The sequence below is a fragment of the Coptis chinensis genome, chromosome 8 (assembly GCF_015680905.1).
Source record: "Coptis chinensis isolate HL-2020 chromosome 8, ASM1568090v1, whole genome shotgun sequence".
In the NCBI taxonomy this organism is placed as follows: domain Eukaryota; kingdom Viridiplantae; phylum Streptophyta; class Magnoliopsida; order Ranunculales; family Ranunculaceae; genus Coptis; species Coptis chinensis.
Window position 1 is genome coordinate 2,443,758 of NC_141463.1, and position 71,325 is coordinate 2,515,082.

At 37.6% G+C, this 71,325-nt stretch overlaps 6 protein-coding genes across 7 annotated transcripts; 4 read left to right on the top strand and 2 right to left on the bottom strand.

Annotated features, from left to right (window-relative positions):
- Nucleotides 1–16,995: 16,995 nt before the first annotated feature.
- On the bottom strand, nt 16,996–20,343 carry LOC147479295 (FACT complex subunit SPT16-like). Its single transcript, XM_086578072.1, is given in 5 exon segments — nt 16,996–17,359; nt 17,361–18,553; nt 18,556–19,320; nt 19,399–19,948; nt 20,182–20,343. Coding segments are annotated over 4 exon segments (2,793 nt in total). The 5' UTR covers nt 19,895–19,948; nt 20,182–20,343; the 3' UTR covers nt 16,996–17,020.
- Nucleotides 20,344–22,031: 1,688 nt separating this feature from the next.
- Nucleotides 22,032–26,474, top strand: LOC147479296 (sec14 cytosolic factor-like). Of its 2 annotated transcripts, XM_086576478.1 has the most exons (6): nt 22,032–22,231; nt 22,336–22,591; nt 24,012–24,048; nt 24,583–24,703; nt 25,462–25,572; nt 26,009–26,474. In XM_086576478.1, exons 1-6 carry the CDS (start codon nt 22,157–22,159, stop codon nt 26,150–26,152), a joined length of 744 nt encoding a protein of 247 aa, XP_086432604.1. In that variant the 5' UTR covers nt 22,032–22,156; the 3' UTR covers nt 26,153–26,474. The 2 variants fall into 2 exon arrangements, with proteins under 2 accessions (XP_086432604.1, XP_086432605.1); XM_086576479.1 differs by lacking the exon at nt 25,462–25,572 and having other exon boundaries at nt 22,041–22,231; nt 26,009–26,282.
- Nucleotides 26,475–27,204: 730 nt separating this feature from the next.
- LOC147479297 (sec14 cytosolic factor-like) lies at nt 27,205–32,396 on the top strand. The gene is made up of 6 exons (XM_086576477.1): nt 27,205–27,443; nt 27,519–27,774; nt 29,693–29,729; nt 30,501–30,621; nt 31,527–31,637; nt 31,848–32,396. Exons 1-6 carry the CDS (start codon nt 27,369–27,371, stop codon nt 31,989–31,991), a joined length of 744 nt encoding a protein of 247 aa, XP_086432603.1. The 5' UTR covers nt 27,205–27,368; the 3' UTR covers nt 31,992–32,396.
- A 743-nt stretch (nt 32,397–33,139) lies between these two features.
- Nucleotides 33,140–39,921, top strand: LOC147479298 (vacuolar-sorting protein BRO1-like). Its single transcript, XM_086576108.1, is given in 9 exon segments — nt 33,140–33,838; nt 33,926–34,876; nt 35,315–35,404; nt 35,910–35,978; nt 36,991–37,131; nt 38,066–38,114; nt 38,827–38,930; nt 39,031–39,042; nt 39,044–39,921. Coding segments are annotated over 9 exon segments (2,634 nt in total). The 5' UTR covers nt 33,140–33,166; the 3' UTR covers nt 39,590–39,921.
- Nucleotides 39,922–40,742: 821 nt separating this feature from the next.
- On the bottom strand, nt 40,743–46,208 carry LOC147479299 (uncharacterized). Its single transcript, XM_086580736.1, has 13 exons — nt 45,999–46,208; nt 45,675–45,784; nt 45,471–45,581; nt 45,308–45,365; nt 44,638–44,727; nt 43,936–44,030; nt 43,670–43,723; nt 43,083–43,220; nt 42,542–42,587; nt 42,334–42,448; nt 41,985–42,054; nt 41,138–41,209; nt 40,743–41,010 (listed from the first exon to the last, which is right to left on the bottom strand). The coding sequence occupies exons 1-13, from the start codon at nt 46,174–46,176 to the stop codon at nt 40,894–40,896; spliced, it is 1,254 nt and encodes a 417-aa protein (XP_086436862.1). The 5' UTR covers nt 46,177–46,208; the 3' UTR covers nt 40,743–40,893.
- A 6,879-nt stretch (nt 46,209–53,087) lies between these two features.
- Nucleotides 53,088–54,891, top strand: LOC147479300 (uncharacterized). Its single transcript, XM_086578398.1, has 4 exons — nt 53,088–53,384; nt 53,464–53,875; nt 54,236–54,328; nt 54,461–54,891. The coding sequence occupies exons 1-4, from the start codon at nt 53,088–53,090 to the stop codon at nt 54,889–54,891; spliced, it is 1,233 nt and encodes a 410-aa protein (XP_086434524.1).
- The last annotated feature ends 16,434 nt before the right edge of the window (nt 54,892–71,325 follow it).

A 71,325-nucleotide genomic window follows, 5' to 3' on the forward strand; every position in this document is an offset into this window, starting at 1 on the left:
GGCTCAAAGGGGCGACTAGCGGAAAATAATTTCATAATGGTTGAATTTCTAGCTATATCGATCCAAAGAGGGCCTAAATTCTCGCTTAGGATATGATATAGTGATCAAGCAAGTGGACGTGTGATTTCTCTATCCGGATTTTACTTCTCCCTTGTGTCATTTCTCAAATGTTTCACTCATATAAGGCTTTAGGCTATATTCTCACAAGATTTGTAGAATAAGTACTCTAGCCTAAATTTTAAAAACTTACTGCCAAACAATCATAGATACTAATGTACTATATTTATAGATAGATGCAAAGATTATTACCTACATATTAACCTAAGTTTCTAAAAACTATTATAATACAAAAACTACGTGAGACTTCTATATTATTAAGAGCATAGAGAAAGAAAACAATACCAATATTCCTAAGTGTATAACATAACTTTTTATTCATATTTTGAAATTTTTGAAATTTTACTAGAAAACAAGTGCATATTATACATATTTATATCCTAACAGATGCCTTAATTACACGTGTTTCTATGCCCACCCCTAAACAAGAAGCATGCTTTGTCCTCAAAGTATTTAAATAAAAAGGGTAGAAAAATACCATGGAAACACGTGAAATTCTGGAACATCTGCAAAACAAGGTTATAGCATACTAATATAGAAAATAAAACTGACGCAACTCTATAAGAGTTCCATCCGTTATAGGGTTAATAAGAAATAAATTGTTTGGGACATAAGCAGACACTAATTGAAACTAAAAACTTACCTTTATCTCCCGCATTTAAGAGTTATCATCCTCTTATATAAAGAAGTGAGGTTCCTTCACATCCTGCCACGCCATGATGATTTGCCAGGCTTCATGCCATTTATTATCTACAATCGCTAACCTATTTAGCGCCACTTGGTCGGATGGGGTGTAGGGCACAACCAAATGAGATTGTAAGCTCCACCCCGGCCAAGTCATTGCACAGAAAGATCGAATAATACAATTGGTGGGTCACACGATGTCGACCAACCCAATCAGTTAAACGGGCACAAAAAACAGGAAAGAAACATAACATAATACGGCAAACTAAAATAGGCATAAGAAGATACTTATGCCTCATATTATGGGCTCGTGCTAAACTAGACATTAATGTCTTGGGAAGGTATTATAGCAGACGTGTCACACCCCGAATTTTGACAGAATTCGGAAAAACAATATTTGTTCTCGACCCTTCGATCTTAGAGGTGTGACGCACTCTCAACTCCTAAAAACCCATAAACAGTTTAAATATGCAGATAATTAAAAACCAATAAAAATTTTAACTTAAGCAAAAGTCTTCTTCATTACAAAAATTTACAAATGAAAATACAAATAACCTTGTCTCAACTGAAAATCTATATCACCTCAAAGGAAAACAAAGCCTATCTTGAAATGCAACGCTAACGCAAACCACAAGCAGCAACCAACCTTCTTCAACACTAAACCTGTCAAGACTTATCAACTATGTTCATTTAATGAACACACCCGATAAGCAAACATGCAAATCGGGTCAGCATTATAAAAATGCTGGTGTGAGTATCTCTAAAATACAACATATATTTATACATATACATACACAATCTATAAGGCAGTTAGTTTCTCCACCGAGGCGCCTTAACTTCCAACAACTAATACGACATCCTTAAGTATAATAATTAAGGCAGGTAGTTCCTCCACTGAGGCACCTTAACTTCCCACTAACCACACAACAAACTATACGTATCATAAATAAGGCAGGTAGTTCCTCCATCGAGGCGCCTTAGATTCTAACTAAACAAATAACCAACCAAACATATTATATTCGTACCGTATTTCATGCTCAATAACAGAGTGGGTTGTCTCTGCCCAAGTAATTAGTTTGACCCACCCTTCTGCAAAACCATATGCAATCATCTATCTAAAGATACATCAATAACCCACATATTACCATAATTATATTATTTAAGGCTTTCTTTGCGTGTCCCTAAAATCACGTCGTATCTATGTCTTACCTAGTTTCCCTGGCTACCACAATCGCTTCCCAATGCCGAACATGTACATCCATATGCCTCCCTTTACATAATGTACCACTCCGTGCGTAACTACCCTGAGTGGGATGCCGCACACCAGGTAACCCTCACACGAAAGCCATATATGTAAGTACTGCCACTATTCGGCATAAAATATTGTGCAAACTCGTTATAATTTTGAGAACGGAATAATCAAGCCACCATTCGGCTACGCCAGAAGGGCCATTCAGCTTTACTGAAACGCCAGAAGGGCCAATCACATTACTTACGCCAGAAGGGCCATTCAGATTCACTGAAACGCCAGAAAGGCCAATCAAATTACACACACCCACACAGGGCAGATCACATAAGTTGTAGTAGCTAGGTTCTAGGATTTTTATTACGTAATTTATTCAAGTGTCATACATTTATGACTCATAATAATTCCACTATATCACGTGCAGGTCAAATACCTTATTGCACTAAGCCACAATATTTAGAAATATCTCAATTATATCTCATAACTACTTTTATTCTTTCACGTGCCAATATATTATTGCACTACGCCACACTCCCGTGGGAAATATCCACAACTACTCTACTACCTCCTAGTAGCATCTCACAGATAAAATAATGGAGCGTTTATACATTTATTTCTCCAAAACTATTGCATTTAATATATATATCCCAACATATTATATAATGTCACAATTGCTTCAAACATATCGCATAACATTTTTATAGCATTTTAGGAATATTATATCTCCTAAAGTTTCTATCTCGTCACGTGTCAAAATATACACAATATCGACATCAAATCTTACCTAGATAAAACGTAAAACGTAGCATTTGATCTGTCCATACAATTTACAACATAAAACGTAGCACAATTAAACAGTCTACAGTCCACAATCAAATCCCAAGAAAATCTAAAGTCTATGAATCTAAGTCCATATATAACTTAATTCTCGTAAAAACGTATATATCTTAATCCTATAAAAATTCCCCGCTTGTTATGTGCTAATATATTATAGGTTTTACACACTACCCACGTCAAATCTTAATTAGATAAAGACAAACAAAATTATCCAATTTTCGATAATATTTTATTACTATATTTGTCCATATTCTTAAATATGTGAAAAATTGGAAAAAGTCAACATTCCACAGTCAATGGTCAACGGTCAAAGTCAAAGTCAACACATCAAAGTCAAAGTCAACACGTCAAAGTCAAACTGTCATTTCCATGTTCGACAGGTTCAGGGTCATAGCCATGGTTCATGGCTAAGGGCAATGTGCATGGCTCATGGGCTCATGACCAAGGTAATGGTTCGGACCCAACTGGCCAAGCCCAAACCTTAGAACCCGAAAGTCTAAACGTTGAAAGACCCATTTGAATCTCTATTTTTAAGTCCTCTGGACTGGCCCCAAGCAATATTAGAAACTGGCCCAAAAACTAATTGGAAAAGGCCCAAACAAAACAAACTAAAATCGGGCAAAAAAACCAACTAAGGCCCAAGACCAAATAATAGAACTTTGGCCCAACCCAACTAACAAGCTAAGGCCCAAAAACTGAAATTAGATTTCGGCCCAACCAAAACTAAAACATTTCGGCCCAAGCCCAAACCGACCTATTGTTCATCTTCTCCAACAGGGTTCTCCTCCACCACCAGCACCAAATCGACCACCACAAAATCTTCACACACCACCCCAAACAAACCAACCGAAAATGAAAAGGGTGCAAACCCCCACCACTTTAACAAACACGAAATCCTCAATTTCTGGAATTCACAAACTTCACTAAAACTAGATCTGTAAACTTCTGGCCGCCATTAATGGTTTCTTGGAGCTTTCAACATCACTCACACCCCTCTCCACGAATCTACATCCCATCATCAGTCCACAACAAAACTAAAACAACAAGGACAGTTACATAAAATTTGGACAAGCGATTTCTTGGTGCCGCCATGAATACCTTTACAGAGCTCTGACAGAGCTTTGACAACACCATCCCCCGCTTCTAAACCCGACATCCCCCATAACCCAACCAACATCATTCACTTATAACCTCATCAGTAAGGGTTCCAGACCACCCCAACAAAGTTCAACCAAAGGTATAGGACGATTTCATGCTATTGGGCTTTATCTGCCATTAATGCCTATAAAGCTTGGACAGTTCAATGTCGATTTTCTAGCCTCAACAGAGTTTCGACAGTTTAACCAATATTTAACAATGACAATTTTAACCAGTGTTTAACAACGATACAAACAATAATGACCGAAGAATGAGCGAAAACTTTGAACAGTAAAATTATACGTGAAATAGAAAAACTAATCTACTCACCTGTATTAACAACTTCACGAATCCCTCGTAGTCCAAATCGTCGCGCTCCACCCTCCACCAATCCAGCTTTTATCTCTGCCTCCATTTTTATTATTTTATTTACTAGGAATCCTATTCTCCAGAACAATATGATTATATACTTGGGTTTGAAACCCAAGCCCAATACAGACTCGGACTCAGAAACCAGGCCCACATATCTCAAATCTAATCAAGCAAATTTTTAAATAAATAATTAAATTAATTAATTAATAAATAAATACGTATTTTAAAATACGGGCGTTACAAGACGCGTCCGAGTGAGAAACAAGGAAAACGTCATGAAGTGGCGTCATTCGAGGAAAGAAAAATGTCACTCCCCCTAATATGTTTAGCATTATAAAGAACATCACCGTGCCCACGTTCAGGGACAAGCTACCAAGGGCTACGTTATATTTCCCTTGGTCCTCTATACGGAAAATTCTGGCCCCATAAGTCTCATGCAAAAGCTCATAGTTGTAGGCAAAGAAGTTATCAACTATGTAGCCCATGGGTCTTGAATCTCAGTAGGCATAGGAAGGTCAACAACAAAAGCTAACAAGAACTTGGTTATTTCCATTGTTTCGTCATTAATGGTGATGCCCATCCATCCGATGAAAGAATTTACAATGGTTATAAAAATACGAGGTAAGTGTTGGGGAGTAAAGTTCATCAGAACTTACCATTAAAGATTGTCATCCTGCTTGTATGATTATTTCTCAAAACCAAGATCCGTATGTGTCGCTCGAAAACAAATCTTCGAAAGACTGTTCCGGTATGACTGTAGGAGATGTCATCACAAAACTACTCTCTAGAACAACGCGCAAACGATCCTAGAATAACCCACAAAAAATTAGAATTTTTTGTGTATACGGAGAGTAGGGCGTAGGGTGCGCTCAACTTTAGCCTGGGGAGGGCGCGGGTCGCGCTCTGATGTTTTTGGACTTACAATGTTTTGGGCGCAGGTCGCACTTAACCTATGCCAGGGTAGGGCACGGGTCGCGCTCAGGGTAAAACTTGACTGATAGTGTCTAGGGCGCAGGTGGTGCTCCACTGGGGGCACATGTACGCTCAGAGGTGCTGAAATGCGGAAATGAGAAGGAAAAAGAAGGAACACGTGAGAGTGAAAGGTGAGAGATGTGAGTTTTGTGTGGAGAATGAATGAAGTTTATATAGGTTTGAGTTTCCAAAATGAATCAAGAAGTTTCCAAAAAGTTTTAAGGTCATTGCCAGAAACAAAAAATTCCAAACCCGGAAACGGAAACAATCCATATTCTTGATTCTATTATAAACCTAATATCTCTTAGAATAGTAGCTTTTAAACTCTTATAGATTTTATCCTACCACCACATCTACTCCTAGGCATGCCCATATCGGCAATATTCTCAACCATCACTCCAAAATAACTTCTAAAATGGAGAATCATATAACAAATCATGCTATAGTAAATAATACCACCCCTAAACAATTCGGAAAGGTGGGATTAACGATAAAAACAACGCACAATTTGAAAAGAACCATATTATATTAAAATTTAAATTCAAACAACATTTAACTACCAAATTCAAATTTAACTACGGAATTCAAAAACTTAACATCCAAACTACTAAAAACAATAAAAACAACATCAACAAGAAATCTAGCTATGAGATAAGAAGGGATAAGAATAGGAATTTGAGTGATCAAAAATGAAAAAACCAAACACCCCACCCCCAATTTTTTTTTTGAAAACAGGTTTTTGAAAATTTGTTTTAAAACGTTGGTCTTTAAAGTCAGATTCCCAAGACTTGGTATATTACTATTTTTATGGTTTTATTTATTTTTTACTTTTTAAATACGGATTAATATAAGGGAAAATAATAAAGCAATAAAGACATAATTCACACCATAGAGAAACATGACTCAAAACCCGAGAAAATATGCAAGAGTGGAAAACATGAATTATGTTAAACGTGGACTTAGGATCCGGTACTTACAGCCACACACTCCATATGGAGGGCCGGTTAATGGTGCACTTACCAAAATATAAGATTGGAATGGAGTACACCGAATAATAAAATGAGTCTTTTATAGTCAGATACTCGGGACTTTATCTAAATCATATGTATATAAATAATGAATATGTAGTTTACCAAATATCAATAACCTAAAGCGTTGTGAGTCTTTCCATAAATAAATAACATGGAATGCACCCCCTAACAGAATCAAGCACCAAGATTTTCTACGACGCAACTTAGTGATATGAAAGCAAAGTCTGATAGACTTAGAATGTAACCGAGCATGCGCCTTCTTCTTCATCTTTGAACGAGAGGGTGTCCAAGTGAATGAGTGTGAAAAAATGGATGGTTGTGGAAGATATGGATAAGTTTTAAAAGGAAAGAATGGAAAAAATGAAAATGTGGGTTTAGCACAAAACTCATTCATGGTGTAGGTAGGAACTATCTCAATTCTAAAATGTAGGTGTCAAGTGCCTTTCCCTTGGGGATTATTTCGTATTAGGAGGATTTAGAAAATTATTAAGCACAGAAGAAACAAGAGGGTCAAGTGCAAACTCCAGGTTCCTTTGAAAAGGTGGAAGGTAGGGAACATTGATGGAAGGTGAATGATGTAAGGTGGGTGAATAGTGCTCAGCTAGAGATTTCAGGTCTAAATCATCAAAAGCTTGTAGATCTACAAGACATTCTTCAATAGGTGGGTTAGAAAAATCACTGGGATAGAGGGTGAAAAATTCATCTTCTGTCATAGCGTCAAGGGATGAATGGGTGTTGACAGGGGGGGACTCGCGAGGTGGCAAGGAAGAGTTGCAAAAGAGTCGAAGGAAATCTTCCTCAACTTCCAGGGAGTTCTCGTCGAAGTTGGAACTTCCAAAGGAAAGAAATTTGTGCATCTGGTTATCCGGAAACGTGGTTTTGAAATAATCTTGAGCTAAACTCTCGATCATGTTAACCCCTCTATCAGAAATCGTATCTGGGAACTGTTTCATCATTTTAAAAACATTTACCTTAATAGAAAGATGGCCAAAAGACAAGGACATCGAACCATCGCGGCAGTTTATGAGCGCGTTGGCAGTAGCCAAGAAAGGACGCCATAAAATGATAGGAACAGAGTCTTTAGCGACTTCTGTGTCAAGGATCACGAAGTCGGCCGGATAGTAGAAATCCTAAACCTTAACAAACACGTTTTCAACAACACCCTTAGGATACTTAATAGACCAATCAGCTAATTGCAACGCCATTTTAGTAGGTTGCATCTCTTGTAGACCTATTTGTTTATAAAAATAATAAGGGAGTAAGTTAACACTCGCCCCCAGATCTAATAGCGATGTCGTCGTGTGGGAATCTCCTAAGGTGCATTGTACAGTAGGACGACCAGGGTTCTTGTACTTAACGATTCCATTATTTTCAGATAAAGTTGGAAATTATTCCGTTAGAAAGGCGTCTTTTGGAATATTTGTTTTACGTCTAGTAGTGCACAACTCTTTGAGAAACTTAGTATGGTGAGATAACTTTTTAATCGCTTCAAGAAAAGGTAGGTTTATCGTTAGATTTTTAAAAACCTCCCTAATCTCATCAAAATTCGTATCCTTGGTTAACATGGCTAATCTCTGGGGAAACGGTGGTTTCTCTCTATGTTTAGCGTATTGATCAACAGGATGTCTAACCTTGGCTTTTTGTTTCTTAGGTTGTGGTTTAACTGGTACTTCTACAAAGGTAGGTTCTTCAGTTACTACTTCGGTATCTAGTAAAATATCAGGTGTAGGGACTACTGGTGGGGTAACTATAGGCATAGTCACAGCGTTATCAACCACTCCCAGAACGGAGAGTGGTGATGGCATTTAACTCATCTACGTTTACATTTTCTGTACTAGTATTACCGTTCACCTCAAAGGTTGTGTTTGTTGTTTTAGGATTAGTTATCGCTTGACCTGGAAACACACCTTTGGGTTGAACTTTCTCTTGTGTTAACTGTTGTAAGGAAAGTTGAATGGCTTGTAAAATATGTTGTTGGGATTGCATAAAGGTATCGAAATGATCCGGTTGTGGAGTAGTATTTGTTACAGGTTGTGTGACAGGAACTATGCCACGTTGATTATTAATGGGTGGGTTGTGATAGTTATGATTAATCGGAACGATACCTCTATTAGCATTATAATTATTATTTTTATAATTAATTATCTTGTCCTTGTCTTTGTTGAGCATGGTTGTAATTGGGCACTAGCCTAACATTTTGATTATTATACTTTGGAGGTGTTACTTGTTGATTATTTTGCCAACCGAAGTTGGGATTTTGTCTCCAAGGTGCATTAGGTTCACTATTAATGGAACAAACATTGTCTTGCTGTGAACATTGTTGTTCATAGACGAGAGGACAATAGGAGTCGGGATGCTCATGACTCAAACAGAAATTACATGGATTGGAATTGACATTCATGACGGGGGTATGCTTTTGTTGAACAGAAATAGCCTCTACCTTTTTAGTGAGAGATTCGATTAAAGTTTTTAGCTCAGGATCGGGTTTCATCTCAAATATACCGACGACCTTAACTGTTGTAGAAGAACTAGCGGAACGGGAGATATCGTCACTACCCCCCCAGTTATTGTTACGCTTAGTTTGATCTTCTAAAAATTTATAAGCCTCTTAGGCTCCTTTACTCAGGAAACTACCCCCATTCATTATGTCAAGGACTTCTTTATGGTGGTGTAGAAGTCCTTTGAAAAAGACACGAACTAACATGTCTTTCACAAGGTTATGGTGTAGACACTATATAAGAAGATCGGTGAAACGATTTCAAGCCTCTGAAAATGATTCATGAGGATTGCAACCGAGAAAGAAATGAATCTTGGAAAGCATTTCATCTCTTCGATGGTGGGTAAAAGTGTTCCATAAATAGTTGAACAAGTTTGGTCCACGAATCCACGTAATTAGGCTTGGGCGTTAACCAAGACGCCTTATCGGGCTAAAGTGAAGGAAATACCACCGGTTTAATTTGTTCATCACCAACCGTAGAATGGTGGAATGTTGTAAGGACTTGTTCAATCCTACGATGTGCCGATAAGGTTTTTCATGGTCTAAAACCATGAAAATGGGTAACAAATTAAATATAGGGTTAGTTAGACATTACCCCAATTCCCCGTTTTAGTGAGTGATCCAACGATTGATTTCTTCATCTGAAAAAAAAAATCATCTCATAACCGTTAGATCTTGCAATTGGGGGGTATCACTAATATTTTTGAAAATGGGGGGGTAACACTAATTGCAACTAGTAATTGGGAGGGGGGGGGGGTAAGTCTAACTAACCCTTAAATATATTTGGGGGGTTTCGGAAATCCCCGATTGGGTCTGCTAGAACGATGCATGATTTTGGGCTATCGTTCAAGGCTTTGTAAAAGTAAGAGAGAGGAGACTCTCTTTTCGCCATAATGTCAGGTGTTGTGCGTGGTATGCTAGTTAGAGGTATAATGAGTGGTATACTAGAAAGGCGTGTTTGTTGACGTTGTCGGTTGATAACGTTAGGTGTTTTTCTTCGACTTGACCTTAATCTCATGCAAGGCTAAGACCAATCTTAACTAAACACGACAACACTCAAAACAATCATAATATGCTAGAATAAACATCTAACTGGAGATGCAAGGTGTGGAAGAAAGGAGTACATGAATGCCTCCTTGCTTCGCTTATAAATAGCATCTTGTTTATGCGAGCTTAGTGTGTATAATAAGTTAGAACACTAAAAAACTTGAAGAAATGCAAGTTTGAAACAAACCTGCGGAAATCGGGCAATTTCAGCAGAGGGTGGTCGGTATAATCTGAGTTCGGCGTTTGGGTGCGTGGTTCAGTTTGGTTTATGCCTTAGGAGGGCGCGGGTCGCACTCGAGGTCGGAGTTATGCCTTTGGGAGGGCTGGTCGACTCGGTTTTATGCCTTGGGAGGGTGCGGGCTTCGGGTGCTTTTAGGTCGGTGCGCGTAATTCGCGAGGAAAATTTTCGATCTTTGAAACGAACAACCACAATTAGAATCAAACAAGGGTGGGTGGGTTTAATGGGACTTTAGAAAGACTAATTATACTACGAAAACGATTCTAAAGGTACTAAGATGGCAGCGACGCCATTTGATAAATGTAAAATCGTTAGTTTTACCTACGAATAAACAATGAAACTTACATGCAAGTAAAACTAAAGCTAAACACAGGTGTGAAGGTATTTATCAAAGATTTCTACTCTCGATACTATTGAAATAGAGTTGGAATAGAAGATTCGATCCACTCCTAGTTCTTTAGCATTCGTGTTTTCTAGCTTATCAATCATACTAAAGTCAATGAGAGATTTACGAATTTATACTACGATGCAAATTATACTCAAATACTTAACTATGATAATTCAACTACGGCAATACTAAATTGATACTATGACAAGGAATTAGGAGGGATTGATTCCACTTTAACTCGGATTAATTTACTAACGAAGAATCGTCGTAATTCGAATTAAACTGCTTTCGCAATAAAATTGGTTCTTCCTAATCCCTAGTTGTTCATGGTAATCTCTACCAACTAACATCTAGCATGTGAAACAATCAAACTCATTCTTCAAAGCTCCAGGGCCAGACGGTTTCCAAGCAATTTTCTTCCATCATTTCTGGCACCTCGTCGGACCACAGGTGTGTGATGCGGTAAACAGATTTTTTACCCAAGGATCTTTTTCACTACAACTCAATCATTCTTTCATTGCTTTAATCCCAAAAATTTCACATCCTACATCTCCTGAACATTATCGCCCAATCAGCTTAACTAATGTCGTGTAAAAATTAATCTAAAAAATTATTGTAAATAGGTTACGCCCTATTCTGAGGAAAATAATTAGCCCTTATCAAACCACTTTTCTTCCAATAGAAGTATCCATGACAATGCTCTTCTAGCCAATGAGTTTTATCATAAAATTAGAGGTCGTGGAAATAGGAAATCCAAGTTCTTTGCTTTAAAGATTGACATGCAAAAAGCTTTTGATAAACTTGAATAGTCTTTCCTTAGAATTGTTCTTTCCAAATTTGGATTTCCTATTATTTGGATTAACGCATTATGTTTTGTGTGGAGAAATTTTCGTACTCTATTCTCTTAAATGGAGCTGCTCATGGTTTTTCAAACCAACAAGGGGTCTCGGGCAAGGGAGACCCTTTATCTCAAATATCTATTCATTATATGCACTGAGATTCTATCTTTGAATTTTCTGAAGTTACAAAGACAAGGTCTAATTCATGGCTGCCGTCTTGCAAGACATTGTGCTGCTGTTTCCCACCTTATGTATGCCGATGATCTCTTTGTATTTGGGAAATGTGGTCTGCCGGAGCAATATCACTTGAACAACTTGTTATCAGAATACTACAGAGTATCTGGCCAGACAATTAACAAAGACAAGTCTTAGATTCTTCATCATCCAAAGCTCCACAGGAGGCTTGTTTATTTTCTCCGCAAATCCTTCAGAATGCCTTCCACCAGCTGTATGCCGACCTATTTGGGAATACCAAATCTTACTGGTAGAGGCCGCATTCATAAATTTGCTCCGTTACTCCAGTGTTTTCAAAATAAGCTTGCTGGCTGGAAGTCAAAGATTCTATCTAAAGCAGGCCGTTTGACCTTGGTAAATTCCGTTTTATCTTCAATACCGACTCACACTATGTCTTGCACTTTACTACCGGCAAAGATTGTTGACACTATGGATGTAATAAGAAGGTCTTTTCTTTGGGGGCACTCTCCTTCTGAACGCAAGATGCATTATTTTTATTGGAGGCTTGCCTGTACTGCCAAGGGTAATGGAGGACTTGGCATCAAAGACCTCTGACTTCAAAATTATGCCTTGTTTGCCAAAAAGCTTAGGATTTGCTACAGCAAAATTCCATGTGGGCGATCTGAGATGAAGGGCAAGTACTTCCATTCAACAAGTTTTCTCAATGCAAAATTGAAGCAATGACTCCATCATGTGGAAGCAACTTTGTGCAGATGCGAAAGGTGATTAGAATTTGGGTTGTTTTGGAACATTGCGATTTGGTTCATCAATTAAAGCATGGGAGGATGCTTGGATTTTAAATGCTAATGAACCTCTGTCGATGCCTCCAAAACCAGGCATGTGATTTGGAGTTAGTTCTGATTTTATAAACCATTCTAATAACACATGGAATTTGGAATTAGCCGTCAATTTTGGCCAACTGATTTTGTCCATAAAATCACTTCCATTCCTTTGTTTCACCACTTTAATCGATAGTGATAAACTTGAATGGAAGTGGACCGGTCCGGGATGTTTTTCTGTCAAGTCGGATATAATGGATGTCTACATTTGGTGAATTCGAGTAGTTTGGTGTGCGAACAAAGGTTTTGTTCAAATTTGTATGGAGACTCAAGTTACCTTTTCGGATTAGATTTTTCTTGTGGCAATGTTTGCGGGTGTCATCCCCGATGGATCATTTGGCATCCCTTCATTTTCAAGTTTATCGTGATTATACTCTATGTGAGACTACTTGGAGACTCCATTTCATGTTTTTTCGAATGCGGCTTTGCAAAGCCGTATGGTGTGGTACAAATTGCTTGACAATGATCGACGGCGTCCTCTACTCTTACGTTCAGGATTTTAAACAAAGAATTTTCCGGATGTTTAATCTGAAGGAAGTAGCTTGAAGGGATATTCAAGTTTGCCTGCTAGGAATTTGGGTTTGTGGTTCATTTGGATTGCAAGGAATGACTCACGTTTCAACATGAATGATCCGGATCCTATTTTTTACATCAGGAAGATTTATGGACAACTGCAAATTCTTAAAGACATCCAAGATGAAAAAGAACACAAGGAGCTCATCACTATATATATTAAGTGGCATCCACCTATTGAAGGATGGGCAAAACTCAACATAGACGGAGCTGCCGTTGAGAATCCGGATTCGGAGGAGGTCTTTGGTTGTGTTTTACGAATGGCTAATGGTCAGTTTATCATGGGTGCTGCGATCCCAATACTTTACACCTCCAACAATTTGGCTGAGTTTTTGGCTATGTTATATGGTATCCATTTGGCTGTGAGACTCGCATCCATAAGATTGAAGCTGAAACCGATTCTCAATTCTTGTACAAATACATGACCGCTACAACGGTCGATATAAATTGGTTGTTGGCGAAAATAAACAGGGAAATCATGTCCTTGTTACAAAATTTTGAGGAATTCAGAATTCTTTTGGTGCTTCTGAGGAGGGAAATTCAAGTCTTGACTGTTTTGCTTCTCATCTTTGCTAGTTTGGCATCGTCGATCGTGGAGGGCACACCCGATTCGCGAGAAAAACACTTCTTGGTCTTTAGATGACTTAAGTTTTTACCTCCTTTCTCTTCAGTTTGGTTACATCGCTCACCTGTTCTTGCTGCTTCAGTCCTAGCTTTTGATGCTTGGGGCTTTTGTAAATATAGAATTATAAATAAATAAGATCTTAGCTTTCGATCAAAAAAAAAAAAAAAAATCATTCTCATGATGAACTAATCGTTTTCTAGAATAGAATGGAAATTACGACTACTCTACGCTAACACAAATCAAGTTTCATCAAGGCTTCTTCAACCCCCTCTAATGAAGGTTTAACCTAGAATCATTATGCTATCATTTATATATGAAATTAAACAAGACATGGTATAAATATTCTAACTTTACTATATTGATCTACTCAAGAATTCGATCTAAATTAAACAACTAAGAAATGAATAACAACTAATAACTGAATTTAGATCTAAGTAATTTAATAAACCAAACTAAAATTATCAATAACTAACTACTTTTATTAATCTAATGAAGAAATAACAATGATTCAAATACTAAATTAAAAACAAGATGAAATTATACTAATTAATTAATGGAGTGAAAACTAGATCTAGAATTATCTTTAATGGCTACTTTCTACCTAACCTAACTATTTTTCAAGAGCTAAGTCTTGTGTGTAAAAATAGAGGAGACCAGATCCACATTTTCGTGCATGGGCTGAGGAGCCATGTTTTGGGACGAAAAATCGAGCCCAAAGCCCAATTTCTTCAGTCCACAAAGCCCGTTTCAGCTGGCTTTGACTTCAACAAACTTTTTGTCCACTTTTGATTCTCTGATTGGGTCAAGGCTTGGACCATTGGAAATATCCTTCCGAGCTGGTCGTATTGACATAAGGTAGGCCCAATTCTGAGGCCTGAGTCCAAAGATATGGTCTTCGGAAGTTCTGCTGACTTGTGCACTATTTCTGCCCGCGTTGACTTTTCAGCTTTTGACCAGGCTTTACAAAGGCTTTGTCTCCTTGAATCTTTCCCCTTTAATCACATAACTTCTTAGCAACCAACCCTTGCTCCTTTATCTCGCCAAAGTGGCACATTTCTGCACATAATTAACTTCAATGTCTGAAATACATAAAAGCACGTCATCAGTATTAACTCTTATTTATTACTCGCATAATTGGTCTAAAAGTATGATTGTTAATGGGTTAAAACTACAGTTTTGGGCTCTTATCAGAGTTTGATCCTAATAATTTCATAGCTCCAAATTCCACGGCAGAAGATATTTTGCGGAGAATAGCAAAGGAAGATTTTGTGATATGGCCGAAATACACTCTTAGAGAAATAAAAGGAAAGCCATATTGTCAATTTTAGAAGATTGAGAACCACGAGACAAATAGGTGTCTCTAGTTATTAAAAGAGATAGACAGGCTTATGAAAGATGGGAAACTAAGAGAATTTCGTGTCGATATTAGGCCTGCAGAAACAGCAACCATAAGAGAAAAGTCATTGGGTGTAATAAACATGATTTACAAGGGAGAAATTCTTCAGAAAAAGATTGTTCGAGATAAGATAAGGAAGATCTCGACGGTCAAAGAAGTTCTCGGGGGTTAATATCGAGCCAGTGCCAGTAAGCCAGCAGTTGATATCTTCTAGCATTCTTGGAGCAATCATGTTCGTACCGGAGGATTTGTATAAGGTAATGTTGTCACATGATAATGCGTTGCTAATCACTCTGCGTATTTCGGGCTATGATGTACAAAAGATATTAGTAGATTGTAGAAGTTCGGTTAATATTTTATTTTGGAAAGCTTTCAAAAGAGTTTGTCTCGATGAGACGCATTTAAAACCACCGAAGTTCAATTTATTTGGTTTTAATGAAACTTCTACCAAACCTGCTGGGGAGATAAAATTGCCAGTTCGAGCTGGGCCTCAAACGGTAATGACGAAGTTCGTGGTCATCAAGCACCAATCTGATCACAATGCGATATTGGGGAGGAAATGGATACATAAAATGCGGGCTGTGCCAAGTACATTTTATCAAGTTCTTCGATTCCTAACTGTATTTGGACTGCACGAGATCAGGGGTGACCAGTCCGAATCAGAAAAGTGTAATTTTGTCACGGTAAAGGGAATGATGAAAGGGAAAAGTCAAGACACTGGGGCGTCTTGGAAGACAAGACAGAAAACCAATTAATAACAAAGATAATTATCTATGCAAACTTTAAAATTCATAAATAAATTACCATGCAAATTTAAAAGTGGAAAGTAAAACTATTATGCAAATTTACGAATGCAGAGTAAAACTATTATACGTACTATACAAATATAATATTATAGAGTAAAATAACTACAATACAAACATGAAAATGCAAAGTAAAATTACTATGCAAATTTAAGAATGCATAGTAAAACTATTACACAAATTTAAAAGAGACATAATGACCTAAAAATACAACAAATTTGGGTGTTTTTTACATTAAATACAATGTATTTTTTTTCTTGCCTAAAAATAGATTGTACTTTCAACTTTTTACAATAGATACAATATGTTAAATCCGATTGGACGGCATGGGAATTAGCTGTTAAAAAAGGGTCACGTGAGTTGCATACTCTTCTTAGTTTCCTTGGATGACCAAAATACCCTTAAAAGCAAATCAAATTTTCAGTATGCACTGCCCAATGGCGTACTCTTCGAAAGATACGTGCCGCTCAGATTTTAACTGCTCAAAGACTCAATGACAATGAAGGAATTCGACTCGCTAAGGTGAAAGATCTCATTAATCACATTAGAGACGAGTCCAAATCCAAGCACACAATTAATATCGGCCAAACTGTTTTCTTTACCATTCTTAACATGATATCAAACACTCTGTTCTCTATTGACTTGGCTCCTTATGAATCAAAGTCAGGAGGAGAATTCAAGGAAATTGTATGGGGAGTTTTAGAAGAGATCGGAAGACCAAATTTTGCTGATTACTTCCCATTGCTAAGGCCCTTTAATTAGACAAACTTTTTTATGCAATTATTGATAAGAGATTACAGTCCAAGAAGCAGGATGCCTCACGTGACATATTAGATGTACTTCTCCACCATACAGAAGAAAATGGCTTCTAACTTGGTCCTCTTGATATCAGAACCTTAGTTAAGGTTTGAACATTTGATCTTTTACTGTCTACTAGTGTATATATGCTTAATTTATTCATCGTTAATAGAAAAAAAATAATAATGAAAGAGATATTTGGAAAGACATTTTTTGATCAAGCAACTTTTCGAGTTCGACTCGTCACATTCCCTTGGAAAGGCATTGCCGATCAAGATATATAGTTTTTGCCTTCGACTGAAAAGGACTTTGTCATGCACCATTTTGCTAGAAATAATAAATATAATTTATTTTGTATAATAAATTTGATTTGCTTTCAAGGGTATTTTGGTCATGTACATCGTCAACTCTTCCTCATCTTCCTCAGATTCCACCAGTGACTCACTGTCATCATTCTCTTCATCTGAGACTGAATCAGACTGAACGTCTGATGGCTCATAACCTTGGTCAGATTCCTCTGAGACTGAATCAGACTCACTGTCACTTGCTTCCATATTAAGAAACTCCCACCCTCCATCCTCTATGAACTTCTCTGGGTCATCCGTGATTGTCTTCAGTATGAGCCTCCAGTTTAGATTCAGTCTGCTCTCGTAGTACTTGAGGTCGGTTGTGCTAAGCCACTCCTTTGATACCATCAAGTGCTGTGGACGGAATGGAATCAATGCGAAGTACATCCCTTTTAAAATCCTTGAACACAATTGTCATATCAAAATTCTTCTGCCCAAGCCCCACCCTCTCCAGGTTCACTATCTCAATCTCGCTCAAAGTGATGACTAGGAAGGGTGTCTCTACAAGCTCGACCAGGCAACTCGAAGTAGGGACAATGAAGGCTGATGCCTTGTAAGGCACTCCATGGAAGCCAAGCTCTCTCTTTGTCGATCTTCTTGCACCTCCCAAAGTTTGGACCACATCCATCACCTCCACATAGAACTGGACATCCTTTGTCTTCTTGTTCCCCACCATGATGTGATTGTGCAAGTGAAAGTGCAAGAGAGTAATCATCTCCTTTTCTGCTGGCTGGAAGAATGCGTGCTTTACATTAGTATACATTACATCCACACACTCGTCTGGCCTAGACGTAGAATACCTGAACCCATTCACATGGGCTTCAAGAGTACCAGTCAGCTTCCTCCCTCTCCCGCCAAATACAGGACGGATCCACAGATCAGGCAGCCATATTGACTTAAATTTGGTCCCTGCCAGCTGCAGCTTCTCCTGAGAGACTAAGGTGGCCCTTTCCGCTCTCTCCGATTCCCGTGATGCAACCTGTCAGCGAAGGGTCTTGATATGCTGCACAATTTCACTGATATGTCTCGGATCCTTAGAGCGAAAGGAAACCTCTTTCAGATAAATAGACCCTTGGAATTTCAAGGAGTTCGTATCATGGGTGTTAAAGGCAGCCCCAGGTACATTAAAGATAATTCGAATGTAACACGTTGGACTACTATCCTGCTGACTGCTCACACTCTTGACAGTAGCAACATGGAAAGGTACCATGCTCCCATAAATGGGCAGAAGGATGGCCTCATTCTTCTGATCAATTTGAATCATTAAGTCCCTTGGAGTAGGGATGTCATTGACATTCTTATATGCAAGTAAATCACTTGAAGACCTTGCAGCACCACGGCCATCTCCTGAACTAGCTGTTTCCTCATTTTTCTGGCGAGCAAGTTCAGCCTGATGTTGCCTACGCAGCTCCTCTTTCGACATCTCCTGGTTGTCTGACCTGAGTGTTGCCTTCGTCAAAAAGGTATCAGTGGCATTGGACTCAGCTTTCGCTTTGGGCTTTACTTCTTCCTCGTCATCCTCATTGAATGTGGTGAGCTGATCGCAGTCACAACTTCTGGAAACTTTTCATTGACAATTACAGTGTCTGCAATCAAGAGGGAGAATTTCTCGGTTTTTGGATCTTTTGTCAGCGTTTGCAAGTTATGAAACCCAAGTGACACATTGAAAACCATCCCTACTTTCAAGACACGTTCATTCTTGGCATTCAGGTTCAGCCCTGATTCACGAAACTCAAGACCAATGCCTGTTCCTGCGGATCTGGTGAGGTTTGGTGCAAATTCAGGAGCATCCCTCATAATTACTGACAATGCCTCCCCATAAGCAGCACTAACCTTGTTCCCCGGCTTCAATGCAGTAATTGCTGCTTCGTGGGCCCTGAGGAGAACCTCATATGCCTTGTTCTGTATTGGATTGGCATCTATAAGAAAAGACCTGGCTACATTAGAACAGTAGCAATTGTAGCGAGACCCAATGGCACAAATAATCACACTCGTAGAATCATAGTACAGATTTTCATCATTGCTCAACGCACTTGGCTTGAGATCAAACTCACCCCCACTCTGGAAAATGGGAGGATAACAGATATCAATATTCTCAGCTTTCAGCTTCACCTTAACTCTTGCCGGTTCCACTATAGACTTCTCTGTGTCTTCCATTAACATTGAATGAGAAACCTTCCTCTCCTCATCAATAATCTTTTCCAGCTTCGGTACCACATGATGCTTCATGACCGAAGACGTTAAAAATGCTGCCTTCTTTACATTAGTAAGCTCCGTGCTGTCCTTAACAGCAAACAGTTCTGAAAACCCATTTGTCACATCAGCAAGTTGTAAATTAGAATTCTTCAATTTCTCAGCCCAAGTCTCGAGAAGATTACCTTCAGGTTCCTCTTTTGCAATATACCCGACAATAGGGTTATCATGACCAGAAGATTTCAACTGAGAACGAATAACACGGAATATATCATCCATCAATCCAGTCCCACTTTCATTCCTCCCCTTTACATGCATGAATATCTCAGCCCCAACAGTTTCCTTAGCCGGTTTTCTAAGACATTCTAGTAAAGAAATTTTCTTCTGAGTACACAAGAAATGTATTTGTTTATTCATGAAAACCATAATCGTCTCCGGGAACTCTAACCCAAGTAACCATATATTCAAAGCAGAAGATTTCAAGTACCGTAGATCTTTGGACACAGGTGGGGTCGCAATAACAATCGCATCTGAAGATTCCCAATACTCAGTTTTATTCTCCCTCCAATGACTATACAACACTTTCAATCTCTTGGCAAAGTTTTCAAGATTAATTGTATAAACTACAGCACTTTTACCTCCTTTAACTGGTGCAGCATTTCCATTTCTATGGTCTGCCATTGGATATATCGAAAACTCAACAGCAGCCCACGAAGTTTTATTTCTCAAATTGATCTGAAATAACAAAGTGGCAAATTAGAATTATTAAATCTATATCATTTCCTAAGTTTACCTATCCAATTAAGAAAAAAAACGTGTTTTAATTTGACTATTTACTTATTTTGCTACAATTCAAAGTTCAAATTTGCGGAATTTGAATATAAACATAGCATTACTCTAGATCTAAGATCAAATTATTATAATATCGGAATTTTAAGGACGGTAGAGATAGAGAAAAGAGGTGTTACCTAGGAATAGATAGGAGCAGCAAGTAAAAACAAGCTCTCATCAAGGTGTATCATCTTTCAGCGGGTTCTTCTACTATTGGTATTGGAAGGAAGAAGAAGAAAAATTGACGTCCTCACATTTTATCGGAACAGACGACGGCTTTTATCACGGGCCGGGCCGGGCCGGGATGGGCTGGGCTGTGCTGGGTGGAAGCCATTTTGTGCGGACTAAAATACCAATTTTTTAGAAAAATAAAACTGTTATTCATTGGGGGTTATCATTTGATTAAAAAATTATTAAATCTTACTATATAGAAAAAGATGGGTATGATGAATAGTGTTTCACGTACGTCACAGGGGTAGTTTTGTCATTTTGCAGTTTTTAATATTTTTTAATATTTTTTTTGTTTTTTGAGGAATAAAATGGTAATTTTGCTATTTTAAAAATAGTTTTTTTTTATAAATGTGTGGGCTTCAGTGGGTCCCTGTGGCTGGAGAAAGATTTGCATCTAAGGGTACAATAGTAATTTTAAACGTATAAATTAATAATAATAAAAAAATCTAATATGGCCCCCACGTGGGTACCATGTGCACAGTGACTAGTATACAAAAAGAAATATTAGAACACGTAGTCACGTACTACTTCCTCGAAAATATATAAACTTCAATTTGAATTTATAATCATCAAATATAAAATGTTATTTCCTAATCTGGAATGAGCCCACAAATTCCACTGTCAGTAACCCAGCCTTCTCAAATTTATTACATCATGTCGTTTCATATTTATAAACACGTAACAACTATTCCTTCATCAATAAGAATTTCGAGGTCTTGAAAGTTTATGAGTTCAACTCAAATTGTGAGACTGTTTTCATTATTATATTGGTGATCGTCTCAGTTGTTAATTACCTTAAACAGGTTGGCAAAGATTATCTTGACATCAAGATACTATGGTTTACTCCAACATCTTAAGAACTTATAGATCATAATTAGTAGTTTAAGTCCGGATATTATTCTTTTACACCTAAAAATGTAAATGGAAGAAAATTGGTAGTTAAGTATATAACATTGATATGAGTTAAAATTAGGTTGTGAAAATGAATCAAATATATGCAAAAGAGTAACAGTGTGAACACGAGTTATGAATGTGAACTGTAGAGATAAGAGGAGATTTTTGTCACACGAATTATATGTTACACTGAAGTTTCAGGCTCTGTATATATGCCCGTTCCATGTGATTGAGCATACAACTTAAACATTTGGGCACCACCATTACCTAACTCATATTTGTTTCATATTATTCTGATTTTTTAACCAATTCAAACTTATTTGACTCAAAGTTGAAAGTGAAAATTGCATGCCCATGTATAATTCTTATGATCATTTCAAATGGCTACGAAACTTAGTGCTTTCCGTATAGAGATGTCGGACCTACTTCCAAAACAATCCTTGCATTGTTTTTGTTTGCTCAATGAGGATGACTCTCATCTATTACCTCTTGCATCCACGTTGCATTGACATTTTGTTCTATGGTTGAGACTTGATCGAGACTTGAGACTTGATTAGAGTATTGCCAAGTGCAGGTATAGACGTATATATAGAAGCAGGAATCTAATTTTGGCTGTTCTTCCAGCTGTTGATGTTTCGACGTGAATTGTGAAAAAGGCTCTTACAAAAATTCAAATAAGAACAATATAGATTGGAATTCTTTCAGCAAAATTCCAAGTTTTTTTCGGCAGATTGCTATAAGCGTGTGTCACACGAAAGAAGTTCTGTGGAATTTCCAACGTTCAAACTTCAAAGTTTCGCATTGGCCACTTCACTCGTGGCTCACAGCTACTTGGCTGCTTGCTTGAGGACTCGTTTAGTTCATTCCTCGAAACTTTGAAAGTCATCAACAGTTCAGCACTATTATTTCTCTACATAATAATCATTCTTCTTCTCCCTTCCCTTCACTTCCAAATCCACACTTCCACACATCTATCTCTCTCTCTCAATGGAGGGCAAAAAAGAAGCTGCACTATTAACAGAAATGAGGAAGTCACTTGAGCAGCTAAGCTCAACAACTGAGGTAGCTAGATTTTAGTGTTTTACTAAATGCCCAAGTTACAAAATAATGCAGACACCCATTATATATAGTTTTGATGTAATAAAGTGGTTGGTGGTTTTATACAGGACTATGGTGATGCCATGTTGATGAGATTTTTAATAGCAAGGTCAATGGATCCAATGAAAGCAGCTAAGATGTTGGTTAAGTGGAAGAAATGGAGAGAAGAGTTTGTACCATTGGGTTTTATTCCTGATTCTGAAGTGCGTGATGAGTTAGATGCTAAGAAGATTTATTTGCAAGGGCTTTCTAAAAATGGTCAGCCTGTTGTTATTACTCAAGCTAAGAAGCATTTCGCCTCAAAAGATCAAACCAAATACAAGAGTGAGTACCATCTACTTTTTCTCTTTTACCCATTTTATAATATATTAGGACCATTTTCCCTTTTAATTAGTATTGCCCAACTTATGCTTTGGAGTGTTTTTAACTTGCCCTTTATTTGATTAGTATATGTGGTCCTAGCTACATTGTTGAAGTTGTCACTCTGGACAACTCTATACTGCTTGAATACGTAAAAGGGTGACCATGCTAGTTTTCAAGAGACATGGGAGTAATTTGAAATCCCTCAAACGTGGGATAACCTCAAAGTTGTTGTCATCTTATGAAGCTTAAAAATCTTTTGAACAAGTTGTACGACGTATGCAGTAAGAGGATGGAACATGAACATGGTATGCAGTACTACATAAACCAGCCTGTACTGACATCTAATAAGCTCAGCTCAAAAACCCTCAGTGAAAACTAATATTAAGTTGGCTCTTAGGAGTACTCTATAAATCTTAGTAACCCCTGGTAAGGTGCATTAATGATTTAATGCTTTATATGCATATGCAATTATACATGTACAAGCAAATTTAAGACTTGGTATTCTGGTGAGACTTGTGATGTCATAGTGGATCTCTTGTTACTTCTATTTTTTTGTGGATTGTGGTTTTAGTGATTGATCGTTGCTGTGAGGCTCTCTTTTACCGCACTCGGGAAGGAAATGATACACGGTCTAAGGAATGCTAAAAAGTTGAATGTCTTACGCCATTTGATGTTATCCCCCCCTCCCTCAATTGTTGTATGCTGTTTTACTTTTCTGTAAAACTTTTGGGTCAAGTTATTATGATTCATGGAAGTACGACACCCTAGATGCAAACATTCTCGACTTCTTAGGTCCCATGGAGAGGAGAAGGATTAGGTGCTGATTGTTAGTGGAAGAGATTTCCCCACGGCCCCACCCTGGAGATCATCTTGAGCAAAATATCAGCTCATTCAGGAATTTTAACCTTGCTTAAAGCAGTTTTCCGTTTATTGGAATTATCTAAGTTCTAGAAGTCTCAACTTCACAACCCTCTTTTGCAAGGTTAAAAATGCTTGAAGGTGCTGACTTTTGTCAAAGGTGTTCTCCATGACTGGTAGATCATATCCACCAGATCAGCATTTGATTGGGCCATATGAACTTGTGTCGTTAAATTTGCCACATATGCATGTGTCAGAGTAATCTGCCATTGTTTTTTTACCAACATAACACTTACAGAAAGAAATTATCAGAGGCAGGCATGAACTTGTGTTGATAATGTTAGTCCACATTCATATGAGTAACCTCGTCAAATATAATCTTTAAGTCCACATTAAAATACACGATTCGTTGTTTCTCATCTTTGGAGTTACAAATGGATTTGTTTGTGTCATTTTGTCGTTTCCATATTTCGTTAATAGACATAGAAATGATTCTCATTTTGTTGTTTCTTTCATGCTGCAGAATTCGTGGTACATCAATTGGACAAAACAATTGCAAGGTAAGATATTTCCATATTAGCAACATAAACAGACTTTTCTGTGATTCCATATATATTGTATTCTCCATTCCCCATCCCCCTTTCATTGTCAATCGAGTCCTAACATATCCGGAATTATTTGTTAAGATATAAACCAGTGTCTCTCATTGAAATACATGGACTAGTGTGTTCTCGAAGAACTCATTATAACTAATAACAATTCTTAAAACTAGAATTCAAAAAAACTTGTGGGTTAAGCTAGTTTGCCATTCAATCAATGACTGTGTACAACATGGAGATAATGATAATTTTATTTGATTTGGGGTGATGAAACTAGATGCTAACTGCTTGTCTATAGGTGTTGTCTTGAATAAACTCAGAGGAAACCTTGAATGGAAAACATAAGCAAAAATGTGTCTGTTGGTAGCAATGGAATTACATATTCTTTCTGGCGATATACTTATTTTTCTATGAAGTGGAAACTAGATATCTTAAACTGGGAAAGTTCTCTTGAAATGTCAATTATCTTACAAAATTCTGTTTCTCTTAATTTAGCTCTTTCAAGGAGGGAAAAGAAATAGGAAACGAGAAGTTTATTGCCATTCTTGATTTCGCTAATAGTAGCTACAGGAATATTGACTCTCGTGGATTGGTTAACGGATTTCAGATTTTACAGGTGAGTTCTTCTTCTTTTTTGCCCTTTTCTGAAAAGGTTAAATATCATAACTTGAAAAAGTGATGCAGCGGATCAGAATATATAAAGAAAAACTTATGCATCAAACCATATTTGAATTAGCACCGAACTGCTAACACTTAACACAGCCTACAATGACGCATGTTGGAACATAACTTGTTGGCTTACTGATGATGCTACTGGACTGGAAATGATAGTTGGAAACTAAACGTATATGGCCTGTCAAAGTTAACAAGATGCAAAACTGCTATCCCTGCACGGAAATACTTTCTGCTTGGAGTGCTAGTTATTCAGCGTATGTACGTATGTTGCTTGCAAGGTGCAGGCCGCATATAGTATAATATAAGACTTAGCATTGTTCATTGATAAATGATAAATAGCTTAGAGTGCAACCATGTTCATACATTATGTTTGAAGAAGTTTAATATCCAATGTATGTAGAAGTGTTCTCCGGAGCCTCCTTTATATCCATAAAGTGAAATTCCACTGCTCAATTATCATCAATATGGAGCTTTAAGAGATTGAACAGCGAGGATCCCTGATAGTGTCATAAATGTCGCAGGAATGTGTACTGGAGAACCTTTTGCTTTAAGGAGTAAAATTTCAAGCCTTGATTTAATAAGACCAATTCTAACTCATCCTAGAGAATAGTTGAAAACAGATAATAGTTTTCTTTTCTTTTACATGATTTTCAGTGTTCTTCCTCTCCACTTCTGATCATGTTTGAACAACTTCCATAGGCTTATTACCCTGAGCGCTTGGGCAAGTTGTATATTTTAAGTATGCCATCATTCTTCGTGAGCGCTTGGAAGATGATTTCTCACTTTCTTGAGAAGGCAACTCAAGAAAAAGTAAGTGTTTCACTTTGTGCTGATCGTTTAATTTACCTCTTCAAATAAAACAAAAAGTACACTACAACAGAAAAGGTGTATTACATCGTTCACTAAAATAGTGGTGGTAAAACTATATCACATCACTTTAGAAAGTGATGTTAGCTAGTAGTGGTGACTTTAAAAGTTGGTATTATTAACATCACTTTTTAAAAGATGTTAGTTATAAGGGTAATGATACACGTCACTTCTCAAAGTGATGCACAAAAGTGATGTTCTCAAAAGTGTTTCTTGTTGCAGGTCCTATCTAACAATTTAGTCTGCATCATGAAAATCTAAAATATGATATTTCACAAGCACTTTTTGGAACCAAATAATAATTTGAACAGCCTCAATTCTTATAGTCGTTATAGACTGTCAGTTAAGCTGTTAAGTGCAAGTATGTCTTCTCTTACAGGTTGTGATTGTGAGCAGCGAGGATGAGCGCAAGATTTTCATCAAGGACATAGGGGAGGATACACTACCAGAGGAGTATGGTGGCCGAGCCAAGCTTGTAGCTCTTCAAGATGTTATACTCAAATCAATTTCCGTTGTAGATTAAAAGTTACTTTCTATTACACCTGAAAAGCGATACCACGCTATCTCATGCTTATAGTGACGAAAACTTGTGTATCAAGAGGCCACTGTCAGCTTAGTTAGTTCTTTGATGAAATTCCATTGAAGTTCTGATCTCAGAGTTTCCAAGAGTTGGTTCTCAAGAACAAGGACTCCACAATCAATTTGCGGTTGTTCTCTATCACCTCACTCAGTCACTCAGTTGCTACTTTAAACTTTCCTACAATGTATGTCAACTTACACCGGTGCATATCTGATTCAGACTTCTCTGTGGCTTGTAATTGCATACTTTGGAGTCTTGCAGAGTAGTGTGGTGTTTTGTTCAACGCACTTAATTTTCGTAGTTAGCGGTAAAAAAAAACGACTCAACTCTTAAAGTATTACTTGTTTGTCTAAAAAGAGCTAGCCAAGTACTCAGTGAGGAAGCTTGGGAGGGTCAGATACGGATAAGCTCTTTTTTTTAAAACGGTAGGTTGAGACAGATCCTACCTGTTGATTAAACTTCAAAGAGTTACATACCTCCCTAAGAGTATGATCGTTAGAAAAAGGAGAATTCTCAGTACAACAACACAAACTCTAAGCCTTACAATCATAAAAAAACTCATGAACATAGTCCATTCGGACACACACACATAAATAACCACCAAACAAAAATTTATCCCTTAAGACCGGATGATCATTTCTTAAATGTTTCTACACATTCTCAAAATTGTAGAAAAAAGTCTCACATTCACAGCCAAGCATATGTTAGACTAAGAGTATATCTGAAATTTCCTTAATGTATCTATCAAGATTCTTATCTTTGTATCTTGCCTTCATAGCTAAGGTATGACTAATTTCACCAGATAACATGTTATACAGGATACGGGTGCTAATTTCGTGTCCAGAATCCAGATTAATTTCGTGTGGGTTCCGGGTCGTGTACAAAACTGCCGCCTAGTCGTCAGGAATACTGAAATTTTAACAATACAATGTATTGAAATTAATAAGACTTTTCGGCAGATTACTATAAGCGTGTCAAAGTCAAAGGCAACGAAAGTTCTGCGAAAATCCAAGCTCTTGGTTGAAATTTTGGGCTGTCCAAAGAAACTGGTGGTTCACAGCTACTTGGCTGCTTGAGGACTCCTTTTAGTTCTTTCCTCAAAAGTCAACACTAATATTTCTTTACGTAATTGCTCACTCTTCTTCTTCTCTCTCTCTCAATGGAGCACACAAAAGAAGCTGCACAATTAACAGAAATGAGGAAGTCACTAGAGCAGCTAGGCTCAACAACTGAGGTAAGTTTTTGTGTTTTGCTAAATGCAGACACCCGTTATAGTTTTGATGTAATCAAGTGTATGGTGGTTTTACAGAACTATGGTGATGCCATGTTGATGAGATTTTTAGTAGCAAGGTCGATGGACCCAATGAAAGCAGCTAAGATGTTGGTTTCATGGAAGAAATGGAGGGAAGAGTTTGTACCATTGGGTTTTATTCCTGATTCTCAAGTGCCTGATGAGTTAAAAGCTAAAAAAATTTATTTGCAAGTGCCTTCTAAAAACGGTCAGCCTGTTCTTATTATTCAAGCTAACAAGCATTTCCCCTCAAAAGACCAACCCCAATTCAAGAGTAAGTATACCTTTCTTTCCCCTTGCCTATTATTGTCTGTGAATTGGTTTAACTTATGTAAATTGGTTTAAAGTGCTAAATCGATACTACACTGTTAAAATCGTCGTTTTGGACAAATCCATGTTGTTTGACTGTGAATATGAGGGACCCTACTAAATTATGGAGATGAGGGTGTAGTTCAAAAAGCCCGGGAACATGGAGGTATCTCAATGTTACTCTTGTTCAAAGGTGTTGTCATCTTATAAAAGCTTAAAAAACCCTTGGCAACAGTTGTAGGTGGCCTTTGGAAAATTGATTTGGTTGAGCCCTAGTAAAATTAATATGTATTTACCTCTAGTGTTGTCTTATAAACCTTGAAACCCTTGGAAAAAAGCTAATAATAATGTGGCTCTTAGGGGCATTATGAAAATTGGAGTTGCGAAATTGATCAACCCAAGAAAATCATTCAAGCTAACAAGCATTTCCCCCCCAAAAGATCAACCCCAATTCAAGAGTGAATGCCCCCTACTTTTTTTTTGCTTGTTTAAAGATATATTAGGACCATTTGCCCTGTGAAATTAGTACTGTGCAACTTATGTCTGGGGGTGTTTTAACTTATTTTTTATTAGTGTATGAGGTCCTAATTGAAGCTACATTTTTTAAGTTGTCACTTTGGACAACTCGATATTGCTTGAATATGTATAAGGGGAATCATACTAGTTTTACAGCAACACGGGAGTAATTGTGAAATCCCCCAAACATGGGATAACCTCTATGCTACTCTTGTAATTCTTGTTCAAAGGAGTTGTCATCTTATAAAGCGTAAAAATCTTTTGGACAAGTTGTATGGCTTATGCAGTAAGAGGATGGAAAATGAACGTGGTCGAACTCCTAGTGAGTTTGCTTTATAATACGTAAACGTGTACTGTCATCTAATAAAGCTCGAAAACCCTCACAGAAAACTAATAAAATTAGGCTCTTAGGAGTAAAGGAAAATCGAAGTAACCCCTGGTATGGTGCATTAATGCATTGCATATACATGTACAACCAAATTTAAGACTTGGTATTCTGGTGAGACTTGTGATGTCACAGTGGATCTCGTTACTTCTGTTTTGTTATGGATTGTGGTTTTAGTGATTGATCCTTGTTGTGATTTTTACCGCACTCAGGAAGCAAATGATACATGGTCTAAGGAATGCTAAAAAGTTGGATGTCTTACGCTATTTGATGTTTTGCCCCTCCTAAATTGTCGTATGCTGTTTCACTTTCTGTAAAAACTTTTCGTTCTTGTTATTATGACACATGGAAGTACGACACCCTAGATGACAAACGTTCTCGACCTCTTGGGTCTCATATGGAGAGGAGAAGAATTAGGGGTGATTGTTGGTGGAAGAGACTTCCCCACAACCCCACTCTAGAGGTCATCTTGAGAAAAAAATCAGCTCATTCAGGAATTTTAACCTTGCCCAAAGTTGTTTTCCACTTTTTGGAATGATCTAAGCTCTGGAAGTCTCAACTTCACAACCGTCTTTTACAAGGTTAGAAATGTTTGATGGAGCTGATTTTTGTCAAAGGTGATCCGTGTTCTCCATGACTGGAAGATCATATCCACCAAATCAGCATTTGACTGGGGCATATGAACTTGTGTCGTTAAATGTGCCACATATACATGTGTCAGAGTAACCTCACATTGTTTTCTTACCAAACTAACACTTATAGAATGAAATGATCAGTGGAAGGCATGAACTTATGTTGAGAATGTTACGTTCATATGAGTAACCCCGTCAAATGCAATATTTAAGTCCACATTTAAAATACAGGAGTCATTGTTTCTCATCTTGGGAGTTTCAAATGGATTTGTTTGTGTCATTTTGTAGTTTCCATACTTCGTTAATAGACAGAGAAATGATACTCATTTGTTGTTTCTTTTATGCTGCAGAATTCGTGGTACATGTATTGGACAAAACAATTGCAAGGTAAGATACTTTGCTATTAGGAACATAAACTAATGTAGATTGAAGTGGCGGAAGCAACACTTAATCAAAATCTACACTTTGTAAAACCCGAAAAGTCTCACATTTATTGATAATCACTCAATAATTCATAACACACATAAACACAACTAAAACAACTCCTTGAAACTCTAACTATAAGCCCTTATTTATACTAACCCTAGAAAGCATAAACCAATAGGAACACGACACGTGTCACAACTAACTAATGGACTCAAACCATGGGCTTCGATTCAACTAAGGGCGCATGCCCATGGCACTGACAATATCAAACTAATGATCTACATCATAAACACTGCCTTTTCTGTGATTCCATATCTATTGTATTCCTGAACCCAGTGTCTCATGGAAATACATGGACTGGTTTGCTCTCCAAGAACTCATTATAAGTGAATAACAATTCTTAAAACTAGAATTCAAAAAAACATGTGGGTTAAGTTTGCCATTCAATCAATGACTGGGTGTACAACCTGGAGAGTATGATAATTTTATTTGATTTGGGGTGACGAAACTAGATGCTAAAGCCAAGTGCTTTTCTATAGGTGTTGTCTTGAATAGACTCAAAAGGAAACCTTGAATGGAAAACATAAGCAAAATATGTCTGTTGGTAGCATTGGGATATATTCTTTCAGCGATATACTTGTCTTTCTACGAAGTGGAAACTAGATATCTTACACTGGGAGAGTTCTCTTGGAATGTCAATTATCTAATAAAATTTTGTTTCTCTTAATTTAGCTCTTTCAAGGAGGGAAAAGAAATAGGAAACGAGAAGTTGATTGGCATTCTTGATCTGGCTAATATTGGCTATAGGAATATTGACGCTCGTGCATTGATTACCGGATTTCAGTTTTTACAAGTGAGTTCTTCATCTTTTTTGTCCCCTTTTCTGAAAAGCTAAATATCATAATTTAAACAAGTGATACAGCGGATCCGGATGAAGAAAAATATATGCATCGAACCATATTTTTAATTAGCACCGGACTGCTAACACTTAACACAATATGTAAGAATACAATGAAGAAGAAATATAGCTACCTCAATGGACGACTTGGGTTCTGCAAAAGCACCAAAAGTTTGCATAAGCAGAAACATGATGTAAAATTTACTGGCTCAAATTAGAAGAGAAGATACTTTTTTAGACAGCTTGTTTAAAAAGTAATTAGTTTCCTATCAAATTCAACAAGACACCCCCCCCCCCTTCCTTCCTTTCACCAAAATCAAGCCTTCAATGACGCATGTTGGAACATCACGTGTTGGCTTACTGATGATGCTACTGGACTAGAAATGATAGTTGGAAACTAAAAGTATATGGTTTCCCAAGTGATGCAAAATCACTTGACCTGTACAAAAATACTTTCTGCTTCATGTGCTAGTCATTGAGCATATGTGCGTATGTTGCTTGCATATCTGCAAGGTGCAGGCTGCATATCTTGATTAACAGCTTAGAGTGCAACCTTATTCATACATTATGTTGGAAGAACAATTTACTCATGTAGAAGTGTTTTCCGGAGCCTCTTTTATATCCATTAAGAGAAATTTCACTACTCAGTACTCATCAATATGGAGCTTTAAGAGACTGAACAGCGAGGATCTCTGATAGTGTCATAAATGACGCAGAATTTCAAGCCTTGCTTTAATAATACCAGTTCTAACTCATCCCAGAGAATAGTTGAAAACAGATAATAGTTTTGTTTTCTTTTATATGATTTTCAATGTTCTTCCTCTCAACTTCTGCTTATGTTCGGACAACTTCCATAACAGGCTTATTACCCTGAGCGCTTGGCCAAGTTCTATATTTTAAGTATGCCATGGTTCTTCGTGAGCGCCTGGAAGATGATTTCTCTCTTTCTTGAGAAGGCAACTCTAGAAAAAGTAAGTGTTTTACTTTTTCCTGATCTTTTACCTCTTCAAAATAAAACAAAGATGTGTTTCTTGTTGCAGGTTCTATCTAACAATTTAATCTGCATCATGAAAATCTAAAATATGATGTTTCATAAGCACTTTTTGGAACCAAGTGATAATTTGAACAGCCTCAATTCTTATAAGACTGTCATTTAAGTGCAAATATGTCTTCTGTTACAGGTCGTGATTGTGAGCAGCCAGGATGAGCGCAAGACTTTCATCAAAGAAATAGGGGAGGAAACTCTACCAGAGGAATATGGTGGTCGAGCCAAGCTTATAGCTCTTCAAGATGTTACACTCAATTCAATTTCCATAGTAGATTAAACAATCATTTATTGGATACTCATTTAATGGCAAAAGTAAGTGAATCAAGAGGCCACTGTCACCTTAGTTCTTCCGTGGAATCCATTGAAGTTCTGATCTCAAAGTTTCCAAGAGTTAGTTCTCAGGTATAACTTGGATTGAATCTCAGGTGGATACTGGTCAACAAGGACTTGAGAATCAATTTACATTTAATACATCCAATCAAAGTAGCTCAGTTTGCTACTTTAAACTTTACTACGATGTATATCATAATATGATGAATGTTTTCTACGAAAAACAGTACCTTCTATGACTCTTTGTTGAAAATTTCTGTGTACTCGTGTGCTTGGAAACTAGTGTGGTGTTTTATCCCACACACTTAATTTTTCGTAGTTATCGGTAAATAAAACTTCTCAACTCTCAAAACTCAGAAGTATTACTTGTTTGTGTTAAAAGAGCTTGTCCCAGTGCACGAGGCTTCCACGTAGGTCAAATGCGGATAGGGTGTTCCAGATAGAACCTCATAGCATCTCTAGGTGGTAGTATCACTTCTCAAAAATTTCAAATTTGCTTTCCAAATTTGGAATTTTGCGGAAATCCAACTTTAGGTAGAAACAAATTCGGTCGCATAATTTGTCTAGCCACATTTTTGTTCACAAATTTGGGATTTCGGATGTGGATGCGGATGCGGAGCGACAGTAATAATGTCACGCGCTATTGCAAATGTTGTCCCAATTTTTTTTTTTTACTTTGACCAGCACATCGCGCCAATTGTATTGTGCGCTACTCCTAATATCGCGTTGGATTTTTATTTTTGACTTTTTCAATTTGGGCACTACAGTGGGAATATTGCGTGGATTTTTTATTTATTTATTTATTTTTTCACTTTTTTCAACCTCGCGCGACATTACCAATAGCGCGCGTGATAAACCCTACAATTAAATTTACGGTCGATATTTGTGACCACCTAGAGTTGGTCAAAATTTGCGTCCAATTTCTCCAAATTTCACCTTCAAATTCAAATTTGAAAGAAAAACTACCACTCAATCTGGCAGTCAACTGAGGGTGGTATTAAAAATAAAGAAATACAGAGGAGAGAAAACTAAATAACCTAAAAACAAGTCCAAGTCAATATATATAAACCCAAGAAAAAAAATGAATTCATACCCTTTTCTCTCTCTCACAGCAAGAAAACAATGTCTTCCTCCACAACAACAACAACAAACATAATGTTATCAATCCACGAGAAAAAAACAATCTCACTCGACCTATACCGACCCTTACGAAACTACATAACATCTCACTACTCCGAACGAGAAGCTCAAAATCTCGAAGACGATCTCGATACCCTCAAAACATATCGTACCTCAATCGAAAGATTCCCAAACTCATCTTCAGATTCCCTCGACATAAAACGAGACACGTACCAATCCTATTACAGATCATTATGTGTTATGGAATCTCGCTTCCCAATATCGGCCGATAATAAAGATCATATTACTAGTATTTGTTTCACATGGTATGATGCTTTTAAACCCAAATTGAAATCAGTGCAGTCTAATATTTCGTTGGAAAAGAGTGGTGTTTTGTTTAATTTAGGTTCTGTTTATAGTCAGATTGGGATGGGTGCTGATAGATTGAATGTGAATGGTTTGAAACTTGCTTGTAATTCTTTTATGAGTGCTGCTGGTGTTTATGTGTTTTTGAAAGAGAATGTTTCGGTGAAATCGAATGGGACTGTGGATGTTGGTGTTGAGTGTGCTGGTATGTTGGAAAGATTAATGCTTGCTCAAGCTCAAGAATGTTTTTTTGAGAAAGTTGTTAGTGAAGGGAGAATGCCTGGTCTTTGTTCTAAAGTCGCCAGACAGGTCAGTTTCGTTACATTATTTTATGTTGCCCATTTGATAATTACTAGAAACTGTATACCATATTACTCAGGATGAATTATTGTGTAGGTTGGTCTTTTCTATGAGGAAGCTTTTGCAGCCTTAAGTGCTACTCCTCTCAACCAGCATTTCGACCGCACTTGGATATCTCATGTACAGCTAAAGGCGGCTCACTATTATGCGGAAGCTTGCTACAGGGCTGGTTTGGAGTTGCATGAGAAAGAAGAGATTGCTGAGGAGATTGCGCGGTTGAAGAGCGGGATAAGCGCTTTGTCTGATGTGAAGAAATCAACTAGGGGTGTTGCGGCACAACTTGTAGATGCAGCTTCAAAGTTAGAAGTGAATCTAAATCAAAATCTGGAAAGAGCTACTAAGGAAAATGATAGGGTTTATCTCATGAGGGTTCCTGCTATCAGTTCATTATCTTCACTTCCAGCATATTCTCTGGTCAAGTCCACGCCAATGACTGAAGTCCTGGACGCAAGCAAAGAGAAGATGTTTGCAAGTCTTGTCCCTGACAGCAGCGCAAAGGCTCTTTCCAGGTATACGGAAATGGTTGACGACATCATTCGCACACAAGCAGAGAAGTTGCAACAAGGTAGTGAAATAACTCGAGTGAGGCTCAAAGAAATGGACCTACCGGATTCTATTCTTGCACTGGAAGGGAATTTTAGTCTACCAGTAGAGCTCAAAGAAGATGTAGAGGCAGTGCAGATCAGTGGGGGACCATCTGGCTTGGAAGCAGAGTTGCAGCAACTTAGAGATCTGAGAAGGGTGAACCATGAACTGCTAGTCCAGACTGAAGAGCTCTTAGAAAAAGAAGCTCGAGAGGATACTCAGTTTAGAAGCCAATTTGGGACACGTTGGACTAGGCCGCAGTCCAGCACTCTGACAAAGAACTTGCAGGATAGGTTGAACAGATTTGCTGCTAATCTGAAGCAAGCCGCGGAAAGTGATGGACGAATTGAGCGTGCTGTGAGAGATCATGCAGCACTTATGGAGATACTTGATCGCCGACCAGTATGTTTTCTTCATCTTTCTTTTTCGTTGTCTGTCTTGTGAGGATTATGTTCCAAGTTATTACTGCCTGACCCTTCACATTCATTATCTTTTTCATGAAGGAGTGCTCAATTATGATTCTCAGTGTTGTCTTTCTGTATCTTATATTTAAAGAAAATTGTGATCATATTTGAACTTGATGACTATTGGGCTCACATTGACCACATTAGATACGTTTTTTCTACAATTTATTTGTCTCTCTGCCTCGTGACTCTCCTGTAACATGTGTGACTTCCAACGTTTTTTTGGTGTGTGTGTGTGTGTACCTGCATCATACCTTCTCAACTTAATTGTGATTCTGTCATAAAAACAGTCGCTTTTCTGGTTGCCATTAATTTTTGCTGCTGCAGGAATGATGTTCTTCTAACCATTTTTTTTATGAACTTTGTGCTGTCTCAGATAGAATCTGCTCTTCCAACTCTAGCAAGGCCAATGATGTCTTTGGATGCCAATGAAGATGCTATTGTAGGAGCACTAAAGCAAAGTCTGGTAATTACTCCTTTCTTGCTACATCTGGCATGCTGCAATTTCAATTTTATGCTACAACTTTCTTTTTATCTTTTTTGTTTAAAGGTAAAAGAAATCAACCCCCCCCCCTTTTCCGTATCAAAGTCTTGTGCTGTTTTATGCTTTGTCTTTCATTGTTGAAAATGAATTCAAGCACTATAATTTTTCATTTCAATTTTCAAGACATATAACACAGTTTGGCTGTCTGAGAAGTAGATTGGTGGATGTTTTAATCCCATGTATACCGATCTCAACGGGCACACTTCTATATTCCGATCTTGACATGAATAAACTAATAAAGTTACTATGGAGAACATTTAATTGCCTCGGGGGATTTTTTTTTTTTTTTTTTTAAGAATTGCTAAAACCAGTGTCACATTGAGATGGTTTTATAAACACACGATGAAATGTTCATTGGTTTTATCATGGTTGTTATCGGTGGAACTGTGGAAGTGATGTTTTCTTAGTGCATGCTTATCCTATGCAGAGGCAATTGGAAATTCTTGGTGCACAACGTGCTGGTCTTGAAGACATGCTCAAAGAGATGAAAAGGAAGGTGCGCTTTTTGTATATTCTTTTGATTTTTTTTATCCATTTACCTGGGGCGTGTGATACTTGAAAACATGTGCATATATTCTGCTGCATTGACTTTCTGTCACACTAATCTATATCTGCTGCATGCATCTTTTTATCCTCTCTGTATAATTACGTTGTCAGCCATTATTCTTTTTAGAATTTATAGATTGTACTTGTGGCCTTCTAAAGTTCAAAATTACCTTATGTAGTCATGTGTGAGTTTTGTGGTAAATTGATTCCATATTGGCGAACAAAGAACATGTGGTAGTCCTAAATGTTATTGCAAGGTAAAATTTGCGGTTGCAAGGCAAATTTAAATGTACCGAAAATGGTAATAATATGACGCCATGAAAATATTGCAACTCTGTGTTTATGATTGAATCTTGTAATAACGTCTGCTATACGGTAAGAAATTACATGTGCAAACACGATTTGAAAATCTGTCTATAAATGCTCGAAGTGTTCGTACTAAAAACGTATTCGTGTAGTTATACTTTACAACATATCAAAATCCAAGGTTCGACAATCGAATCATATGCACATTGTTTGCTCATTTAAGAAAAGATACAATGGGCGGTGGGTCATGGTGACTAAAATCTTAAGAGAAGCATCAAGCATGTATCAAACCATATTTTTGCAAAGAATGAAATGAAATTTTCAAAATATGATAAAATAATTAACACATGTCAGTGTACATTGTACGATAGGAATGAGTTTACCTCACTTGTTCACATTGTTAAGTGTTACTTCATAATAATACTCTTACAGAGTAAATTACAGACACACAGACACCAAACTGAAGTAAGTTTTCTTAGATGCTTTTGAATTTGTTGAGTGTAATTGCAAAAGCCTCGTCACTTCTTCTTCACCTATCCATTCTGCCTACGTTTGAAGAAAAGAATATTTCTGTTTCAGTTTGTCAACTTATTTTTAAGTAAATGATTGTGGTCTCTGGTTATGTCTTCGTAACTGTGCTTATGATGCTGTTGCAGGATGATATACTGCCCAAATTAATGACGTTTAATGGCTCATATGAGGATCTCTTTAGGAAAGAAATAGCTAAATATAATCATATTTGTGAAGAAATTTCAGAAAATATCGAGGCCCAAGAACACTTATTACTGCAAATTCAGGTCAGTTTCTTATCCTTTTTACAGTAATCTAAGTGTTAGCCAAATCGATACCTTAGTTTGTTTGTAAGTATTACTTCTTTCTGCTAAACAGGATCTATTGAACTCATGATTCATTAGATTCTTTTTATGAATGTCATTTCTGTAGATGTATGCATTAGCTAGTATTTGATACTGAAAAGTACACAATAATAACCTAGTATTTGCAAAATCATATTAGTAGTATATAATTGTTTTGAAATGACCTCACGAACAGTTGTAACCAGTAAAAGTTTAGATGGTATTACTCGCCTACTAACAGATATAGAGTATTCCTATCTCTGAACGATAACTGCACTCTATCACTTATATGTAGGCGCAGTAGCCATGGATTTGGATGCACGATAAAGATCTTCATAATAAATCATAATAATCGACATACTCCATTTTGCATTTGTTTTAAGATGAAAAACTACAGATAAAACTCTGGATAAACTGAACATGAATTCGATGTATTGGGGAAAATAATTCGAAAGTTTCTATTTTCATTTTCATTTTTTCTTTGTCATATTACATCTCCGAATGGAATATGGAGTTCGTAGCCTACTCATTCCTTGGAGTTAGGACTTTATGTTCAGATGGGGTGTTCCTTGCTTGGCCATGCATGACACCTCCTTTGTTTAGTTTCTCAGTTGTAGTTCTTTCTTGTATTGCTCTTGTGTCGACTTCCCCTTGTTGTATTTTAGTGGGTCATCCTAAAAGGGCGAGATTTTTGGTTATCTATATACATACACTTTACCGATCAGGCAAAAAAATTAAAATAAAAATGACTTTCATCTCTCGAGTCTAGGATGGTATTCCACCGGGCTGCCTTTACAATGAAAACTCATCGTATATACAGTTTGGCTTGCTATACTTGCATTTTTATTGCTTATATATTTATCCTCCTTCTTTTCAGGCTCAAAATGATGAATTTGCTGCTGTTTTTAATCTTGAAGATTACAAAGGTGGGTACCACTTACTGTAATGTAACCCATGGGGCAAGAAACTGGAGATTGCTCTTTAGATATGTCGTTATTTAGAAAAGATGTTTCTCATGTTCATGCTTTAATTCTATAGTTTTAGTCTAGAATATTGATCCAGCTTTGAGTTCTTTTTATTTGTTTGTCTCTGGTGCATATTTACCTCCATGGCTTATATGTTCTCTTCTAGCTTTTAAGAAGTTAACGATGAAACTCTTTCACTTAGAATCATAGAGGAGAATTTTTTGGTGGACGTCATGGGGGTTTGGATCCTGATTTTCCAATAAGTGCTTGCTAGTTTGTTGTTGGGGACGTGAATTGGGTCATGTACTTCTGTACTCGTTTTTATCTCAGCTTCAGATCTACCTTCATTTATCAAGCTCAGAGATCGAAAGAAGAAGAAAAAACATGAACCCTGTTTCTGGATAAACAGGTCACGTGGGGATAATTTGAAAATAGATTTTGAACTGTCAAAAAAATGTTTATACTCTATGGGTAGGTAAGTATGCTGTTAAAAACAAGTCCATGAATGTTAAGGCAAACAGATTTGTCAAAAAATTAAAAATTGCTTGCTTGTACTGAAGATTTCTGTGCTGTGTTCTGCATGCCTGAGTTTGTAAGTTCGGAATGGAGCTATTGCATTCCTATTGAAGGAGTTTTGTTTATATATCTGAATTTCCTGAATTCCTACTTGCAGCATCTCGTGAGAAGAGTTACAAACAGATTGCAGCTTCTATATCAAAGTTCCGTGAAATCAAGGATAACATTAATGAAGGACTGAGGTTCTATGTCACTCTTCAAGTGAGAATTTACGTCTTTTTACTGATAGTAAAGTTTTAATGGCATTGCTAAATGCCAATTATATGTTTAGATGAAACTCGATGTGGTTTTATTTTGACAGGATGCAATCACTTAATATAAAGCAGCAATGCAGTGATTTTGTGATGACTAGGAACATTCAGTGCAAAGAAATGATTGAAGATGTGCAGAGGAAAATGGCTGGTCTAAATTTTCAGGATGGTAAGAGTGGCGGAGGCTACGGTGGAAGCTATCCTTCAGTTGGACAATCACACCCTAGTCAGAGGAATGTTTCCCAGCAACAGCCAGATGCCCAGAATCCACCATATCCTTTCCATTCTCAGAGACCTTACTATCCGCCTGCAGAGCACCAGGTGGCGGCAGGATATTCTCAACCTCGCCCCCCATATGTTGCGCCACCACAACCACTGCCTCCTTACCAAGTGCCTTCTAGTAGCACTTATCCTGGTAGCAGTTATCCCCCTCATGCCCAGCAACAGCAGAATCTGAACCACGAGTATGGGCAACCTGCTTATCCTGGATGGAGAGGTCCTTACTATGCCCATGGACAGCAACCTGGATCACATCCCCCACCTCCTTACACTGTCCCAGATCCATATCCACCACCTCACCAAAACAGCGGCTACTACAAGCACCAATAGTACTTGCTTTATCTTGTTGATTGTTTCTGGCAATTGGATGTTGCGTGATCTACGACTGGGTGTCTATCTGTAGTGTCTGTATCTACATTTCGGTTTAGAAAATAAATGTTTGTATAGTGTGACTGCTTAGTTGAGATTATAAAGGCAAACAGAAAATATTCAATGTTATGTAGAAAAGGAATTTTTATACATCCAAACAGTAAGGACATTTGCGATTAAGATAGAAGAAACCATCTTGATGGTTATTTAGCAAGATGACGGTGATGCGTATGTAAACTGAGTGATTGTGTATTGTTATTGTTTTTAGCAGTGAATCAAGTTGCAACTATTACCGATTTGAGAGTTTTGATGGTCATTCCGAGTGTCAGCAGTTTTCCATGATTATTGATTCTATGATGCAAGGAATCAAGGCCATATCTTCATACCTTCATAGACCTTCACAGAACTGACAGAAGTACTTGAGCTTTCTCATTTTAACATGTGAGGGGTAATGTCAAAAAAGGAAATCAGGAGGGTGAGATCGTTGATGCCCAGATTTTAAACTAGTAGTGATGTGGGAGACATGCGACTTGTCGTTTATAATGTAACTCCTAGATATGGTAAGAACTTTGGAGGTGGAATTTTTTGATGTGTCCTTCAACCAAGTAAAAGAGTTCGCTGGGGAGAGCTTCCCATTAGGATGCGTAGTGTCTAACAAAAAATATGGAGCAACAAGCAAAGAATAAATATGTTTAATAGGATAAACAGTACAGCGTGGTGTATATACCTATTTGACTACATGGGCAATGGTATACTGAGCAAATAGGGTTATCAGCACGAAACCGTGAACAGTCTGAGTGTTAACGAAAGGTACTACGGTGCAGAGTTGATTAAGCACTGTTCGAATAGGTAAATGGCTAAATGCTTATCAAGTGTCTAAATTTGATCATTGTGTTCCCTACACATTAAGTTAATCTGTCACTCAAAATTTTATAATAATCTGTCACACACGATCAGATTGTGGCACGCAAATGACGCAAGTGCCCAATAGGAGCCTTTCTTGAAAGTGCTTAGTAATCTGATGTTATAATGAGATGAAAGCAAAGCTGACTATATAATTATGCATTATACCAAAAGAAAAACACTACAGAACACAGAATCAAACTGACCGTTGGTTGTAAATTGGCATTTTTTTAAGTTACAATTTTGTGAAAGCTATAAAAATCACCACCAGACATTCTCTCTCTCTATCTATAGCATATAATCACGCATGTTACGGTACACATCAAGGAGAAAAAAAAGAAAGACGGGAGAGAAGAAACAGTTCATGGTTTATGCTCTGCATATATAGACGTCTGGGCTGCTTGATGAGGAGCCAGAGCTTTGCCATTTCTTATAACTTGTTCCAAGAAGTCCACACGGATCGATTTGAATTGATATTGCTGCATCAATACCAAAAAAAAAAACAGACATTCAACAAAATCCATATGAATAATACCTCCATGTTCAAAATAATAAGATGTTTCAGCGAATCCACTAAAGAGAATTGAAAAAGGTCAAAGATCAGACCTTGCTATTCCACAAAAAATTGACATCCCGGAAATAAGGTGCTACTACTGTCAGTTGATCCCCTTCTGTGATCTGCAAAAACACTATAGATTATAAAGGCCTATTAATAGTTATAGAGCACCAGGTCCCAATAAATACCAGATGGAACTTTTCCACAGTACTAGCATTGTATTGGTGTAAACCTCATTCAATGCAAATCAGGTCCACATGAGGCTGGATGCTTACTAATTCCATCATATTGATCCACAGAAGGGGTGTCCAAAAACGTACTAACAATCAAATATGTATTAATTTCCATTAGCAGATCATGTATGTCTGAATAACAAGAACTTTGTTTCTTCTTTTCACAAGTAACTCCATATAGAAAAGGAGTTGTTCATAATTTCATACTATAAACTTACAAAGAAAATATTCTAGAAATCGCGTCCAACAAGTCATTTCTTCCATTCATTGTCAATGTTATGATTTCTCAGATGAAAAATAAACATATGATGATATGAACAAATGAACGAATAAATAAATAAATAAGATGAGATACAATAAAGTGTAACCTGGGATCAATAGTGTTTCTCGTTAGTTTTCTTGTCTTTTTATCTCGTATGTCTTTCTGAAATGTTTCTTAAGTCTTGAAAGTTGAAACAAAACAGAAAGTATATTAAAGACAATGATAAGTAAAATTTTCATCTCCGTTTGCTATGTGATAATCATATTTACCTATAAGTTTCTATGCATAAATGGATCACAGCAGTGACAATTTTAACAGCAAAGTTTCAGAAGAGAAGGACATCATAATCTCTTGAAAGCATATAATCAATGAGGTAAAGTGAAGATCGACAGCCAATCTTACCACATCAGCTCGTAGTCCATACACCGAGAGAACAAAATAAGTTTGCTCTGGATCACATAGCAAATAGTATCTCTTGGAATGAGAGGAAAACGAAAAAAAGTGCTCCACTTTAGTAATGAATTCTTTGCTTGAGAATGCTTGAAATATAAAAGCTGTGGGCATGTTTCTCATGTCTCAGTTCTTCATTAGTGAAACAAAAGCTGCACGCATAAACAGATACTTTTCGTACTAAAAGACATGCCACTAATTATTTCTATTGCTTTGACAAAAACTATAAAATAGATATGGATGCCATCATTACAAGAGAATCATTTAGTTTTTAATAAAATTCATCAAAAGAGCAACTTACAAAGGAGCTACACTGTCATGCTTAATAAATAGCAGCACCTTTCCAGTGACTACAACTTCTTTGTTCACCCCTTCCAAGAGGAGTCTCACTGGAAGTTTCTTGTGTGATGAATTCACTTGATAATACAAAAGATACAGAAAATTAGTGGATGCATAGTAGTAACGTAAGAAGGTAGAATCTACTCAAACTACTATAGGTGGATCCTTACAGTTAACCTCACTTAATGATGATGCTAAAGAAGCAAGTCGTTTCCCCTGACCAGCCCCTGCATATCAAAAAATTTCTTAGATCAGCTGCACCAAGTTAAAAATGTTGTGGATACTCACAATTTTAATAACTCCAACATTAGTTTGTTAAACAATGTATACTCGCATGAGTTTAGGTATGAGATTTTGAAATAGAGTAATGTCTACAGGGGTGGATCCAGGAAGGATTTTCAATCAAGGTGGGCTGCTACTACTAATTTACACTAATATATTTTATCTGCTTTTATTTTTCGGGAAAGTTGGGGTGCAACTCTAACCCCGCCCCCCCTCTCTGATGGTCTAGCCTTACATAGCTTGAATTATAGCTTCATCCGTTAAACATTATTCCAACATCTATACTAACAAGATCATTGATCAGAATTTTTAAACATTCACACTCCTAGATACAAGTAAAACGATGCAAATCTCGCATTACAGACAGCCGAAGCATATAAAGTTCATATACATATCATAGCATCACAAAGGGTTAAGGATTTGCAGAACCTTTGAGCAATTGGCCAACTTGTCAAGAAGACTGACCATCTTTTCAACCTCCTCAGAAGCATTAAGCCCAGGATCCTTCAAAGCCGCAGCTTGAAATCCAGTAAGGGCCCTTTCATAGTTTTCTAGATACTTGTTTACCTGCAAATGTTAGTCCCATCAGATAGGAACTAGAACCACTTGTGAGATAAACTAAACAGGTTACATGAGCAGTAGGAGATAAGGGGAACAGAGAAAAACATCACAATAAATTCCATTATTGACTACATGTTTCATTCAAGATAATGTATTGATATTCCAACAAGATGAGTTTTAGTAGGGCAATAAATGCTCAAAAAACCAAATCAAACGTAATCTCAAACGCTGACAAAATAAGGTGTGCTGTTTTGAGGTAAATGAATTTGAGTGGGTCGACTTTGTCCTTCAAGAAATATAGATAGCAGAAAACCATGCATTACGAAACTAGTTCTGTTAACTTATCAAATTTTAAAATCAGTCATTGAAATGAGGCACTGACTTTGTGAAATTTTTTATTTAAGTAGTACAGAAACGATAGCGGAAGAAAAAGGTGGGGAAAGTACGAAACTTACAGTAGCAGAATTGAAGTAAAGATCTGGATTGGACTTCATTGATTCATCTTTTTCCTACAAAAATTGGCAAAGAATCAGTAGTTATCATAAATGGCCCTCTCTTACATCCCCCCTCCCGCTCATCCAGAATAAAAACCCAGGTGATTGACAACAGTTGACAGTACATTCTTCCTTTCGTCTTTGGTGATCAGTAAAAAGGGAGAAGAATTGTAAAAGCTACCAGGAATTCCAAAAATATGTTAGGAGGTTAACTTCCACAAACTTACCGCATTTTGGTAAGCTTTCAAAGATGGCAAAAGTTTGGTGTGATCACATGCTCCAGTCACAAAAAACCTAGTAAGGCAAGCATTCCCTAAGTTATCTGTCAACAAGAAATTCAAGTTATTCATGCATTTTGATTGGTAATTCCAATCAGGTGAACAAGTAGATAGGAAAGTGAGTCATTCAGCAACCCAGCACATGGAAAGATAATAAACTCGAATTTTCAGCATGAAGAAAGATGATGGCTGAAAAGATAAAGTAGGCAATTTGAAACAAAACAACTAACAAACTTGTGCATAGAATCTCACTCAAAGTTCAAAATCTCGATGCCAACCAAGATGCCAACCCTTAAAATATAAGCATATATCACTGACGTAAGACTGTTGCAGATTGCAAAGTTTACAAAGGAAAAAACTGATGCCTACGGATGAAATATATCACATAAATGTCGACACACGTTATATCTGATGCCAATCTCTGAAAATCGGCAATCATTACAAAGTCCCCTGCTTTGTACTACGATCCCACTCACACGCTAGTAAGTGCAAACTTCACTATACGAGATAATCCAAGGAAAAGAAATTCAAGAGACAATGGCAAAGATTGAACACGACATGTTCATGCATGGTGTATGTCTGTGCTTTCATATCATACAAAGAAAAGAAATAGCATACTTTGTCCTGATTAGGTAGGGTATGGAAACTTACACCATGAGTTTCCATCCTTTACATCCAATGCGATGGCTTCCTTTGCATGACGAATACTATCTTCTACCATTTGTACCTGATTATCGGTGCCTACAAAGGCAAAACGTTAGCATGAACAAATATGGGAGGTAAGAGGTTCATCTGCACGTGACAGGCCTAGGTTCAACAAATTCATAATAATCCGTAATATAGAAATGCCTCAGATCCAAATTTGGAACTGTCTGCCAATGGCATAGAGGAATGTGATTATAGTTTCATTCATTGCTTTTTTATGTGTACTTGAACCAAGGTCACAAATAAAACCCAACCAAACCACTTTGTACATAAGTACATAACACATTGTACCAAACTGGTGCATATATACAGTATATCTTAAAGACTTAAAAGAAGAATAAAAAAAAACGATGCATCTAGAACAATATATAGCTGCATTAAAAAATTCATAACCATCATGATCATCATAATTTACAATTAATGCATCGATTGATTCTGAACACCTTTGACTCAAAAGGTTTTGGGCAACTACTGCAAGGATGATCTCCATGGCAGGGACACAATCTCCACAAAGAGTATTTATGATTATGCTACCAAACCCAAACACAAACAAATATACAAACAAACAAGGGTGAAAGATGCTCAGAGTGTTAGCTGTGTAGGATAGGTTCCTTGCCTTGAGCCATTCTTCTTTCAAGCATTGATAACTGACAAAGTATCTTCTTGTTCGGACCCTGTAACAGAAACACAAGGATCTCTCAGAAACTTGGCAATGGTCGAACAAAACGAATAACTACCTAAAATCTCAAAGGAAAAAAAAATCAGATGGGGATACAAACCTTATTTAATGCGAGTGAAAAGTAATTTTTTGCTGATTGCAAGTCTCCTTTCTTCCAGATACAATTACCAAAGCAAAGCCAAGCATCTGCGAAAGATGGATTCAGCTTAACCTGGATCATGAGATAGAGATTTCCAAACATTAGCCAGGAGTTGAACAATCCCAGATACTGAACTAACAAAAAGAATCTTCTGGTCTCACATACAGCTTTTGATAGATGATCTTCTGCTTCTTTACGATAATCAGGAAATACATCAAGAATTTTCCCTCTCAAAAATTCAAAATTTGCACGTTGTGAAGTTGACTTCCACTGTTCTGAGGAGAAACATAAGTGGCCCAGTCACATAGAAAGGAACATTATCTATTTCAGAAGCTTGTAACACTAGGGAAATTGGCACAATGGTAAGTTCAACCAACATAGCAAGATGGCCCAACAAGAGAAACTTAACATTGGGCATTCAAAATTCAAAAGAAGAAATTTTTAACAAACATAACATGTTAAAAAGGTGTTTTGTTTGTAATTTTATACCTGAAGGTATTGAATCAAGGAGACTGAGAGCAAAATTTACATGGTTCTGCAACTTGGAGATTTTCTCTTGTGGGTCTACTGGGAAATAAGTGTCTCTTAAATGGTAGAGATCTTCTGTTAGTAAAGTAACTTTCTTCATTACATCTTCATCTTCATCTTCGTTTTGATGACTACTCATTTCTCTGTTTGAGGAAAAAAATAAATAAATAGAGAAGGTGGTGTGAGCAAAAGAGGGTTTTTTCACTGGATTTCTGTTTAAGAAGCCCACTAAGTATTACGGGCACCCAAACACAAGGCCCAAAACAAAAATATCCATATCCAGTATTACTTTTTTTCGCTGTAAACCACATACCTGTTTATATTTTATGTATAGTATACTGCGTGGCAGTGGGGAGCGAGCGGAACTGCGGGGGAGAGAGAGAGTTGGGTGATGCGGGGGAGAGAGATGGGTGAAAGAGAAAGGTTTTTGGGTGAAAAAAAAATGAGAGAGAAGCTGAGGACAGACAGACAGAAACCAACCAAGTTGGTTTTTGTCCGCATAGCCCCTCTTCTCCCAAAATAGTTCGCTCCGCTCGCTCGATTAATATTTCTAAGGTAGAATTTGTTTTATATGATTAATGCACAGTGAATGAAATTGTGAATATTGAGGTGGTGAATGTGTTTATAGTTTCATGGATTTCTAACGGTGTAATACAAGAAATATTTATATTGTTATTGGTTGAGGAAAAGAAAAGGTGGTCTGCATGGATTCAGCTAGGAGTTGGTTTCATAAGTTTCAACCAAGAGAGACATTTAGGTCGAGTAAGAGAAGGGAATCGAGTCAGGATATGGAAGGATCACAACAACCATTAAGTGATGATGAAGCACTTTCTAATATAACCAAACAATATATAGAGAATCATTATAAGGAGCAGATGAAGAATCTGCATGAGAGAAAAGAGCAGTATGCATGGTTTCTACGGTTCTTTGTACCTTCTTTAAAGTAGTTTTTTATTGGTTATGCCTTTCATCAACTTGGTTATTTGCTTTTTGTGATTTTTGAAAGTTGAATTTCTCAGGACAGTATTTATTCTACCTAGTACGTTCATATGGGTGACATGGTTAATTTTGTGTTTTTGTGCGGTAAATACTATAGAAGATGTCAATATGTTTCTATGTTTAAGGAAACTGGCAGTTTGTGTGACATAGATGCTTTCAAGTAAGTATTAATTATTTCAGGCATTGCAATTGGTGAGCAAACTATTGTACAGAAACCTAGTAATTAAATTTCTGTGTATCCATTATGTTGTCTAAAATGATTTGCGTATAATTAGATGGTAACTTGCTCGTCTATAAATCATGTCCTGCATCTGGTTGATCTTATTGGTAGTATGACTATTGAAGTATTGAGTATTGGTACATATTATTTGACTTTTGATCTTCAAACCAAAACTTTTTTGATCAGAAAAGTGAGCATTTTCTTAGTTTCTTATCAAACTTTGCACTTTAGCGTGATTCCTAATATTCATACCACTATTCAAGCAGACGTAATGTACTTGAAAAGAAATTGGCCGATGCTGATGTGTCGGAGGAAGATCAAAACAACTTACTAAAGTTTTTGGAAAAGAAGGAAACCGAATATATTATATATGCGTCTACAAAGGCATAAAATGGGAGCTGATGATTTTGAGTTATTGACAATGATAGGAAAGGGTGCATTTGGCGAGGTATGTTTTCCATTGCTATATATGTTGATTTGTTTACTAAGTATGACTGTTCTCCACGTCTCCTACATTGAAGCATATATGTTTATGCCAAAACATTCTTGTTCAATAAAGATTATAAACGATCCACTATTGTCTATAGTGGTGAGGTTGGAGCTTATTGAGCTGCAAAAGATCGAGTGATCCTCTCATGTGTACCTAGCTTCAGGGCTAAGGCATAACACCCGCAATCGTCCACACTACATTTTCTGCAATATATATCTGGAGTTTCCTATGTATTGGCGTCTCTTACGCAATTGCTTCTGCTTGCATTCACTGAAGTTTTGTGCTCTTGGTAATTATTTACTTTTGTTGTTCAGGTCAGAGTCTGTAGGGAGAGAAAGACCATAGAAACGGTGCAGAAAGTTAATATTAGTATAGGAAAAAGTGAGAGTCATATGTTCACTGGTACAGAGATGGAGGAAAGCATAAGAAATGAGTTGATGGTATTTTTGAAAGAAAATCGGGATGTTTTCGCATGGTCGATGTCGGACCTCACCGGTATCAATCCAGATGTTTGTTCACACAAGCTGAATATGGAAGAAAATGCAACCACCAAAAACATCGGAAAGTGAGATTGATGTATGAAAAAGCGGTGCAAGTCGAGATACAGAAGATGTTAAAAAATGGCATAATCAGAGAGGTGGAGCATTCTCAATGGGTAGCAAACATCGTGGTAGTACTGAAGAAAGATGGTAGAGTTTGAATTTGTGTCGACTTTACCGATGTAAATAAAAAGTGTCCAAAGGATCATTATCCCATGCCTAGGATTGATGAGTTGGTTGATCGAACTGCTGGTTTCGAGTTGATCAGTTTTTATGATGGGTATTCGGGTTATTTTCAGATTCTAATGGCTATTGTGGACCAGTTAAAAACGGCGTTCATCGTAAATGGAGGAATATACTGTTTTATCAGAATGTCATTTGGGTTGAAGAATGCAGGAGCCACTTATCAAAGACTAGTAGAGAAGATGTTTAAAAAACTCATCAAACGAGCTATCGAGGTCTATATAGATGATATGGTCATCAAGTCTATGAAAGCTGTAGATCATGTAAAGGACCTCGACACCGTATTCAAAATTTTGCGAGAGTTTAATATGGAGCTTAATCCTGAAAAATGTACCTTTGGGGTCAGTTCGGGCAAGTTTTTCAGGTACATCATTACGAAGCGGAGTATCGATGCTAATCCTGATCAAATACAAGTACTTCAGCAAATGCCATCTCCTACAACCAGAAAGCAGATACAAAGGTTGACGGGAAGAATAGCTGCGCTCAATAAATTCATCTCCAGAACTTTGGATCGATGTATGCCGCTTTTTAAGTTGCTTAAAAAGAATGTTAAATTCTGTTGGAATGAGGAATGTGAAGAAGCATTTTCTGAATTAAAGAAATTACTGCAAGAAATGTGTAACGCCCGTATTTTTAAATACGTATTTTTTCTATTTTATTAATTAATTAAATTATTTATTTTCAAAATTGGCCGGATCGACGGGACATGTGGGCCCGGTTTTGGGCCCTGAAGGTTGGGCTTGGGTTTCATACCCAAGTATATAAACATTTTTTCTGAAAATAGGGTTGTAAGATAATAAAAATATTAAAATGGAGGCGTAAAATGAAAGTCGGATTTCGGAGGGTGGAAGCGACGGCTTCGGACTACGAGAGAGATTGGAGTCGTTTGTTACAAAAGTGAGTAGAGTTAACTCTCACCACTACTAGAACTATGATTTTGCATCCGTTTAGTATTTACGATTTTTCTTGTCGATATGTTTAGATTTTGGTAAAACCCGGTTATAGTCTTAGATCGTTGGAACTCGAAAAGAGTTCGGGTGATGGTGGCGCAAAGGAGAGAGAAATAGTCTCTTTATCCGGTCGAGCCGCGGATACTGGTGGTGCGCTTTTTGTTATTTGAACTTGTTGGCGAAAAGATCGTTCAAATCTTGTCCGGACCTTTTGAATTGCACCTTTGACTTTATGAATTTTATTTGTGTTGATTGGTGTGGGTCATTTGGAAGACTCGGAGAAGTCGTCAATGGAGGCGAGCCCCATTAGAAATCGGTCCCTGCATGTTTTTATGAACCGGTATGTTTGGAGAGTTGGGATGGGTGCTGGGAAGCTTGGTGGAAGCTCCCAAGACTTATCAATGGCGTTACTACCATTACTGTGATTGGTTGTTATGCGTTTTTAAAATGGTTTGAGCGGTTGTTGTTTGATTTGGTGGGTGGTTGATGTATGTGGGAATGGTGGTGGAAGCCATTAATGGCGGCAGTAAACTCTCAGATCTAGTTTTGGGTCGATATGTGAAGTTAAAAATTAGAGTTTTCGGTTTTGTTAAAGTTGTAGGGGTTTTCTAAATGAGTAAAACCGATGGGTTGAAAGGGGTGGTTGTGTGGAGGTTGGTGGTGGCCGGATTTGGGCTGCTGTTGGTGGAGGGAGAAGATGAACAGTGATTTCGGTTTGGGCCTGGGGCTTGGGCCGGACCAGTTCAACTAAGTTAGGGGTTGGACCAATTTGGTTTAAGTCCTTTGGGCCATTTTGTATTTCTTTTGTTTTAGTTGTTGGGCCCGATTTTATTAAGATTAGTTTGGGCCCAGTTTAACTTAAGTTTTGGGACCGGTTCTAATATTAGTCTATGGGCCCGTTTCATTTGTATTTTTGGACCGAACCACTTAACGTTTTGGGCGGTTTAATATTGTTTGGGGCCAGCCCATAGGACTTAACATTGATCCCAATTGGGTCAGGTGGAATAAATAATTGGTTTTAGACCTTCGGGTTCTAAGGTTTGGGCTTGGCCAGTTGGGTCCGAACCATGACCTTAGCCATGAGCCCATGAGTCATGCACCGTTGACCTTTGACCATCGACCTTTGACTTTGACCAGGACATGTTGAGTTTGACCTTGACCATGAGGTGTTGACCTTTGACCGTTGACCGTTGACTTTGACCGTTGACTGTGAATGTTATTTTTCCAGTTTTCCATATGTTTGTTTATATGGATATATATAGTAATAAAATATTGTCGACATTATATAACTTGGTTTGTCATTATCTAATTTAGATTTGACGTGAGTAGTGTGTAAAGTATATATATATTGGACTTTGATTGTGGACTTTTGACCGTCTAATTGTGCTACGTTTTATGTGTATATTATATGGACACATATAGTAATAAAATGCTGTGGAAGCTAGTATATATATTTGGTTGTCATTATCTAAGAAAGATTTGACATTGATGTTGTGTATTTTGACACGTGACGATATTGAGATGTTTCTAAATATTGTGGCTTAGTGCAATAAGGCATTTGACCTGCACGTGATATAGTGGAATGTTGATGATGAGTCATTAATGTATGACACCTGAATAAATTACGTAACGAAAATCCTAGAACCCGACTACTACCACAACTCATGTGATCCGCCTGTGTGGGTAAATTTTTTGATATATAAGATGTTGTATATATATGAGATGTTGATTGACCCCGCGGTTGGGCAATCGAAATTTAATAGTGACTTGATATATAAGATGTTGATATATAAGATGTTGATATATATATGAGATGTTGATTGACCCATGTGTTGGGCAATCGAAATTTAATAGTGGCTTGATATATAAGATGTTGATATATAAGATGTTGTATATATATGAGATGTTGATTGACCCATGTGTTGGGCAATCGAAATTTAATAGTGGCTTGATATATAAGATGTTGATATATAAGATGTTGTATATATATGAGATGTTGATTGACCCATGTGTTGGGCAATCGTAATTTAATAGTGGCTTGAGATATAAGATGTCGATATATAAGATGTTGATATATATGAGATGTTGATTGACCCACGTGGTTCAGCAATCGTGAGCGAATAATAGTGGCTTGAGATATAAGATGTTGATATATAAGATGTTGATATATTCCGTTCGCAAAATAGAACGAGATGCTAATATTTTATGCCGAATAGCAAAGATTTTACATAATTACTTCCGTGTGAGGATTTACCTGGTGTGCGGCATCCCGCTCAGGGTAGTTACGCACGGAGTGGTACATTACGTAAGGGGAGGCATGTGGATGTACATGTTCGGCGTGTGGTAGCGATTGTGGTAGCCAGGGAAACTAGGTAAGACATAGATACGACGTGATTTTAGGGACACGCAAAGAAAGCCTGGAATAATCTAATTATGGTAATGTGTTGGTTAATGATGTATCTTTAGATAGATGATTATATATGCTTGGCTGGTTATAGTTTAGTTAGAACCTAAGGCGCCTCGATGGAGGAACTACATGCCTTATTTATTATGAGTATAGTTTGTTGTGTGGTTAGTGGGAAGTTAAAGAAGCCTCGAGTGGAGGAACTACCGCCTTTAGTTATTGAACTTAAGGATGTTGAATTAGTCGTTGAAAGTTAAGGCCTCGGTGGAGGAACTAACCGCGCCTTATAGATTGTGTATATATTTGTATAATTATAGGTTGTATTTTAGGGCTACTCACACCAGCATTGTTTATAATCGTCAACCCGATTTGCATGTTTGTTTATCGGGTGTGTTCATTCAATGAACATAGTTGATAAGTTTTGACAGTTTAGTGTTGAAGAAGAGTGGTTCTTTGCTTGTGGTTTGGCGTTAGCAGCATCTCGAGGATTTGTTTTGTTTTCCCTCGAGGTGATATAGAATTTACCCTATACAATGTTTTTGTATTTTCATTTGTAAATTTTATTAAAGAGTTATTGAAAGGAGAGTTGTAACCTAATCTTATTTGTGAATCTTTGTCATGAAGAAGACTTTTGTTTAAGTTAAAATTTTTATTGGTTTTTATTATCCGCATTTTTAAATTGTTTATGGGTTTTTGGGAGTTGAGAGTGCGTCACACCTCGGAGATCGAAGAGTCGGGGACAAATAATGTTTTTCCGAATTCTGTCGAAATTCGGGGTGTTACAAAATGTCAACACTTACAAAGCCAGATGAGGGAGAAAGTTTGCTCCTTTATTTAGCTGTATTAGATTTTCCTATAAGTTTTGTCCTTGTGAAAGTAGAAAATGGGTTGGAAAGGCCGGTATATTTTCAGAGCAAAACGATGCTCGAGGCGGAGACTCGATACTCCATTCTGGAGAAATATGCTTTGGCACTTTTATTTTCATCTTAAAGGTTGAAGCCATATTTTCAAGCACATTCTGTGATAGTGATGACGAATTTACCGTTAAAGTAAACTCTAGCAAAAACTACTAAGTCAGGAAGGATGTCTAAATGGTCGGTGCTAATAAACGAATTCGGAGTAGAGTATCGAAACTGAGTATCAGAGAAAAGTCAGGTATTGGCCGACTTTCTGGCATAATTTCCATCTGAGGATGCTAGTTGGGCATGGAAGAAGAGGAATTCTCAATGCTGCAAGAGCCTGAAGATGTTATCGATGCAGACGATCCATGGGCGGGCACTAATGGTTGGAGATTATTTGTCAATGGATCATCTGGAAGTAAGGGGTGTGGCATCGCAGTGGTGCTGGTTACTCCTGAAAATCAAAGACTCGAAACGGCAATAACATTGGGTTTCCATGCATCTAATAATGAGGCTGAGTATGAAGCTTTAATAGCTGGTCTCGAAATGGCTAAATCTCTCAATATAAAAGAGTTGTCAATCTTAAGTGATTCGATGCTCGTGGTCAGCCAGATCAATGGAGGATATTTGGCAAAATGTGAAAACATGGTGGATTATTTGAGCTTAATTCATAAAATCTAAGCTGAGGAATTTCAGTAAGATAAAGCTCCAACATCTCAATAGAAATGAGAACAGGCATGCTGATGCCCTAGCTTATGTTGCAGCCATGCTGGAGAACACAGAGGGTCGCACTCTACATATCGGAGTTCAACAGAGGCCAAGCATCGATATCGACAATTCAAAAGTTATGGAAATTGACACATTGGGGGCGTCATGGATGGAATCATATATCTCATACTTATATGAGGGCAAAGTAATGGAGGACAAAAATGAGGCTAGAAGGATTAAATCTGGCGCTCAAAGATATGTATTGATTGATAATGAGCTATATCGAAAGAATCTTAGAGGTCCACATTTGAAATGCATATCGCCTGAGGAAACGCAGCTAATCATTGCCGAGCTTCACGAAGGCGAATGTGGAAACCACTCATCAGGTAGATCGTTGGCTAATAAAATCACGAGACAGGGATATTTCTAGCCTCAAATGCGAAGAGACTGTCTTCGATATGCGAAAAAATGTGTACAGTGCCAAATTCATGGCAAAGCCATACATGTTCCAGTAGAAGAGTTACATTGTGTATCAAACCCATAGCTCTTTGCTCTATGGGGTATGTATATTGTCGGTCTACTAACACTAGGGAGAGGTAAAAGAAGGTTTGTGTTGACAGTCATAGACTATTTCACAAAGTGGGTAGAAGCCATCGCTTTGCAGCACATCAAAGAGCAGAATGTCATAAACTTCCTTTTTGAACAAGTCATATGTCGATATGGGTTGCCCTATGCCATTATATCAGATAATGGCCCGCAGTTCAAGGGAGGAAAGGTGAAAGCTTTCTTGGAATCTTACAAGGTAAAGCATTTCACATCTGCGCCATACTATGCTCAAGGTAACGGGAAAGCTTAGGCAACAAATAAAACCATTATGGATAATATCAAGAAAAAATCAGAAGACAAGAAAGGTCTTTGGGTGGATGAGTTAAACAGCGTTTTATGGGCTTATAGAACGACACCTTGAACAGCCACAGGTGAATCACCTTTTACTTTGGCCTATGGCATGGAAGCAATAACTCCTTCTGAAATGGTGGTGTCAACATCCAGAACCAAAATGATAGTAAATGGTCAAAATGATGAAGGAATGGCTTCAGAAGTTCTCAATCTTGAGGAAACAAGGGATCAAGCAAGGGTAAGGCTCGACACCTATCATAGGCAGCTCAGAGAAGCTTTCAACAAGAAAGTAAGAGAAAGACATTTTCAGGAAGGTGATTTGGTTTTGAAAGTGGTCACTCAAGCTAATAAAGAAAAAAGGACTAGCAAACTAACAGCAAGCTGGGATGGGCCTTACATCATTCACAAGGTCGGAATCAATGGAGCTTACTACTTAAAAACAGCTGAAGGTATAATATTAGCAAAGCCTCAAAATATAAGCAATTTGAAAGCATTTTATCAATAAAGAATATTTCAAGTAGCATGGTGTATTTTTCTTAATCAAGGTTATACATTCAATAAAGATATTGTCATTCTCAAAATCAATATTTATACACATATAGCAGATCTCCGTATCTCTAGAATTATATGATTGATAACAGGTCAAATAAAATGATCTGTAGATCCTCATCTCGATACCAGGTCAAACAAAATCCTGGTGATCTGTAGATCCTCATCTTGATACCAGGTTAAATAAAATCCTGGTGATCTGTAGATCCTCATCTCGATACCAGGTCAAACAAAAATCCTGTTCTTGGCAAAGAATGCGAAGTTCAGTCAATAATAAAATCCATTCTTGGCAACAATGTCAATTCGGTAAAAAATCCCGTTTCTTGGTAGCAATGCGAGTTCAGGTCAATAAAATCCAGTTCTTGGCAACAATGTCGAGTTCGGATAAAAAAATCCTGTTCTTGGCAGCAATGCGAATTCAGGTCAATAAAATCTAGTTCTTGGCAGCAATGTCGAGTTCGGGTAAAAAAATTCTGTTCTTGGCAGCAATGCGAGTTCAGGTCAATAAAATCTAGTTCTTGGTAGTAATGTCGAGTTCAGGTAAAAAAATCCAGTTCTTGGCAGCAATGCGAGTTCAGGGAAAAAAATCCATCTATGAGCAGCAATGCGAACTCAGATCGAGATCGTGATAAAATAGTGGAATATATGGTATTGAGTGGTCGATACCAGATTACAGAATAAGGAGAAAGTAAGGTATGTCTGTATAAGTGATATTTTAATACGATGTTGATGTCAGTGTCGAATGTCGACATTGATTTTTAATTATGGATATAATGTCGAATGCCGAAGCATGTATTAATAATTAAGGATGCCAGTGGATGAGATAGTGCAATAATATTTCATTAAAAGCTAAGAGAAAAAGTGTAGGCTAAACAACCTATTACAAATTGAAATAAAAATTTAAAATATAGACAACAAGACTAATCATCATCTTCATCGTTATCATCATCCTCTTCTTCATCTTCATCTTCATCATCACCATCTTGATGGAAGACCCATCACCATCTTTAACATAGTCATAGCAGTATGGATCTCTCAACCATTCATCATCATATTATTATTCATTTTCTTCTTTTTCTTCATTTTCTTTTTCTTCTTCTGTTTCTTTTTCTGTTTTTTCCTTGTCATTAGAGTAATCTGTAGTAGGACAGTCAGACTAGTGAGGAGGCCAATCAGGCAGAACCATAAAAATGGCTAAGATAATAAGGAAGAGGGAGATGAGAGACATGAGTTTTTGTAAGTTAAACTAATGAGGATTGATCAGTAGAGAAATTATAAGAGATGATTCAAAATCAAGTGTTTAAAGGGTTTTTATAGTGGAAAAAGTTTATACAAACGAGAGAATTTAATGGTGAGTAGCAAGAAAACGAGGAATATTAATGGTAGGTGAGCATGAAAATGAGGAACATTAATGAAAAAGTAACTCAGTAACTCTTCGTTGTTTGTGCACAGGAGAATTTAAAGTTTGAATGGAAATTAAATAAGGGTTAATGACATGGTTTAATTCAACGAATGTTGGTTTATGAGCTAGTTGGTTAGAGTTTTTTGTTGGTCAAGAATAAATATTTATTTTGTTATATCTAAGCATGGCAAAAGGTGCAAAGGTTAGCAAAAAATCCTGGTGATCTGTAGATTTTCATCTCGATACCAGGTCACAAATTTATGATTCAAAAGCGAAGATATATATAGAGAAGTATCAATACTATTTTTGGTTGGAGTGGTATTGAAACTCGTTTTTAATTTTCTAAGTATCAATACTACTTTTGGTTGGAGTGGTATCGAAACTCAATTGTAATTTTCAAACTATATACTAAGTATCGATACTGCTTTTGGTTGGAGGGGTATCAAAAATCGTTTATAATTTTCTAAGTATCGACACTGCTTTTGATTGGAGGGGTATAGAAAATCGTTTTTAATTTTCTAAGTATTGATACTGCTTTTGGTTGGAGGGGTATCAAAAATCGTTTTTAATTTTCTAAGTATCGATACTGTTTTTAGTTGGAGGGGTATCGAAAATTGTTTTTAATTTTCTAAGTATCGATACTGCTTTTGGTTGGAGGGGTATCGAAAATCGTTTTTAATTTTCTAAGTATCGATACTACTTTTGGTTGGAGTGGTATCGAAAATCGTTTTTAATTTTCTAAGTATCGATACTGCTTTTGGTTGGAGGGGTATCGAAAATCGTTTTTAATTTTCTAAGTATCGATACTGCTTTTGGTTGGAGGGGTATCAAAAATTGTTTTTAATTTTCTAAGTATCAATACTGCTTTTGGTTGGAGGGGTATCGAAAATCGTTTTTAATTTTCTAAGTAGCGATACTACTTTTGGTTGGAGTGGTATCAAAACTCGATTGTAATTTTCAAACTATATACTAAGTATCGATACTGCTTTTGGTTTGAGGGGTATCGAAAATCGTTTTTAATTTTCTGAGTATTGATACTGCTTTTGGTTGGAGGGGTATCGAAAATCGTTTTTAATTTTCTAAGTATCGATATTGCTTTTGGTTGGAGGAGTATCGAAAATCGTTTTTAATTTTCTAAGTATCAATACTGCTTTTGGTTGGAAGGGTATCGAAAATAGATTTTAATTTTCTAAGTATCGATACTGCTTTTGGTTGGAGTGATAACGAAACTTGATTTTAATTTTCAAAATATATACTAAGTATTGATGTTATTGTTTGGTTAGGAGTGGTATCAAAAATTATATTTTTTCCTTTTCATAGATGATAAATGTAAGATATATTGCATACATAATGAGTTTATAACAAGCAAAAAGATCTATTTCCATAATTCAAAAAGGGTTTAAAGAGATTTAGAGAAATAGTTGGATCATTGTATCAATATTACAATCAAGAGATGTCAGAAACATAAGACTGAAGCTAGGAGGAGGTCTTGGTGAGCGTTGCATCAAGGCACTTGGTTTCAAGAAGGGTGTTGAGGGCAGTCCGCACTTCGATTCCCTCCAAACGCTTGGGTGTACTGATGAACGAGTCTGGATTGAAAAGTGGGGTACTCATTGCTGTGTCGACAGTTTCAACAGCAGGGGTAGCAGAGTCCACAACATTTTTTTCCAGATCAGCAGCAGCAATGTCGGAAGGCATCTCGCTCTCGTCGTCATAATCAAGATTGTATTTAGCGATGACATCAGTAGGGAGATATGGTCTGAAACTCCTCATCATTGTAACACAATACTTCATCTGTTGGTCAGTTGTAGTCATATCGAGCTTAGCTTTATGAACTTCTGCCTCAAGATCAGCTGTCTTTGTTTCGAGATTAGCTGTTTTGGTTTTTTCTTGCTCGAGGCTCACTGCATGGTCATCATAAGCTTTCTTAAATTTCTTGACCAACTCAGTATTCTCCTTAACAAATTTCTTCTTCTCGGCGTTCGCAAAATTGAGTTGGGAGCAAGTGAAAGCATGTTTTTTCTTTTCTTCTTCCAAAGACTATTGTATTCTTTCCTTCTCTTGTTTCAACTTGTCATTATCTTCTCGAAGAAGGCGCAAGGTCTTTAGATCATGCTCAAACTGGCCAACAGCAGCAACTTTAACCTGAAATGAAGATATGAGTCATGGATACGTTATACATCATGAGCAAACTGAGACAGGAGTACGACAAGGCTGTTTTTCCTTACCTTTTCAAAAGAGGAGCACAATAATTGAAAACGTTCGATTGTGTTGATTTCAGCCATTGTTGATCTATCTCGAGGGAGTATAGTATTCATGACAAGAGCTTCTCCGAGACCAGGTGTCGGAGGATCAGAGAATAGAGAAGCAGATTTAAGAACTTTTTGTTTATTTCGACGGACGAAATCTACGATGAAGACTTCAAGAGGAGAAGAGGAACTTGAAGCTGTGGGTGGAACAGTGGGTTTGTGAGTGGTTGGTAAAGTTGATGACTTGGTAGGCACAGGGATAACTATTTCAGTGGTGGTAGTTTTGGCAGTTTTTGGTACCTTCGAGGTTCGTGATGCATCAGAGGAACCGAATTCTTTTATTTTCTTTTGATGAAGACTGGTATCGATAGGTTGTTCTTGAGAAAAGGTAGGAGCCTGGGAGGAGCTACCAATTGTTGTTTTTTGCAGAAACCTTTTTAGGTGTTTGGTTGATTTGTCTTGAACATGAGGAATACGAGAGCCCATATCTGTGTACAATAAGCAGTAATGATCAAATACATCTTGCAAAAGTGGATAATTATAATCGAGGGAATCTCTTTATTTGATTTTGGGAAAAGATCTTCAGTCATTTTAAAACCATTTAGCATATAATCAAAATAACATCGAGGAGTGTTAGCAGGAAATTCAGCGGAATCAAAAGTTTTTCTTAATACTTTTTCAGATGAACAAGGTTGTAAAGGACATGGAATAGTTTTGCATGGCATAACAGATTGGGGAGGTAAAGGATCTTGACCTCGAAGGACGGTGCTTTTTAGGAAATATAGAGGAGCGACATAATTATCGATATCGGGAAGATCAATATTCATTTTTGGATTGCCATATTTATCAGCACCAGTTTGAGCAATGATTTCTTTATTAGTGCCTTTTAGAAGCTCCATTACTCTAGTGGATTCTCCAAGACTTCATCGAAATGGTTTTCAAAATTGAAACAAGGTCACAATGGGTAGTCCGGATAGCGTGTCGAGATAGAGAATTGAAAGAAGCGGTTCAAGGACGGGTGTCGTGAAAATAACGTACCTCTAATGTTAAAGACATGATGTGCTAAGGATGAAACAACGATCCGGGCATTGCCTCCATATAATGATAGGGTATAATGGCCATCTGAAATCACTATCTCGATTTATCCCTTATGATGCCTACGTGGTTGATTCATTTTTGGGATAAAAATAGCCACTAGGCTCGATATGCCGCTTTTTATTCTTTTCCATACGCTCGACAAAGGTATAATGTTTTGAATGTCGATAAGACGATTCTCGGGATCTCCATACATTGGATGTAAGGTGAGAATTAAAGTAATTACAAATATTCCTCTACTACTTCCTTGACTCTTGAGGATGTGATCATTCACATTCCATAGAGGAAAAGAACAAGACCGGGATGAGGTGTTGTCTAAAGAATTTCATTCTAAAGCCAATATCGTTGAAGGTAATCAACAAATCTAACAAAACCTCTAAAAGCGAAGTCCAACAAAAAATAAAATTTCAAGGTCAAAGGCACTTCTTTTAAGCGAATTGAGTCTTGCAATGGAAATTGTTATGTTTGTGAAAAACTGGACATAGGGCTTTTTCGGTCTGCGAACCTGAAAGACAGCGATGATCCTCCCAATGCTAATCTAGTTGAGGGGAGATGATATTATTCTTCTTTGTAGGTGTCACAAGTGTTCATAGCCAGCGGGAAGAGGCCCGGGTACTAGATTCTGGTGCCACCATACGTCTGTGGTGATGTTGAAACCTTCTCGGATTACATACTAGTGAAAGATGAAAAGGTCACATATGGGTGACTCTGGAGTGCATTCTGTTGAGGAGAGCGAGGCAAGGTTCTTCTGAAGTTAACTTCAGGGAAAACCCTTTCACTTAGTAATGTTCTTCATGTTCACGAGATTAAATTGAGGAATCTGATTTACTGTCCCTCTTGGGAAAAGTGAAATCAAGGTGACTTTTGAGGTGACAAGTTTGTTACGACAAAATGATGAGGTTTTGTTGGTAAAGGTTATTGTAATAGCGGTGGTCTTTTCATGTTGAATGTACTTGACAACATTATTATTAATAAGAATGAATGCATACCTTATTTGCTTGACTCTTTTAATATATGGCATGGTAGACTAGGACATGTGAATGTTGATTATATGAAAAGGATGAAAGCATGTGGTTTATTAATCTAATATTTCACGATTTTTCTAATGATAAATGTGAGATATGTCTTTGAGACTAAAACCCGCGAAGAAACCAATAGAAGCTGTGTCTAGAGATAAAAGCTGGATTACTAACTCTTATTCATGCAGTTTGGGTGAATTCAAAATGTACCATGTCTAGAGAGGGAAGTTTTATTATATTACATTCATAGATGACTTCTCTAGGTACACCATGGTATATTTACTTAGACACAATGAGCATGAGGCCAGGTGAGATGTTTCATGTATAAGTAAGCTGAAGTTGAAAACCGAACAAGCTGTAAGATTAAGAGACTTGATTAGATAGGTGGAGAATATGAGTCCCAACCCCTTCCGGGGACTTTTATTGACAAGTGGCATTATTCATGAGACTACTCCACCATACTCTCCACGAGTCTAATGGAGTAGCGAGCGGAAAAACAAGAACACTAAAAGAGATGATGAATGCTATGCTTGTAAGATTACGGAGCTTCCCTGAACTTGTGGGGGGGAAGCAATCTATCTGCTTGCCATATCTGAGAATAGGATACCAAAAGAAACAGGGAATAAGACACCATATGAGTTATGGAAAGGTCATGTACCTACGACATACTTAAAAATGTAGGGGTGTCTTGCTAAGGTTCTTGTGAGCGAACCTAAAAAAGAAAATTGGGACCTAGAACTGTTGATTGTATGTTCATTGGTTATGCTCATAATAGTCTTTGCATATAGATTTTTTAGTAGTAAAATCGATAATAACCTTGTCGATGCTAACACTATTATAGAGAGTAAAAATGCTGATTTCTTTGAGAATTTGTTTCCTTTGAAAATTGGCATTGAGAGGTTGGTAGCTCTAGTGAACAACAATCAATGAGATCCTGAAATTCCCGAACAAGAAATTGAGGAAGAGTAAAAAGGCAGAGAAAATCCACCAATTTTGGTGATGACTTTTACATTTCTTCTTGATGATGATCTGGCGTATAATGAGGCAATCGGTTCGAGATGCACCTTTCTGGAAGGATGCTATACACTCCCGAGCTAGATTCGATTATAGCTAATCACACATGGGAGATAGTTGATCTTCCTCACAGGTGAAACCTATCGTTACAAGTGGATCTTCAAAAAGAAATTGAAACTAGATGGTTCCATTGAAATACAAGGCTAGACTTGTAGTCAAGGGATTCTCTCGGAAAAAGGCATTGACTATTTTTGATACTTATGCTCCTGTAACTAGGATTTCTTCTATAAGAGTTCTAATGGCTCTAGCTGCTATTCATAATTTATTTATTCATCAAATGGATGTAAAAAACTGCATTTTGAATGGTGATCTTGATGAAGAAATATATATGATCTTGACACACGAGGAGTCGATAGTCTTAGGGAATGAAGCATAAGGTATGCAAGTTAGTTAAGTCTTTATATGGGTTGAAACAAAGCGCCAAAAACAATGGCATGAAAAGTTTGGCGGTGTCATGATGTCTAATGGATATCACATAAATGATCTTTGATAAATGTATTTACTTCAAATCTTTTGATGTGAATTCATATGTGATTATCTGTCTATATGTGGATGACATGTTAATCATGAGTCCTAGCCTTGATGTTGTGAGAAACACCAAGATGTTTTATCCTCTCAATTTGAAATGAAGGATTTGGGAGAAGGCGATGTGATTCTTGGAATCAAAATCATCGAAAAGCTGTGATGGCTATCTGCTTTCACAAGAGCATTATGTTGAAAGTTTTTGAAGAAGTTTAACTTTTATGATAGTAAGCACAGTATGGAAGCACCTTATGAGGCAAATAGTGAACTTGGAAAAATGCTCAACATGGTGTACTTCGATCTAGATATGCCCAAATTATTGGTAGTCTCATGTACTTGATGAATTGCACTAGACGACATTGCTTATGCGGTTAGCGGGCTAAGCGGATCTGCTTCATTGTCCTAGTCGGGGAACATTGGAGTCGTTAGAGATTAGCCAAGTACTTGAGAGGAACAATGAATTCGGCATAAGGTTTAGACAAACTCCACGTGATAGAGGGTTATTGTGATGCAAAGCTGGATATCGATTCTCATGATATCAAGTCCACTGAGTGGTTATATTTTCACCCTAGGTGGAGGTGCGATCGCTTGGAAATCTTCTAAGCGGACCTTGATAGCTCGTTGACCATGGAGTCGAGCTTATTGCTTTAGATAAAGCAAGTCTTTGAAAATTTGAGTGGCTTAGAAACCTCTTGGCGAGATCTTCCTATTGGTACAAAACCGCCTCGGTATTTGTACCTATGCATTGTATTTGTCGGGCCCATAGCAAAGGCAAAAGAAACAAATTGTATAATGGGAAGCGGGCATATTAAATGCGAGGCTACGATCTATAAAGCATTTCTTTGGAATGCGGAGTTGTGGCTCTAGATTATGTAAGGTCGAGTTAAATTTGGCCGATCCTCGACAAAAACCATTAACGAGGAGACAAGTGGTTGATCGTCGAGGGATGGGACTTTTGCCTTAGATAGAGGCGACGGCGGCAACCCACCTATGTGATTGGAGATCCCATGAAGTAGGTTCAAAGGGAAAAACAAGTCACCTAATTAAAATCTGGTATGCTATTGTCTTTATTTGAGGCGTCCCACTTATGACTAGATAGCATTTTTGTATACTTTGTATAACTTGAATAGCAATGAGAAAAAGGATGAGTTATTTTACTCTTAATGGAATCCATAGTCCATTATTTTTATGAGATAGTGTATTTTAAGCTGCTATGTACACTTGATGGATATCCACCTCGTGAATGTAGAGCTGGGTGGTTCTTATGGGTATTGAGGCAAATACTCTAGAGCATTCACTTAACACGAGGCTTGAGGGCCAAAAAGCAACACCATGAAACGGGCATATAATGAAAAGAAGCAATGTGGGTGCATGTCCTCTATTTTACTACAAGGGAATGTTGGTTCAAAGATTTTTTAATCCACCACTTTCCGCGTATTATAAGACATGTTACCACATGGTAGTTCAAGCCGAAAAAGCACCGATATCTTATGCATTGTTTTTTCGATTCTCTCGGCATTTTCGTTAACCCGTTTCTTTTGTAATATCCTATTCCAAAATAGTGGGGGACTATAAGTATTTTGAAATAGTGGGGATTGTTGGAATCTTCATGTGTATTTCAAATACTTGTGTGTTGTTTAGTCCCACATTGGTGAACCACCACTAGGTAGTGAGGTATTTGAGGTGAACCTCTAACATAAGGGCGTGCCCTTAGGGTACAAAAGCTTTTGTGTTAGGAGGAGGACTCACCCAAAAGCCACCTGCCTTGTGGCCCCCCGCCCGCGAGCGAACCGAGCGCGGTGTGTAATGCGTGGCGTGGGCTTGGGCTTGGGCTGTTTGTCTAGTGGGTAGTGGTTTATCTATTCCTAAACTTTTTTTAGTGTTTTCGACAAGTTTAGGTTTGCTAAAGTTCTACTCCAAGTTGGTTTTGTGAAACCCGACTTTGTGAGGTTTCCTCTCTCCCTTCTCCATCTATGATTAGGATCACCCTCTATATAAACACTGCTATGTTCATTAGGATGGAATCAATCCTGAGAGAGAGAGAGGGCTTCGAGATAGATAGAACTTCGTGTCTTTTCTGCTACCTCGATATCGGTAGAGCGAAAGTAGTGCATCTTCTTTGCTATAGAACCCGGTAAGCGAAGTTGTTGAAGTTAGTGCTACACCGCTTCTCTTACCTACGAAAGCAGATAAGTCTTTCTTTATTGCTTCAATCTTCTTCTCTTCTTTCTTCACGGCGGCCGCCCGAGAGAGAGTTATATTCTTTGTTCTAGAGGGTAGTCTATTCTAGTGCAAAGTTAGGCTGCTGTTAACCATTGAATCTGTGAGGAAGGCATGCTTGTTGCCTTTACGCACCATTGGAAGAGGCGAAATCTTTCCTTAAGGACTGACCTAATCCAGCCTTGGTTATTACATTATTACGTCCTTGTCTTCTATTGTTTTCTTTTATCTGCATACAACAATCTTAAGGAAAGATCAAGATGTCTACACACTGTGACACCACGCCGATCAAAGAAACTAGTGCAGGTCATGGAAGTAACCGTCTATGAGAGATCTTTGCACCTCTCTTGAATGCTGCTCGCAATTTACCTAATGTGTCAAAGATTGAATCCTTGAGCGGTTCACACTTCAAGAGATGGAGAAAAAGGTGTTCCACAGCCCTAGATGTACTCAACTATGCAAAAAGTATCTCAACGTCTGACACCCATGGAGGTTCTAATGATTTGAAAAGAAATCAAAGGCTGCTTAACTCAATGGGAATAAGGTATGTCGTCATGCTATTTTTGAGTACCTTGTCGATGAGATTTTTGATATTTATTGTTCAAATAAAGAATGCACATGATATATGGGAGAGTTTGAACAAAAATACATAATAGAAGGATCTTTGGTACTTTCGAAATATGCTATTGGGAATTTTCTAAAGTTCCATATGAGAGAGGATAGAGATGTAGCGTCTCAATCCATGATTTTCATGTCTTTGATTAATGATTTGGCGAGGGGTATTAATTTACCCGAATCCTTTGTTCTTTGGATGTTTGATTGAGAAACTCCCAGAGTCTTGGAAACACTATAAAAAAATAGTATGAAGCATAAAGCGTAAGCGGAATGACTCTTGAGGATGTGATCATTCACATTCACATAGAGGAAAAGAACAAGACTTCGGGATGAGGTGTTGTCTAAGGAATTTCATTCTAAAGCCAATATCGTTGAAGGTAATCCCGACAAATCTAACAAAACCTCTAAGAAGCGAAGTCCAACAAAAATAAAATTTCAAGGTCAAAGGCACTTCTTTTTTAAAAGGATTAGTGCTTGTGATGGAAATTGTTATGTTTGTGGTAGTAAACTGGACATAGGGCTTTTCGGTCTGGAACCAAGAAAGACATGATGATCCTCCCGATGCTAATCTAGTTGAGGGAGATGATATTATTCTTTGCTTTGTCGTGTCCACAAGTGTTCATAGCCAGGGGGAAGAGGCTGGGTACTAGATTACGGTGCCACCATGCGTCTGTGGTGATGTTGAAGCCTTCTCAGGATTACATACTAGTGAAAGATGAAAAGGTCTATATGGGTGACTCTAGGTCTGTTCTGTTGAGGAGCAGGGCAAGGTTCTTCGAAGTTAACCGGGGAAAACCACTTTCACTTAGTAATGTTCTTCATGTTCACGAGATTAAATTAGAATCTGATTCTGTGTCCCTCTTTGGGAAAATTTGGCGTCAAGGTGACTTTTGAGAGTGACAAGTTTGTTCGACAAAGAATGAGGGTTTTGTTGGTAAAGGTTATTGTAATAGCGATTGAGTCTTTTCATGTTGAATGTACTTGACAACATTATTATTAATAAGAATGAATCATACCTTATTTGCTTGACTCTTTTAATATATGGCATGGTAGACTAGGACATGTGAATGTTGATATATGAAAAGGATGAAAGCATGTGGTTTATTGTCTAATATTTCTGATTTTTCTAATGATAAATGTGAGATATGTCTTTGAGACTAAAACCCGCGAAGAAACCACAATAGAAGCGTGTGTCTAGAGATAAAAGCTGGATTACTAACTCTTATTCATCACAGTTTGGGTGAATTCGGAAGTACCATGTCTAGAGGGGAAGTTTTATTATATTACATTCATAGATGACTTCTCTAGGTACACCATGGTATATTTACTTAGACCTGAAGCATGAGGCGGTGAGATGTTTCTCAAGTACAAAGTGAAGTTGAAAACCGGCTTAAGCTGTAAGATTAAGAGACTTGATTACGATAGGGGTGGAGAATATGAGTCTAACCCCTTCCGGGACTTTTGTGACAAGAATGGCATTATTCATGAGACTACTCCACCATACTCTCACGAGTCTAATGGAGTAGCCGAGCGGAAAAAAGAACACTAAAAGAGATGATGAATGCTATGCTTGTAAGTTAAGAGCTTCCACTGAACTTGTGGGGGAAACAATCCTATCTGCTTGCCATATCTGAGAATAGGATACCCAACAAGAAAAACAGGGAATAAGACACCATATGAGTTATGGAAAGGTCATGTACCTACGACATACTTAAAAATGTGGGGGTGTCTTGCTAAGGTTCTTGTGAGCGAACCTAAAAAGAAAAATTGGGACCTAGAAGCTGTTGATTGTATGTTCATTGGTTATGCTCATAATAGTCTTTGCATATAGATTTTTAGTAGTAAAATCGATAATAACCTTGTGCGATGCTAACACTATTATAGAGAGTAAAAATCTTGATTTCTTTGAGAATTTGTTTCCTTTGAAAATTGGCATTGAGAGGTTGGTAGCTCTAGTGAACAACAATCAATGAGATCTGAAATTTTGAACAAGAAATTAGGAAGAGTAAAAGAGCAGAAAATCCACCAATTTTGGTGATGACTTTTACATTTCTTCTTGATGATGATCTGTGGCGTATAATGAGGCAATCGGTTCTCGAGATGCACCTTTACGGAAGGATGCTATACACTTTCGAGCTAGATTGATTATAGCTAATCACACATGGGAGATAGTTGATCTACCTCACGAGGCCGAAACCTATCGTTACAAGTGGATCTTCAAAAGAAATTGAAACTAGATGGTTCCATTGAAAAATACAAGGCTAGACTTGTAGTCAAGGGTTCTCGGAAAAAGGCATTGACTATTTTGATACTTATGCTCCTGTAACTAGGATTTCTTCTATAAGAGTTCTAATGGCTCTAGCTGCTATTCATAATTTATTTATTCATCAAATGGATGTAAAAACTGCATTTTTGAATGGTGATCTTGATGAAGAAATATATATGATGCGACTGAGAATCTGATATAATCTTAGGGAATGAGCATAAGGTATGCAAGTTAGTTAAGTCTTTATATGGGTTTGAAACAAAGCGCCAAAACAATGGCATGAAAAGTTTGGCGGTGTCATGATGTCTAATGGATATCACATAAATGATCTTTGATAAATGTATTTACTTCAAATCTTTTGATGTGAATTCATATGTGATTATCTGTCTATATGTGGATGACATGTTAATCATGAGTCCTAGCCTTGATGTTGTGAGAAACACCAAGATGTTTTATCCTCCCAATTTGAAATGAAGGATTTGGGAGAAGGCGATGTGATTCTTGGAATCAAAATCATCGAGAAAGCGATGATGGCTATCTGCTTTCACAAGAGCATTATGTTGAGAAGTTTTTGAAGAAGTTTAACTTTTATGATAGTAAGCACATTAATGGACACCTTATGAGGCAAATAGTGAACTTGAGGAAAAATGCTCAACATGGTGTACTTCGATCTAGATATGCCCAAATTATTGGTAGTCTCATGTACTTGATGAATTGCACTAGACGACATTGCTTATGCGGTTAGCGAGGCTAGCGGATACACTCATTGTCTAGTCGGGGAACATTGGAGTCGTTAGAGATTAGCCAAGTACTTGAGAGGAACAATGAATTCGGCATAAGGTTTAGACAAACTCCACTGTGATAGAGGGTTATTGTGATGCAAAGGCTGGATATCGATTCTCATGATATCAAGTCCACTAGTGGTTATATTTTCACCACAGGTGGAGGTCGCGATCGCTTGGAAATCTTCTAAAGCGGACCTTGATAGCTCGTTCAACCATGGAGTCAGAGCTTATTGCTTTAGATAAAGCAAGTCTTGAGTTTGAGTGGCTTAGAAACCTCTTGGCGGATCTTCCTATTGGTACAAAACCGCCTCGGTACCTACCTATGCATTGTATTTGTCGGGCCCTTGATAGCAAAGGCAAAAAACAAATTGTATAATGGGAAGCGAGGCATATTAAATGCGAGACTACGATCTATAAAGCATTTCTTTGGAATCTGGAGTTGTGGCTCTAGATTATGTGAGGTCGAGGAGTTAAATTTGGCGATCCTCGACAAAAGCCATAACAGGGGAGACAAGTGGTTGATCGTCGAGGGGATGGGACTTTTGCCTTAGATAGAGGCGACAGCGGCGGCAACCCCACTATGTGATTGGAGATCCCATGAAGTAGGTTCAAAGGGAAAAACAAGTCACCTAATTAAACTCGGTATGCTATTGTCTTTATTTGAGGCGTCCCTATGACTAGATAGCATTTTTGTATACTTTGTATAACTTGAATAGCAATGAGAAAAAGGATGAGTTATTTTACTCTTAATGGAATCCATAGTCCATTATTTTTATGAGATAGTGTATTTTAAGCTGCTATGTACACTTGATGGATATCCACCTCGTGAATGTAGAAGCTGGTGGGTTCTTATGGGTATTGAGGCAAATACTCTAGAGCATTCACTTAACACGAGTAAGCCTGAGGGCAAAAAGCATAACACCCTTGAGAACAGGGCATATAATGAAAAGCAATGTGGGTGCATGTCCTCTATTTTACTACAAGGAATGTTGGTTCAAAGATTTTTTAATCCACCACTTTCCGTATTATAAGACATGTTACCACATGGTAGTTCAAGCCGAAAAGCACCGATATCTTATGCATTGTTTTTTTGATTCTCTCGGCATTTTGTTAACCCGTTTCTTTTGTAATATCCTATTCCAAAATAGTGGGGGACTATAAGTATTTTGAAATAGTGGGGGATTGTTGGAATCTTCATGTGTATTTCAAATACTTGTGTGTTGTTTAGTCCCACATTGGTGAACCACCACTAGGTAGTGAGGTATTTGAGGTGAACCTCTAACATAAGGGCGTGCCCTTAGGGTACAAAAGCTTTTGTGTTAGGAGGGAGGACTCACCCAAAGCCACACACGCGCGCGCCCGCCCGCCCCGCACCGAACCGAGCCGAGTCGTGTGGTGACGTGACGTGGGCTTGGGCTTGGGCTGGTTGTCTAGTGGGTAGTGGTTTACCTATTCCCTAAAAACTTGTTTTTAGTGTTGCGGCAAGTTTGGTTTGCTAAAGTTCTACTCCAAGTTGGTTTTGTGAAACCGACTTTGTGAGGTTTCCTTCTCCCATCTATGATAACGGATCATGCCTCTATATAAACACAACTATGTTATTAGGGGGGATATCAATCAAGAGAGAGAGAGAGGGCGCGAGAGAGATAGAACTTCGTGTCTTGTCTTTGCTTTGCCTCGATATCGACTAAGAGCGAGTGATTGCATGCATCTTTGCCACTATAGAACCCGGAAGCGAAGTTGTTGAAGTCGTCTACACCGCTTCTCTTACCCTACCGCGAAGCGGATAAGTCTTTATTGCTTCAATCTTCTTCTCTTCTCTTCTTCTGTCGGCCGCCCGAGAGTTATATTCTTTACTAGAGGGTAGTCTATTCTAGTGCAAAGTTAGGCTGCTGTTAACCATTGAATCTGTGAGGAAAGCATGCTTTGTTGCCTTTACGCACCATTGGAAGGGGCGAAATCTTTCCTTAAGGCTGACCTAATCCAGCGCCTTGGTTATTACATTATTACGTCCTTGTCTTCTATTGTTTTCTTTTATCTGCATACAACAATCTTAAGGAAAGATCAAGATGTCTACACACAGTTGACACCACAGCGATCAAAGAAACTAGTGCAGGTCATGGAAGTAACCGTCATGAGAGATCTTTGCACCTATTACTGAATGCTTTCATGAATTTACCTAATGTGTCAAAGATTGAATCCTTGGCGGTTCACACTTCAAGAGATGGAGAAAAAGGGTTCACAGCCCTAGATGTACTCACTATGCAAAGTATCTCAACGTCTGGCACCCATGGAGGGTTCTAATGATTTGAAAAGAAATCAAAGGCTGCTTAACAATGGGAATAAGGTATGTCGTCATGCTATTTTGAGTACCTTGTCGATGAGATTTTTGATATTTATTGTTCAAATAAGAATGCACATGATATATGGGAGAGTTTGAACAAAAAATACATAATAGAAGGATCTTTGGTACTTTCGAAAAATATGCTATTGGGAATTTTCTAAAGTTCCATATGAGAGGGATAGAGATGTAGCGTCTCAAATCCATGATTTTCATGTCTTGATTAATGATTTGGCGGGGGTATTAATTTACCCGATCCTTTGTTCTTTGGATGTTTGATTGAGAAACTCCCGAGTCTTGGAAACACTATAAAAATAGTATGAAGCATAAAGCGTGGCGGAATGACTCTTGAGGATGTGATCATTCACATTCACATAGAGGAAAAGAACAAGACTTCGGGATGAGGTGTTGTCTAAGGAATTTCATTCTAAAGCCAATATCGTTGAAGGTAATCCCGGCAAATCTAACAAAACCTCTAAAAGCGAAAGTCCAACAAAATAAAATTTCAAGGTCAAAGGCACTTCTTTTTAAAAGGGTGATTAGATGCTTGTGATGGAAATTGTTATGTTTGTAGTAAACTGGACATAGGGCTTTTCGGTCTGAGACCAAAAAAGACACGATGATCCTCCCAATGCTAATCTAGTTGAGGGAGATGATATTGTTCTTCTTTGTAGTGTCCACAAGTGTTCATAGCCAGCTGGGAAGAGGCTGGGTACTAGATTACGGTGCCACCATGCGTCGTGGTGATGTTGAAACCTTCTCGGATTACATACTAGTGAAAGATGAAAAGGTCTATATGGGTGAC

Excerpts from the sequence above, each read along its gene's own strand:
- LOC147479296 (XM_086576478.1), top strand. The coding sequence starts at position 22,157 with ATGGAGGGCAAAAAAGAAGCTGCACTATTAACAGAAATGAGGAAGTCA. Across the intron at positions 24,049-24,582 it reads TTGGACAAAACAATTGCAAG|CTCTTTCAAGGAGGGAAAAG; the intron begins GTAAGATATTTC and ends CTCTTAATTTAG. Across the intron at positions 25,573-26,008 it reads AGAAGGCAACTCAAGAAAAA|GTTGTGATTGTGAGCAGCGA; the intron begins GTAAGTGTTTCA and ends CTTCTCTTACAG.
- LOC147479297 (XM_086576477.1), top strand. The coding sequence starts at position 27,369 with ATGGAGCACACAAAAGAAGCTGCACAATTAACAGAAATGAGGAAGTCA. Across the intron at positions 27,444-27,518 it reads AGCTAGGCTCAACAACTGAG|AACTATGGTGATGCCATGTT; the intron begins GTAAGTTTTTGT and ends GTGGTTTTACAG. Across the intron at positions 30,622-31,526 it reads CCGGATTTCAGTTTTTACAA|GCTTATTACCCTGAGCGCTT; the intron begins GTGAGTTCTTCA and ends CTTCCATAACAG.
- LOC147479299 (XM_086580736.1), bottom strand. The coding sequence starts at position 46,176 with ATGAGTAGTCATCAAAACGAAGATGAAGATGAAGATGTAATGAAGAAA. Across the intron at positions 45,785-45,998 it reads CCTTGATTCAATACCTTCAG|AACAGTGGAAGTCAACTTCA; the intron begins GTATAAAATTAC and ends GTTTCTCCTCAG. Across the intron at positions 41,011-41,137 it reads ATTTTTTGTGGAATAGCAAG|CAATATCAATTCAAATCGAT; the intron begins GTCTGATCTTTG and ends GTATTGATGCAG.
- LOC147479300 (XM_086578398.1), top strand. The coding sequence starts at position 53,088 with ATGGAAGAAGAGGAATTCTCAATGCTGCAAGAGCCTGAAGATGTTATC. Across the intron at positions 53,385-53,463 it reads TAAGTGATTCGATGCTCGTG|CTGAGGAATTTCAGTAAGAT; the intron begins GTCAGCCAGATC and ends ATAAAATCTAAG. Across the intron at positions 53,876-54,235 it reads ATGTGGAAACCACTCATCAG|ATAATGGCCCGCAGTTCAAG; the intron begins GTAGATCGTTGG and ends CCATTATATCAG.